Source organism: Coffea arabica, chromosome 1c, assembly GCF_036785885.1.
Source record: "Coffea arabica cultivar ET-39 chromosome 1c, Coffea Arabica ET-39 HiFi, whole genome shotgun sequence".
NCBI lineage: Eukaryota > Viridiplantae > Streptophyta > Magnoliopsida > Gentianales > Rubiaceae > Coffea > Coffea arabica.
In genome coordinates, this window is record NC_092310.1 from 7,827,975 (window position 1) to 7,900,063 (window position 72,089).

General features: G+C 38.0%; 2 protein-coding genes and 1 long non-coding RNA gene across 5 annotated transcripts; 2 read left to right on the forward strand and 1 right to left on the reverse strand.

The window, feature by feature from the left end:
* Positions 1 to 2,161: 2,161 nt before the first annotated feature.
* Positions 2,162 to 3,922, reverse strand: LOC113712845 (octanoyltransferase LIP2, mitochondrial-like). 3 transcript variants are annotated; one of them, XM_072055641.1, is made up of 4 exons: positions 3,752 to 3,922; positions 3,280 to 3,410; positions 3,125 to 3,197; positions 2,162 to 3,033 (listed from the first exon to the last, which is right to left on the reverse strand). In XM_072055641.1, exon 4 carries the CDS (start codon positions 2,943 to 2,945, stop codon positions 2,244 to 2,246), a length of 702 nt encoding a protein of 233 aa, XP_071911742.1. In that variant the 5' UTR covers positions 2,946 to 3,033; positions 3,125 to 3,197; positions 3,280 to 3,410; positions 3,752 to 3,922; the 3' UTR covers positions 2,162 to 2,243. The 3 variants fall into 3 exon arrangements, with proteins under 3 accessions (XP_071911742.1, XP_027092360.1, XP_027092281.1); XM_027236559.2 differs by lacking the exon at positions 3,125 to 3,197; XM_027236480.2 differs by lacking the exons at positions 3,125 to 3,197; positions 3,280 to 3,410 and having other exon boundaries at positions 3,752 to 3,919.
* A 39,246-nt stretch (positions 3,923 to 43,168) lies between these two features.
* Positions 43,169 to 43,609, forward strand: LOC140038811 (uncharacterized). Its single transcript, XM_072084190.1, has one exon. The coding sequence runs from the start codon at positions 43,169 to 43,171 to the stop codon at positions 43,607 to 43,609; it is 441 nt and encodes a 146-aa protein (XP_071940291.1).
* An 8,296-nt stretch (positions 43,610 to 51,905) lies between these two features.
* On the forward strand, positions 51,906 to 55,101 carry LOC140006219 (uncharacterized). Its single transcript, XR_011813859.1, has 3 exons — positions 51,906 to 52,669; positions 53,946 to 54,001; positions 54,818 to 55,101. It is a non-coding gene; the product is annotated as an uncharacterized lncRNA (long non-coding RNA).
* Positions 55,102 to 72,089: the final 16,988 nt, after the last annotated feature.

Consider the following 72,089-nt stretch of genomic DNA (forward strand, 5'->3'; position numbering starts at 1 on the left):
CAGCTCTTGAATTGTCCTTTGTTGCGGTTTCATATTGTTGTTATATAGAGTCTCGTGCATTGGCTGTTGCAAGTAGACATTATTAGAAAGGGTTGCAGAAAGAGCTGTTGGTTTCTAGTTTCCAAACTGCAATAGAAATCTTGGTTTTACCATCAGTTCCACTTACACCTCCTGAACTTTTATTCTCGTTGCAATAGTTATGTATTGTTCATATCAAATTAACTCACTAATGCAAATTTTGAGGGGCAGTATCAAATTGTCTCTCTACAGAAACCAATTATTATTTGTGTTTTTGAATTGGGTTGGATTTGTTTTCAGCTACTTGGTTTTAAGGAAGGTGTCTGATCTTTTGGAAACCTCGAGGGAGGCCAGTGAGACCGTTTAATATCTTTTCCAGTTGTCAACCGTCTGAATCACTTTGCACTAATAGAAATAGTCATCACCAGAATCACTACCCTTTAGAGATAAAAATTGTTGGAGCAGCATCAACAGAAATGCGAGAGATAGCTTAAGTAGTATAAATTAATGGCCATTTTTCAAAGGACAATACAATGCAACTTCCTGGATCACATTCCCCTACGCGCATGAAAGAACTCTACTGCCATCTTCAATCATATAGCACTGGTATGGATTTTTTCAGGATCACATTATTGCCAACTTCAAGCATAATTCACTGGCAATAGATCATTTCAGGCTTCAAAAACTAGCATTACAAACTCAAATCCTAGATGTGTAAGAACAGGTCTCTGGCATCAATAAGCTTGGCTGGAACATTGTTAGATCAAGCTGACTGCAATTCACCCTCTTGAATGATCGCTTTACAATGATTAAAAGATAGTCCATCAACTCAAACACTCTAGCCTGTTGATAATAGAGCTCGTAGCTTCCTCAAAGCCCTAATGTATATGCTGCTCCCCTCATTCTCATAAAAAATTACAGGAAATACAACCAGAGCACTCAACTTCCTAATAAATATGCTACATGCATCTTTTTCGCATGGACCAAACCCCAAGCTCAGCGGTACAAATTGAATACAGACGCTAGCGTGGTCAACGGAAGGGCGAGTGGAGGAGGGGTATTGCGGCACTCGGATGGTAGACTTATTTTCGCGTTTTATAAGGAGTTTGGGGAGAAAGGGGTCCTGGAGGCCGAGGCACTAGCAGTCTTGGAAGGGCTGCGAGTGTGTGCGGCAAAGGGGGTTCAGAAGGTGATGGTGGAGGTTGACTCTGCAGTTCTCGTGTCTCTTGTCAAATCGTCGGCTTTGGGGGGGAGGGGGGGTGGTCGCACTGCAACTTGCTGAGGCGGATTCGTCGCCTACTAGTCCAGGTGGTTGGGTCATTTACTCACATATTCCGGGAGGCAAGCATGGTAGCGGCTCTGCAAGGGTATCCTAGTATGGTCTTTGACTCTATTCAGCATCTGCCAAGGGAAATTCGCGGGCGTCTGGCTATGGACGCCCACTTGGGATTTTCGGTGACATGTTTTCTATTTCAATCCAATGTCACCAATAGTGTTGCACCAAGTGTCATGTTATTATTTATATTTGTGTTAAACCAAGCCAAGTTGAATTATTAGAAAATTAAAGGGTAATTAATAACAATACACTTGGCGCAACACTATTGATGGCATTGGATTGACATAGAAAACATGTCACCGAGAATCCCAAGTGGGAATTTCCATCCATTAGATTAGTATCCTGTTAGTTGGTAGGGCTCTGATTTCTCTCTCCACCTATTGTAACTGGCTCTCGCTGCCTTGGATTAAATAAAAGTGATATTTTTCAAAAAAAAAAAAAACATCATGAAGCTGAAGAATTATCATCAAATGATGCCAGACTGGGTAGTTCGTTGGTTTGTTTGGATTGCTTCATATTTTTCCAATTTTATTTGCTTATATCATCTTTACAATTTTCAATACACCTTTTTATCTTCCCAATATCTTTTTATCTCACATACATCACATCACAAAAAGTGCTACAGTAAAAATATCTCAAATAATCCCAAATAACTTACAATCCAAACAGACTTATTTTGATATCTTTTAACTTCCACTAATTCTTTTGACTATCCAAATGCAATTCCTAGCAAAAGGAGAAAATAGAAAGTATAGACAAAGATCTTTTATCAACAAGTCAATATCCAGATCACCACCAAACTTACTCTTATCAACACAAAATTGTGAATTTACTTTCAGAAAAACAATTAGATGGATCGTGTCATTGCAGAATAATGCATACATCCATGTCAGCTTTGTTGGTCGCACAATGAGGGATTATCTTTCCAAATAACATTGTTATAGCCAAATAATCTTACAAAACAAGAAATTAGTTGCTCATGAATCAACTCTTCAGCAGGAAGGTCAGAATCAACCTCTCTTTTCAAAGATGTAACTTCTTTATCTGCGATTCCACAGGGCACAATATGCTCAAAGTAACTTAAATCAGGATCAATATTAAACGCTACACCATGTGAGGTAATCCCAGATGAAATACGAACGCCAATAGCACCAATCTTTCTTTCCCCAACCCAAACCCCAGTTTCCCCTGATTCCCCCGCATGAGCTTTCACACCATGCAAAGAGGCTAATTCAATCATTGTCAACTCAAGTGTCTCCACATATTTTCGAGCCCCAAATCCAATATCCCTAAGTGAAATGATTGGGTACAAGATAGCTTGATGTGGACCGTGGTACGTAATATCACCACCTCTTTGCGTATAATGCAGTTCAGCCCCCATGGATTTGAGCTGTGACTCAGAAACTAATAGATTGTGAACAGTTTGCCTTTTTCCAAGAGTATATGTAGGTGGATGCTGCAACGACAACAGAGTATCAGTAATTTTTCCACTCTTTCTATCTGTGACTAGCTTCTCCTGCAACTTGAGTGCCTCCAAGTAATTGAGAACTCCCAATCTCCAAACCTCTAGACTTCTCGTCAAAACCCTCATTTTCTTTTACCGCAAATAGTTGAAGCAGTTGATCAATCTTCTTCTCCATTTAATTCAACGCATGTTGATCAACTTATTCTGTTAGTTACTGAAAAAAATGAAGAAACATTACAGTCCATCTTAAGAGCCAAATTTGGTATGAACCGAATAATACCACGCCTACTCCTTATAATACCCACCCCCCCAAAAAAAACAATCTTTCTCCCCGGTACAATAATGTCAAGAATGGGTACAACTTGGCATGTCCCGATTCTGCAGTAAATAAATCAACCAAAGATTCAGTGAAGAATCTACAAAATATACCCAATATGCAAAGTTAAAAACTGGTACTTACAGCATTAATGCTAATTAAGAATCCATCCAGCATTTTGATATCTTCAAATTCTGTAAAAATGCTAAGCTCCGCTAACATTAATTCTTTTTCCCCCTTTTGGTCACTTGAGAAATTCCATCCTCAGAATGCAACTTATCAAGTAATAGAAAGATAAGCTTTTGATTCTTACTCCAAAGGGATAGAGAGAAACTCACAAACAGCTTTCAAGAATTAGTTCAGGCATTTTATCAAACAAATAGGAGGCATTCACAGAGCTGAACTTCTCTAAGATTTGCATACATTCAGGCCCCAATCTATGGTCGTAAACCAGCCTATTATCAAGCCAATACACTCCCATTTTCCAATTACAATGAAAAATGCAAACTTGAAGAACAACTTTCTCATAATCTAATCATAGCTAAATGCAAATGCCATGCGAGTTCGATGATATTAAAAATAAAAGAATAAATAAAATATCTTAAAAGATTCTTACCTTTTCACAATGGCTGGCGGGAGACTGAGAGGGATGGTTCCCGGCGGCGGCGACTGTTTTTTAAGGACCGGAGAAACGCGGATGGCGATAGGATTCTTGATCGGGTAAACAATGGGTGATCAATTAAGTTTTGGGTGAATTTCAGTTTTAGGACTCAAACTTTGAGTAATCTCATGTTGAACCCAGATCTTTGACTGTATTAATTTAACTCCTCAAATTCATTATAAACACCTTTCCAAAATCCAAATTCCTACATAAGTAGAGAAATTAATAAATAAGAGATATGCTTTTCATGTACCACCTTCATTCTCTTACACTCTAATCTAGTTTTTATACCAAAGACAAAAAAATCTTATCTTAAGACTAACTATTTAGCAAGCCCAACAGTTGGTTTTTGATCAATTTGATAGCTTCAAAGGACTTCAGTTGCCAAATAAAAATTATTGTCAATGCAATTAATGAACTCCACAACCTTATTTGAGTATTTTCATTAGTAAAAAGTAGGAATTTGTTCTCTCACTACACATCCATTCTCTCTACTCTTAATGTTTTTTCACCTTTCTTCCTCCACAGGAGAGAGATTTTGGTCTCAAATCAAAGTCTCACTTTCCCTTCCTCCTTTTTTTTTTTTGGTTTATATTTAATAAAGTATCTCCTAAAGTATTCTAGTGAGAGTTTTCTATCTCCTAAGAATTAGTAAGAGTTTTCTTTTCTCTTAGGCTATTTTAGTGGGAGTTTTGTTTATTTTTTTCTTAGATCGAAGAATTTTTTAAAATTTATATGTTAGATTTGGAATTTCTTAGGTCTTCTTGTCAAGTCTTAGCATCAGTTTTGAATTTGAACTTGCTGGATAATAGATTTGAGAGAATAGACATGCACTTATGGAGCAGCTTGTGCAATTGGTCAATGGTTTGTGATTTACAGTGTAATCTTTCTTATTTTATAATTCTGTTAGATCTAATGATTTTTCAAGTTAGATATATCTATGACATGTTCTAAATATTTTCTGCCATTAGCGCAGTTTTCTTTGTTAAGTTGTTTGGACGATTTTCAGTTAGTTCATTAATAATATGAGTAAATCTTTCCTACACCGACAGTATAAATACTATCATCGTTGGATTCATGACATGTGTGAAAAAATTGAATTTCAATTTCAAATTTTGCATAGTTATCATTCATCCAATACTGATAGTGTATACACTGTCAATGTAGGAATAATTAATCCTAATAATATTGACTTCTGTTTTATCAAAATTGAAAAAAAAAAGGTGGAGGAAGCTGCCCTCAAGAGTTTTTAAAATTTTAAAATCCTCCCTATAATTTTAGTTGTATTACTTTAGCACCTCGAACAGAATTATGAATAGTTCTTCTCATTATTTTATTTAATTTCTTTTGATAATGTATTCTATATTGAATTATATAGATTAACAATTGGTCAGCTTATAAAAGTATACTTTTATTATCTACGTTACATACACTTAGTACTACTTTTGAATAATAATTACGAAAACATTAAGTTTTCTTTTAAGCAATTTTCTTATAAAACCAACTCTTAGTTTCTGTGATTACTACAACTTTAAAATAGCAACTAAGGTAGTACTATACATGTTACATAGGAAATCAGTGACTAAACAAATCGACTATCACATGAATCGAAAAAGTTTCAATCACAATTTTGAATACATCACATTAATAGTAAATATAAGAGTATAGAGTCTAATTTTTCACAATTTTCTTTAATCTTTGTCCTTTTTTTTTTTTGAAAATTTCTCATTTCTAATTATAGTTTATTGAACTTTCATTTTACATTTGATATGCTTTATTTGCTGTAGACTTTTTTTTGCTATTATATCTTTGATGATTCGTCCCCCTAAACTAAAATTTGTCACTACTAGATAAAGATAATATTTCTTGAAATTGTGTATAAGAGTGTAAGAAGACAAACATAAAGGCTGAAAATTGTTTCCCAAATAAAACAGGAAAAGGAAAAACCTATATTATACTAAGCAACAATGACTTAGAGATGGCAACGGGTGCGGGTGCCCGCCTCGCGGGGGTCTATTGGAGCGGGGGTGGGGTGGGGGCCGGGGGGGAGAATTTTTTCCCTCCATTTAGAAACGGGACGGGGGGCGGGGGTATACTCCCTCGCCCTACCCCTGCCCCGCCACCCGTTTGAAAAAAAAAGATATATATGTGTGCATAATTACATATATAATGATATTATCGATTATACTACTAATTATACATGTCTATTAATAAAAATTATTAATGTATTTATATTAAATTTCTAACTACATTTAATACAATAACATTTTTTTTAAAAAAACACAATAATAATTTAGTGATTGTATTTGTATCAAAAGTAAAAACTTGATTATTTTAGTTATATTTGTTTTATCATATTATATTGTATTCAAATAACTTTTGTTTAATTATTTTTATGAGTTTCAATTGTGAAATTACAATGAATAATAATTTGTTGATATATTGATATTTTAGTACTTGATTATTTATTCAAATTTAATTATAATGAAATTATATAATAATTTTTTTAACCCCACGGATGCCCCACGGGGAAAACGGGGCAGGACGGGGTAAGCGGGGGATGGGGCAGGGTGGGGGCAATTAATAGGCAACAGGGCGGGGGACCCCGCCCCACCCCTACAATTACTCTGCCAAACGACTAATTCCCAGTCAAGGTACGGAGAAATGAAATGGTGTTTACATGTACCATTTGTTGTTCAATTTAAATGCTAACAAATGATATGTTTCTGTTTAGAATTCAAGGATTTGTGTTTTCTTTTCTTATTCAGAGGAAATTCAAGTGTAATTTTGATCGTCAAATTTAAGACTAACAGTAAAATGACTATTCTTATTTGTAAGCAATTATACTACAACATCTTTTAATTAGAGAAGCTGCAGGAATTTAAGTTTTCCAAAATTATCATCAAATATTTCTCTTTATAAATTCCATTGGAATGCATGGTGCCAGTGTCACCTTGAGATTTCTTGGTACTCTAATATATAAAGTTTACTCTTTTTCCAATCATAACATTTATTTTACTTCACCTTATGAGAGCAAATACAAATGTCATGGAAATGAAAGCAAGAATGTAACTCGAACCAAGAATCTTTATCGTTTCCTCTGATACGTCTCACATTACAAAATTTTGTCATCTGTTCTGAAGCCGTGGTCATAGGAATCATTTGGGATGAGGGCAATAGGATCCGAATCAGCTCAAAAGTGAGGCACTTAATTTTTGAGTCACTACATATTGGTTACAAATTTATAATTAGGCATAATCAAGAATCTTTTCCCAAAATTGACTTCCCACAAAAAGTCAGAGTTTGCTAATTGGAAAACAACTTTAGCTAATGACGTAATTTGTTCGTGCAAGAATTAGAATATGCTAAATGTATTGTTGATACCACTGTTTAGTTACTTTAGTAGTGTCATTAACTTATTTTTAATTAGACATTTATATTAGTAATAAGACAAACTTTGGGATCAACCTAAAATAATTTTATTGACAAAATTCTTGCAACTTGCGAATAATATAATAGGAGTCCATGTTCTAAAATTTGAAGTCTTAAACAATAGAAGGAAGCGGCTAGAGAAATTAATGCGATACCAATTTCTACTGAAAGTTACTTAGCAACCAAAAACAAAGCCCAAAAAAAAAAAGCATGGGTATCTCTAGTCTTATTTCCTAATTTTCACCAACTTTTCATGTGACTCATATCATGACTCTAATATTAATTTGGTGAGTGAAGAAGCGTTGAACTTCCCCGGACCGAGCTGACCTGACGAGTTCGGCGTGCTGATGGGAAGAGCTGGTTCCAAGCCTGCAAGACAAGCAAGAGAGTGATCTAACAAGGGGGCCCCGAGGTCGTCCCCGAGGGCACTCCGACGGTTAAGTTAACTCTTTGGTGAATGAAGTCCACGGGGAGTAAAGCAACCGGAAGTAATGTGCTAATAGTGAGCGTACCTTGTACAGTTGGTGTGCGTTACCATTTATACCTGCGTGAGAGTCCGACCTCCGTACGCTTCGGGACCTGCCCGATATAACCTCAATCCCGTGCGGAGGGGGATCCTCCCCGCCCTCTGCGGGACTGTTTCCTGGAGCCACTCAGAGCCCTAGTGGCGGTGAGCCCCCCAGGACGGGTGCCAGGGGCCTGCGGTCCAGGCCCAACCCTGGCCTCGCTGGGCTGCCACGGGTCTAGACCCGGGACGGGGCCACTGCACTAGCCCCCTAGATTAGGTAGGTTTTCTGGCAGACCTAATCTACCTCTGCCACGTGGGAGGCCAGCGCCGCGCACTGCTCTGCCAGGGTCACCTCCGGTACAGTACTGTCCTCGAAAAGCCGCGCCCACGTCCTTTCGGTTGTCGCGTCTCTTCGGTCTCCGTACTGCCATTAAATGCGTTCACATGGGGACGGTTCAATTTCAAGCAACCGTTTTCCCCCCATTTCACCCCCTATAAATAGGGGTCATCGGATTTCAACCGACTCTATTTGTCATTTCCTCCTTCCTTCGTGTATTTTCATCTCCCAGCAACAAAGCTTCCGGCTTCCCGTGCCCAGATTCCGGCGATTCCCCATTTTTCCCATTCTACTCACCAGTAAGTCCTTTCCTCCTGGACCAGGTGAAGGGCCTCAACCTGCCTGGGTTCGACTTGGCCGCGTTCAAGACCCCCGCCGCCGAGGAGAAGCTGGACTGGTTCTTTGACGGGTACTGCAAGGGGCATACCCTGAAGGAGCTGGTGGGTGGGAGCGACGTAGGAGCCGAGCTGGCAGAGGTTCCCTTAGAGGAGGACGAGGCTCCCTGCCGGGCTTCCGGGAAGGAGCCGGTGGCTTAGGGGTGTCTAGGGGGTCGAACTGTACATAGCCAGGTTTTCATGTCTGAAGAGGCGCTGAGCTCTCCATCTGGAGTAGAGAGAAAGCATATCTTCCTCAATGTGAAGGGTGCGGATACCTAGCGTCACCAACTCTCCCAACATATGAAACCTGCTGCCGTGATTTCCTCATGTCAGCAGTTACCTACAAGAGGTCTGTCCGCCTAAGGGTAGCGACCACCCCAAAAATCCTTTCCATTTTTCTTTTATAGCTCGGTAGGTTTTGTAATAGATAGGTTTTGAATGTATATATGAAATAGCATTCAATGAAAACTGCCTAATTCTGACTTTCAAGTTTTGCTTGCGTCGAGCCTTGATAATCGAAGTGGTCTGCCGACCTCCTGGGTCGAGCATCGAACTGATCCACCAAAATGATGTGCCGACCTCTCGGGTCGAGCATCTATCAAGTTTTAAACTAATAACTGAATTGTCAAGGACAACAGACTAAGGTATATACAGACTACATCAGGCTAATTAGCGACGTGCCGACCTCGTGGGCCGAGCACCAAGCTTTAAAGGTAGCCATGCCGACCTCCTGGGTCTAGCGTCGAGATTTTAAAGATAGTCCTGCCGACCTCCTAGGCCGAGTATTAAACTTTAAAGGGATCCATGCCGACCTCCTGGGTCGAGCGTCAGGATTTTAAAAATAGTCCTGCCGACCTCTTGGGCCGAGCGCTAAACTTTAAAGGCATCCCATGCCGACCTCCTGGGTCGAGCATCAGGATTTTAAAGATAATCACGCCGACTTCCTGTGCCAAGTCAGGGGGTGTACCCTTTTTCCAGAAGCGGCGGCTGAGCAGGGGCTTTCTCCTTTGGGAGTCGGTCGAAAACATTCTTCTTGGCCGAGCCATCTTTGTTTTCGAGAGGATTTTTCCGTCCTCTTCGATCACCGAACTCCCGATCTGCCTCTCTCTTTAGGCGGGCTGCCTCCTCTGTATTAGCGGCCGCGTGCGCCCTGATCAAGAGCTCCTCCAGGCCTCCGGGAGGCTTCTCGGTTAGCTTGTAGAAGAGCTCCTCTGCCCTGAGCCCGTTCATGAAGGCGGCCATGACCACCTTTTCGTCCTTGTCTCTGATCTGCAGGCTCTCCGTGTTGAAGCGGGTCATGAAATTCCTCAGTGACTCCTCCGGCTTCTGCCTGATCGCCATTAGATGAGTCGCGTTTTTCGAATAAGTCTTCGAGGAGACGAACTGGGCGACGAACTGTCTGGCTAGCTCGGGGAAACTCCGGATGGACCCCGGTGCCAGACCCTGGAACCAGAGCCGAGCCTTCCCCTTCAGAAACATGGGAAAGGTCTTGCAGCGGATTTCATCTGCGACTGTTTGCAGACGCATGTGTGTCAGGAAGACTGAGAGGTGATTTTCCGGGTCGGTTGAGGTGTCATACAGCTCAATGTTCGGGATTTTGAACCTCCGGGGTAGTGGGTAGTCCTCTATCTACCGGGTAAAGGGTGAGGTGGTGTAGTTGTTCTCGTACAACCGTGGCCGCAAAATTTGCTCGATTTCGTCTCGAACAAGCTTTCACTGGGGAAGGTCACGCGGTCGGCTTTTGACAAAGCGGTCGGGAGAGCGCTCAGGCTCGCCCCGCGCAAGCTTCCGCGGTGAAGGGTTTCTCGGTCTACTCCCCGCAGACCGGTCGAGAGAGTACCTCTCACTATCCCCGACCACCGAGGCCCGTGGGCGAGGGGGAGTCCGTGGTCGTTTCCTTCTGAGGGGCTGGTCCCGTGACTCACCCTCCGAGGGGTCGGGAGGCGATTCCTTCTCCTTCCCCTTTGCCTTGGAGGTCTGCGCGCCACCGACTCCGCCCTCCCCCTTCGCCTGCCGGATTATGTCTTCCAGCATGGGGAGGTTCTCCGACACGAACTGGAGGATTTGCTGTCTTCGTTCCCCTGAAAGAGCTGAGCCCCCGGCACCCGGATCCGACCGGTCTCCATTCGACGGGACCCCTCGCCGACTCCAGGGCTGGTGCTCTCCACGGTTCGCTTAGAACGCGTTTTCACCATCAACACAACTTCGATTACCTTTCTTTCCCACAGACGGCACCAACTGAAGAAGCGCTGAGCTTTCCCGGACCGAACTGACCTGACGAGCTCGGCGTGCTGATGGGAAGAGCTGGTTCCAAGCCTGCAAGACAAGCAAGAGAGTGATCTAACAAGGGGGCCCCGAGGTCGTCCCCGAGGGCACTCCGACGGTCAAGTTAGCTCTCTGGTGAATGAAATCCACGGGGAGTAAAGCAACCGGAAGTAATGTGCCAATAGTGAGCGTACCTTGTGTAGTTGGTGTGCGTTACCATTTATACCTGCGTGAGAGTCCGACCTCCATACGTTTCGGGACCTGCCCGATATAACCTCAATCCCCCGCGGAGGGAGATCCTCCCCGCCCTCTGCGGGACTGTTTCCTGGAGCCACTCAGAGCCCTAGTAGCAGTGAGGCCCCCAAGACGGGTGCCAGGGGCCTGCGGTCCAGGCCCAGCCCTGCCCTCGCTGGGCTGCCATGCGTCTACGCCCGGGACGGGGCCACTGCACTAACTGAAGAAGCGCTGAGCTTCCCCGGACCGAACTGACCTGACGAGCTTGGCGTGCTGATGGGAAGAGCTGGTTCCAAGCCTGCAAGACAAGCAAGAGAGTGATCTAACAAGGGGGCCCCGAGGTCGTCCCCGAGGGCACTCCGACGGTCAAGTTAGCTCTCTGGTGAATGAAATCCACGGGGAGTAAAGCAACCGGAAGTAATGTGCCAATAGTGAGCGTACCTTGTATAGTTGGTGTACGTTACCATTTATATCTGCGTGAGAATCCGACCTCCGTACGTTTCGGGACCTGCCCGATATAACCTCAATCCCTCGCGGAGGGGGATCCTCCCCGCCCTCTGCGGAACTGTTTCTTGGAGCCACTCAGAGCCCTAGTGGTGGTGAGCCCCCCAGGACGGGTGCTAGGGGCCTGCGGTCCAGGCCCAACCCTGCCCTCGCTGGGCTGCCACGCGTCTAAGCCGGGACGGGGCCACTGCAGTGAGCAAAGCAACATTGTAAGTAGTTTAAAGTTTGTCAACTGGGTGGTCAATGGGCGTGCATAAGAGGAACTTGATACATAAATTTTCAGAAAATTAAACTTAGAAGGGAAAAAGTGTCTAAATGCAAAACTAGATTAACAGGTGTTGTTGTATGCCTTAAAAAGACGAAGGAAAATATGAACATGACAAATGCTATGAGTTACAAACCACTCTCAATATCAGCCACTTTTTTTAAATCTAGCATTATCGTACCTTTTTATCCTTATTTTTTTAATGTATTTTTATCCCCTAATTTATAGATACTTTCTGGATTATTTAAAATTCATAGCGATATAACTAAAGTTGGAATACTGTTATCCACATCCGTAATGTTACAGGCGTCTCTCACCTAACTATTTCTTGAAAGATAAGTTGGGTATACTAATAGTCTAATACAAGACAAAGCCACTAATTCACCTAATCAAAGGGATATAATGTTATTATTTGTCATACATATTATTCATAACACTCACTCACACATTTCACTTCTTACCTTTTACTTCTTAGGACAGGATATAATAATGACATTTACATCTTATATTTCACTTTTAATGACAAGATATAAAATTGACCATCATATAAAGGCAGTGATTAAAAAGGGTGAATGCTTTTCACAATATATGTGCACTGATAAAATGGAAAATAGAGTTGTACTTATACTAACAAAATGGAAAATAATAGAGTTGTGGTTATACCAACCACCATGACATTCCGAAAGAGAAGTTGAGCTGATGATAGAAACCTCTGTATTTCGTATTCGGATAAGATATTAAAATCTTTTCGAGCAAATTAGCACCTTAGCGTTTGCTTCATCTAGAATAGATTCTTCTCTCTCTTTGAGAGCACTTTCTCTCTCTAGCCAGAGAGTACAATTTCCCCCAAATGGGTGCGTTTCATAAAACATTACAAACAATTCAAATTGCAATTCACAAGGCTGCCAGTACCATTGATTTCAACAAAAATTTTCCTTTACGTAAATTAGACCACCAGATTTTGACTAATTTCTAAGGGCATTGATTAAACCTATAGTGTGGTAACTGTGTTATCATGAATCTGTGGAAGATTATTGAAGTGACTTGCTTGGAAGGTAGCCGATGGTTCTACTTCGAAGACAAAAGTGGATCTCCCTAGGACGTTTCTGCCCTCAGATCTACTTTTTTGTTTTCTGCGTTATTCTGTTTTAGTTTAGTCTAGATCTACCTTTTAGCTTGTGTTTTTTTGTTAAGGATTTTTGTTTTGTTTTTTATCCTAAAGTTACCATCAATTGTGTCTTGGCTGAATCCTTCACAGCTTTTCTGGTGTATCTCGTTCCGATACAGGTGAGTGGGGCAATCATACTGGACGAGTAATCTATTGGGGAAACCAATAAGGACTGTATCAAGATGGTTGAAGAACTGGAAGAAGTCCTGAGGAAATTTGTTTTGTCAGAAAAGGAGACTGTAGTGGGGTCCATACACGCGTCAGTTCAGACATCAAGAACTGGCAGATCAGGCATGACAGTTCGGGCAGACAAGAGGACAGTTCGCACAGGGCTGCTGTGAAAACCTCGAAAAAATGCCTACATATATATACGTATAAAATATAAAGGTGTACTTATGTATTGCCTTTGCATCTTGGACTTGTAATAAATTCTACTCTTAACCTTATTCGTTCTCAAACAAGCATGGGAAAAATATATATATATAATATAAAATATATGTATTGCACCTGCATTTTAGATTGTTAATAAACTTCATTTTTATTTTTACTTGTTCTTAAATAAGTATGTAAAAGTAGTTTTATGTTACAAACAACTTAATTGTGCTAAAATATTAAATTACTTGGTTCTTGTCAAGAAAAATTAATATTGCTTGAGTTAGATTAATTTTATTGCCTTAATATTAAACCTTTGAATCTCGATAACTAGTTTTAATCATTAATAATGTTAAATGTTAATAGGAACCTTAGCATTAAGATAGAGTCGATAAAATTTTAGACAAAACCGATACAAGTATACTAAGTACACTTAGGACGTGAAAATTCCCAATGATTAAATTTTCGCAAGGTTAGTATATAATTAGGCGTTTAAAATCACATTTGGGATAATTTTTGGAATTAAGTTAGAATTGAGGACTTGAGTAGAAATTAGGAGGAGATGTGAAAAGACCGAAATACCCCTCCACTATTTTGGAAAATTACCATGCAACCACCCAAAACACTATCGGCCAACTCTATAAAACACTAACACTTCCATTTCTGCCGAAGCACATTTCCTCTTCTCCTCACAAACACTCTACCTCAACCGCGCCCCATTTTCTCTCCATTATCTCACCACTACCCCGCACCACAAACACTCCACCATCTCACCTCGTGATCATCGACCAAGTGAGAGAGAGAGCCGAGCTTCCATTTCCTTTCCTGATCAGACGCTTGAGCAAGAAAAGAGAGCTGCAATCCGCAAGCTGCAACATTTCAGTTCTGACCGAGGGAGTGAGCTGCACCAGTTTCCTCATCCCAACCAAAAGCTGACCATTTCATACTGCACCTTCAACCCCCACCAGCAACGATCATCCTTCTACTTCAACACCCCGTAGCTACAACACCAACCAGAACCAACCTCCAAGCGCGACAGCAAGCCGAGAGCGAGAGAGGGAGAAAATTTTCAGTTTTTCTCGTGCGTGAGCTAAGCTACAAATCGAGGTAAATCTTGGTCTTAGACTGATTAAATATAAGTAGGTGAAGATGTTAAGGAGCTTGCATGTGATGCTTAAGTATTCGGATGATGAATTTAGGAAGGGAAAAATCTGTTGTGCGCAGGAAATGGTTCTGCCGAGAGTTTGATTAGAAATTTCAGTTGTACTTTACTAAATTTCGATAATCTGAGCATGCAATCGTGATTAGCTAAGCTAATAATAAGATGATTAAGAATTGCATGTTGAGTTATACGTTCGGATGAAGAGATTAAAAACTTAATGAAATCTGATTCGGAAGGAAATAGGATTTGCCGAGAACTTGATTGGAATAATGCAACTTTACTTGGTTTAATTTTGTTGTTCTGAGCTTATAACCATGATTAGCTAGTTAATAACAAGATAATTAAGCTCTGCATGTAGTTAATTAATTGGTTTAAATCAGAAAAATAAAATGAAACAGAAATTTGCTACATGCATGTTCATCCGAGGCTAGTTGGACAAATTTCTGGATTTTTGGGGATATTTGTAGTTGTTAATTGAATCCGATTTTGAGCTAAAAATGTTAACTAGCTAGCTAAGTGTTTGCACGTCAGATTTAAGTACTTAACACTGTGAGGACTCGCAAATTTCTTGTATTTTTCTCAAAAATACCCTTTTATTTGAAAATTATTATTTATCAAAGCCCACTACCCAATTATTTCACAATAAGTGTAAGTAAACCTAGAAAATAGGGTTTTACGCTTCGGTTTCAAGTTTGGAGCAAAATTAGGGTTTTCGCGATTTTTCGCCGGATGAATTTTCGGTACAGAGTAAGGATTAAATTTGAGGATTAAAAGTGACTTTTAAGTGAGAAATAATATGTGATTGGTAGCAATGATATAAGGTTAGTGAATGGGAAGTAAAAACCCTAGTACGTGAGTTTTTAAGAAAAACGGCGCGAACCGGCGGGTCCCGCGCACTACCGATTGAACGCACCACTTAACCACCATTTTTCTTACCAAACAAGTTTATTGACTTTTGAGCAAAATATCTTCTTAAATTACAGCTAAGGCTGACCAAAATTGGTGGCTAGAATAACAAGGAAAAGAAAGAGAAAAAAAGAAAGGTGGTGGCGGCGACAAGTGTCGCCACCTAAGAGCATCTTGACCAAGACACTTTGCCTTCTTACTTAACCAATTTTCTGCACTTTCCCCTTCATTTTTCCAGTCGCTGCCGACCAAAAGAGAGGGAGAAAGTGAGAGCAAGAAAACAATTCCATCTTCTTGATTTGCTTCAACTAAGTGAGGAATTCTAATTCCAAACCGATTAAAGGGTAGGTTGTGAGTTGGGAAGCTTGAGGAACCAAGAAATTTCAAAGGGAGTGAACTATCACTCATCCAAGCCTTGCATTTGAGGTACCAACATCTGAACATGATCTTGGTTGCTTTGAATTTTGCTTTAAGATGTGTTTTAGTTTAAGTTTTGGCTTGATTTCATGATTATGCAAGTGGGTGTGATGAATTTGGAAGTTTTCCCCTTTTATATGATGAACTAGGGCTTGAGGAATTTCTGCCCAATTTGGTGTATGATGCTTGTATGTTGCAATTAAGGTTGTATAAGGTGTTTTGGTAGTGATTAGAACAAGAAAATTGAGAAAGTTCCATTGATTACAAAAAAATTCCAGAATCTGGAAATTTTTCCCAACATTCTGTCTGAATTTGAATCCCTATGTTAGAGGCCGAATTGGCCTTAGGTCAAAGAAGGAAAGTTGTATAGAATGGTATTTTATAGGTGCCTACAAAATTTCAGCTCAATCGGAGCAGCATAGGATGTGAAAAGTCCAAAATACCCTTACTGTTTTAAGTATTTCCCAAGCAGTCCGTGTGATCAGTTAAGTCCAGTTTATCACGTTTTTCGACTAGGATCCATTCTGATTTAGCTTTTTGCCAAAACATGAAAGTTGTAGTATTCTGAATTAGCTTTCAAATGCCTCTAAGAACACCTGATTCGGACTTGTGTACTCTGAGATATGTCCATTACAGTGTTCAGCATTTAAACAGCCGACGAATTGGTTTCTGGTTTAGTAATTTGAGAATTTGACTAAGTTACATTAGGAACTGGACTAAGTGACCTTCATGAATGTTGTAGCTCTGTGTCTTACTTTCGAAACGGCATAGGTTTTGTCTCAATCCGATAAGCGTAGCTTCGGATATGTTATTTCCGCATTCGTACGTCAAATCTGTCTTGTGCTAAGTTGAATTTCTGCACTTGTGATTGTTGTAATTCTTATTCTTATGATATTGTGAGCCTATGGAATGGCTCTTGACTTGAATTGCTTATGTGTGATGTTGGGTTGTGGTTGAGGGAAAATAATGAAGCCAAAATGGCTGGAAAATTAGGTAAACACAAAGGGCGTGCTGCCCAAATTTTCGCTCGAGGGCTAGATTTCTATTTGAACTTGTATACTTTTGTTTGGCCAATACCATGACCGGTTTTCCATTTTAAAACATGATTTTTCATCCTGGGGTTCAAACAACCCTCTTCTTACTTGAAAGTCATCTTTACACGTTTTACTCCTAATTAGTCGGGTTTCTTTGTTTCCCTTAAATATTTTGCTCGATAAACTGTAATATGTTCTCTTGTTCAACCTTAGGTTTCATTGGTGACTAAGGGTAATATCCGGAAGGATATTTTGCACGTTATTTTGCATATCTAGGTGAGTGTTCCTTATTTGACTTTATGGCTTGTTGTTATCATTTGCTAATGTGTTAATTGCTTTTAATGATTTTCAAAACGAGCTTTCTAGGCGAGTGTGTACTTTATCGCACTTGACCTAAATAACTGTGCAATTTTCAAGGATTTAATGATTGAAATGTTACTTGCGCATGAATGTAAGCCTTTTGGGCTGAACTGACCATTGCCCCTTGTTACCGGTCGTCTCGAGCCAGAAGCGGACTCGGTCGGGCGATTAGGGACTTGGGTGAACGTTTGGTATACTCGAGTATTACCCTGTAGGTTGGTGGAGACTGGCCAACGGCCAAGACGGGGGTGAATGAATGAATGAACGAACGAACGAACGAACGAGGGTTTATTGATAAACGAGAAATGCATTTTCAAATGATTGGAGGAATAAGGGGAAATGTCAGGAGAACGAATGAACGAATTGCTCATTGTGAGCCGTATCCTTTTAATGAATGTTACTATTGCTTTCCATTGTAAATGTTTCTTGAATTATTGATACTCCATGTTTAATGTATTGAATTGATTGTTTGATTGTTTGATTATCTGTTTGGAACCTCACTGAGCTTTTACCTCACCCCTTTAGTTTTGTTTTCCTTAACAGGGGACGGGGAGCAGGATGAGAGCATAGACTAGCCTAGTCTAGGTCTTTTGTTTCTTTTGTAATGGTTCTCGCCCTAGTGCTTGGCACTGGCTAGTTGTATGGTGAAGTGAGAACCTTTGTACATTTGATGGTTGTACTTCCATTTGAGATAGCAATGTATATAAGTTCCACTTTAAGTTTGGATTGCTGCCCTATTTATTCTTGTGATTTGTTCTGGATTTGATTAAAGAATGACTGAGTCCCGGCGAGAGCTGGGCAGGAGGCCCACCGAACCCTCTGGTACGCCTTAGGGGGAGGTGGGGTCGTTACAAACACACTAATTTAGCCGAGGAAAAATTGGACCTAAGACTAATGAGCTGCTGGAAATTTTCTTTGGTAATCTGAGAGACCTGAGTTGGAAATTTTAGATGATTATAGTTGTGGTTTGCATATGATTTTGAACTGGAAATGTTAATTGGTTAGTTAAGAATTTACATGTCGAATTTGAGTACCTAATACCCTGTTTTAGCCGAAGGAAAATTGGGCATAAGATTAATGAGTTGTTGGAAAATTTTGAAAACCGAGAGGAGGAGCTGGAAATTTTCACTTGCTTCTGGAAATTCTTCCTTGGAATTAAATGGTTTAGAAATGCATGAGAAATGTGCGTTTTTAAGCCTAGTAAGCTGCGTAGATGTGAAACTTTTGATACAATTGATAACTTGGTTGAAAATGGTGAAGCAAAGTGCTGGAAAATCTTGTGAATTGCCGAGGGAATGAAACTGAAATTTGTAGTTGTTTCTGGATTTTTCTTTTTCTTGGAATATAATGGTTGGATATGCTTGAAAAATGTTGTTTTAAGTCTTGTAAGATACTTAGTAGTGAAACATTTGAATGGTTGGCTATATTGCAATAAAAAATGATTGTTGGATGCTAAGGGTTAATGATTAATGAAGCCCTTGGCTACTTGAGTAAATTTTACGAGCATTACGGTTTTGATGAAATTAACTGCTGGAATTGCTTGGAGGCCTTGCATCTATTTTGTTCAATTGTGATCTGATATGAGAATGTTGGAAACCAAGAGCCAATGATTGACGAAGCCTTGGTCATTTGTTTCATTTTTGATCAGAAATGAATCTGTTGAAACCTAGGGCTAATGATTGACGAAGCCCTAGTGAGATTTCTATTTGAAATGTGAGTTTCCTATATTGACAAATTTGAAATATTATGTGCTTGTGAATCGGAATCGTAAGAAATCCGTTTTGGTCCTGTGAACTTGAGAAAGTTTTACGCAAGCTATTTAAATAGATCTTTGCCCTAGTATTAAACGTTAAAATTTAGTTTTGTACGTTACGTTAGAAATTCTTGTGTAGGGATTTTCTAAATTTTGCCAACTTGATATTTCTTCCTTTAGCTTAAACTAGCCTTAGTATTTTAGAAAACGATCTCACTAGTTTTCAAACCCTAAGTTTTATTTTATTTCCTTTTCTTTCCTTAAAGTTTGTCCCAGGCTAGTTGTGCTAGAGGAAAATTTGCTCGGCAAGATAACGTATTCCAGTAAAGTAGTTCTAGATACATCTTTAAAAAGAAAAGTATTCTATTTTAAAAAGGAAATTCCCCGAAGCATTTTAACACTTTTACTAGTTTTAATCTTAAGTAAATTGTTGAATTACTTATGAATCGATAAACTAGTTATATACTAGATAATCCTTTATAGTTATAAACATGGAACTTGAATAGAAAACTTATAGTTTTTAAAACTTGATTTTCTAGGATTTAGCCAGGACGCGGATTTCGATTTCCAGCGTGAGTTGTGACTTCACTCTTGGTGAGTGTCCCTGCTTGTTCTATGCTTATTTGGTTAAAGTGCTTTCGTGACTGATAGGAGATAATTGGAAAATGATTGCTGATCCATCGAAGTGAGCAGTGTGTACTTTATCACACTAGCGTTTCGAGTGGTGACTTGTTTGAAGTGTTTTCGTGAATATTTTGCTTGCGCTTGCTATAAGTGTTGGACGTAAAGTCGTTGGGTGAATCCCTCGACCAGTCTATAAGTGTTGGACGTAACGTCGTTGGGTGAATCTCTCGACCAGTCTATAAGTGTTGGACGTAATGTCGTTAGGTAAATCCCTCGACCAGTCTATAAGTGTTGGACGTAACGTCGTTGGGTAAATCCCTCGACCAGTCTAAGGTATACTCGAATATTACCACTTTCGTGCTTGGTGTGCCGGCCCGGGGCAAGGGTAAGTTTGGTGGTCGGAGTTAAGAAAAAATAAAAAGATCTACACGGACCTTAGGTAGTGAAAGTTGACGGAGGGTCGACTACGGAAAAATTTTGATCAAGCTCGTGGAGAAATGGCTCCTGAGAGCCCCTGTATCTTATCTTGTTCTGTTAAACGCTTTCCTAATTATTTACTTTAATTGAAGTTAATAGTCGCTATTGTTTTATGTGATTGCATGTTTTGGGCACCACTGAATTTTAGCTCACCCCACGTTAATTTGTTTTCCTTGACAGGTTTTGGCATGTGAGAAAGATCTGAAATGTACTTTACTTGTTATGAATGTAATTCGAAGTAAACAGTGTAGTTTTGTTTTGGGTTGCCACTTGAAACTGGAAAAGTGCAAACCCTGGTTTTGTTACTTGGCTTGTAAGAATGTATGTGGCTTGTATGAATTTGTTAAATGGGATTGTATATTTTTTGTTGCGTGGTTTGTAACGCATAAGGTATTTAAGAATCGACGAGTCGCTATCTTAAAGTACTGTTATCTCTGAAGTTAATGTGGTCTTAGTTATTGGTCTATTTTGGAGGATCAATATTGTAATAGTTTAGGCTATACTTCGGAAGGATTTGGGCTAGATTTCTTCCGTGAGTCCTGGCGAGAGCTAGGCAGACGGCCCACCAACCCTCTGGTTCGCCTTATTGGGAAGTGGGATCGTCACAGGTGGTATCAGAACTCCTATCGAGCTCGTGCCGGGAGACGGTTCTCAGACTGTGGGAAATAGCCTATTTAGTGTTGAAGTAATTATTATTGTTAAGGGAATTAGATATGTACGTCGGGGAGGAATCTCAAATATAGGTGAGTTACTCTTGGGACTGGCCAGTCTGAGCTGTGAATTATCCTATTGCCAGATTCTTGTACTCGAGTATTAAATACTTCATTCAAGGATGTATTTGCAAGTTGGGAAGAATTTAGTATATTGCCTTATGTTATGACTAGGAATCACGATTAAATTTGGAGAAGTAGAATCGAAGAGGCTAAGGCTAGCTTTTGGGAGCTAAAAGTGAAGAGGCCGTAGTGAGATCTTAAAGATTAGTGCAAATTCTGTTCTTTTAAGATGAATAATTTTACTAGTCGATAAATGGTAAAAGGATTATATGTCATCTTTTACCCAAAAATGTGGGTCTAAACCTGAACCTTGAGTGAAATAGTAGTTTAAGTAAGGACCAGGAGCGTCCTTTCGGCAATGTGTTCTAGGGCATCGAATGACTAATCTCTGTGACTGTTCAAGAACTTACTCCTATCTAGAGCGAGTGATACGAGTTTAAATTGGGAAAAGACAAAGGCTAGTAATAGCAAATGAGGGAGTTCATATTAGAATGTAAGAAATAAGGAAATCCATAAGGGTGCGACGTGACAGGAATTCTAGAGTTAGAAATTAATATGATAGAAGAACCTATGGAAGCAGAGCCGGAAGAACAAGTGGGGTCTGGTGGGATTGACCAGGACTAAACTAATGAAGGTTAATTCGAATCTAAACTAAGGGTTGAGCTACTAGCTATGTGGTTATAATAATTTGTGTATTATTGTATTGTTTTCTTTCGTGTTTATAAAGATTGAAGTTGAGTTAGGTATGAAAACATTGAATGTATTCATGAATTGTCTGACTCTTGAAGTTGTATGAAGTTGGTGTGCAATATGACTTATATTGTGAGTAGGCAACTTGATGATTACGCGTTTACTTTGTTATAATGCTGTAAAATATATTAGCCCTTGGAATTAAATAATTCCTAACTTGAGTGAAATTTGATAACCAAAGTGGTGTATAGAAACTATGAGATTAAGATTGAAAAAAAAAAGAGATGGAAAGTTGAACCTATAATGAGGTTATAATTGTTGCAAGGGCCAATGGTGTTTTCTAAAACAGATTTTGACAAGGATACTATCAATGAAAAATTTAGAAGGAAACCACCCACGTAGCTACCACTATTGACCATATGACTGATATCCTAGAACAGTTGGTTGAGTACCAAAGCTCTAGGCCAATCAACTAACCTAGGAACCGAAAGAGTTGCGAAAATGGAATAACCCTTGAAATTCGTCTATCTAAGTTTCATGGGGAATCTAACCTCGAAATAGTGAGGTTGAATCGAAGGAATACAATAAGGCACTAGTGAGAATAAGAGGTATGACTTTTGTTTCGAACAACTTGGTAGGTAAGTATTGAATAGTGCACTAAGACATGAATTTTTTTTTGGGATAAGGTTCCCTTATTCTGTCGTGATGGTGATTAACGATGGTAATCTCGTTGACACTTAAGAACTCGCTGGATTAGATAGAAAATAGTTAAGGTTTATATTCTGGAGTAACCATAAGTAAAAGGATGAAAGAGTATTACGGCTCAAGCCCCATTACGAATAGTTGCTTATTTTGATCCTTTGATTTGCCTGGCAGGCCAGCCTTTTTACTTAAGCCAACTAGTAAGATGACAACTTTGGAAGAAATGCATAAGGAAATGGACATTCTCCGAAATGAAGTAGAATTTCAAAGGAAATTGGCTGACTACTGGGAAGGACGATGGAAACAAGAATATGCAAAGAAAATTGAGCTACTACGCCAGAATGTAGAACTGGAGAAGAAACATAAAGAAAATTCTCGAAATGGCCAGGCCGCCACCTCTCATGCAAATTGTGGATATTGTGGCAAGGTTAACCACACTGAGACAGAGTGTTGGTTAAAGCAAAGAAAGTGTCTGGGGTGCGGTAGTACCAAGCATAAGATTTCGGATTGCCCTAGAGCATTTAAAAAGAGGAAGTACTCAGCAGACAACTAGTAATCACCATGAACGGGGTCCTAATAGTGAACGTTTCACAAATCAAGATGACTTGACTGCACTCGAGGAATAGAGGTTATAGTTACCCTAAACTAGACTAGCACTTTTGGAGGTTGTGATAAAAAAAAATTTATTATTATAGGTATGCTATGGACATCTTTTATTTTAATCACTTTGTTATTAGAAATATTATAACGAATAAACGGTTAAATTAAGCGCCTAATTGAATTCATACAAAAAAATTGAGAATTTAGAAATATCCTAGAATAGTGCAATATATATATATATATGAATCGAATAAACATATGATATGTATATTGTAGTCTGAGCAATTTGAATACATTATATAGTTGAATAAGTTACATGACTAATTAATTCTCCTTAAAGCCAAACGTGTGGAAATTTACTAAATTGATAGAAGCGAAATTTTTCAAGGTACACATAAATTAGAACAAACGAAATTTTGGGTCAACGCGTGAGACAATAAAATTATGACCTCGTAACAAATAAATAAACTAAAACTAAAGGACCGAACTAATCTTGGGGATTCGGTTAAACTACTATGCAACTAAGGAACAAACTACTAAAATTTTGATAAAAACAGGAACCGAATGGAAGCAAGATAACCATCTGCTAAGTTTAAACGGTGGAAGGGAAAATAAGCAGAAATTTGCTGTTGGTTGGGCGGTGAACAACTCCTGTAAAGACAGCTGCCATTTGTTTGCTACATGAAATGATGACCAAAGGAGAAAAGGGGACAGCAGCGAAATTGTTTGGGCGGTGGCCGAGTGAAAAGAAAACTATGAGAAAGCATCAAATGTTAAATTGCTACATCGCTGGAAAATTTTGTTAGGGCCGAGGAAATGAGAATTGATTACGCAACCTGTGTTTGAAATTTTAGAGGCACTAACCAGTCAATGCATGAGATAATAAAACTACAGACCCTTAGCTAACAATTAAGCTAAAGTTAAAAAACCAAACTAACCCTGAATTTCGGTGAAAATGCCATGCAGCCAGCAAGCAAGTCATCAGAAATCTAAAGCAGGAACCGAGTGGAGGAATTTTGGAGAGGGTTGGTCACCATGTGGAGCTTGGGGGTGAGTGGCACCGACTGAGAAAATTGACCACCGAATAGCATTTCCTCCTTTTAATTCCTAAGCTTCCTAAATAGAGAGATAAGTGAGTAGTGAAAGGAGAAATTAGTTGGCAACTCCAACTGACCAACTGCAGTTGAGAGAAAAGAAGAAAAGCTGGTGCGAGAGCTAAAGGAACTAAGGCTGGGATTAAGGGCCGGTTGCGACCATAAAATTTGAAGGAAAGGTAAGAATCCTCTGCAACGTTCCTTCATTTGCCGAGAATAATTGGATACATGGATTGTATGTTAGGCTGCAGTAAAGGAATAAAATTTTACCGAGGGAAAATCTGATAGGAAAATAAGAGGGAAGCTGGACTGAATTAGTTGGAACTGAGAGAAGGTTAGTTGAATTGCAGCCTGTTAACAATGGAAAATAGAAGAGTAATGTAGAAAACGTATGAAATGTTTGTTTCTGGTATACAGAGGAATTTACCTATAGGAACTAGCGGAAAATGGAACTTCTTTATAAGGTAAGAATTTTGAGGACAAAATTCATTTTAAGGAGGGGAGGATGTGAGAATCTCGAAAAAATGCCTACATATATATATACGTATAAAATATAAAGGTGTACTTATGTATTGCCTTTGCATCTTGGACTTGTAATAAATTCTACTCTTAACCTTATTCGTTCTCAAACAAGCATGGGGAAAAATATATATATATAATATATAAAATATATGTATTGCGCCTGCATTTTAGATTGTTAATAAACTTCATTTTTATTTTTACTTGTTCTTAAATAAGTATGTAAAAGTAGTTTTATGTTACAAACAACTTAATTGTGGTAAAATATTAAATTACTTGGTTCTTGTCAAGAAAAATTAATATTGCTTGAGTTAGATTAATTTTATTGCCTTAATATTAAACCTTTGAATCTCGATAACTAGTTTTAATCATTAATAATGTTAAGTGTTAATAGGAACCTTAGCATTAAGATAGAGCCGATAAAATTTTAGACAAAACCGATACAAGTATACTAAGTACACTTAGGACGTGAAAATTCCCAATGATTAAATTTTCGCAAGGTTAGTATATAATTAGGCGTTTAAAATCACATTTGGGATAATTTTGGGAATTAAGTTAGAATTGAGGACTTGAGTAGAAATTAGGAGGAGATGTGAAAAGACCGAAATACCCCTCCAATATTTCGGAAAATTACCATGCAACCACCCAAAACACTCTTAGCCAACTCTATAAAACACTAACACTTCCATTTCTGCCGAAGCACATTTCCTCTTCTCCTCACAAACACTCTACCTCAACCGCGCCCCATTTTCTCTCCATTATCTCACCACTACCCCGCACCACAAACACTCCACCATCTCACCTCGTGATCATCGACCAAGTGAGAGAGAGAGCCGAGCTTCCATTTCCTTTCCTGATCAGACGCTTGAGCAAGAAAAGAGAGCTGCAATCCGCGAGCTGCAACATTTCAGTTCTGACCGAGGGAGTGAGCTGCACCACTTTCCTCATCCCAACCACGAGCTGACCATTTCATACTACACCTTCAACCCCCACCAGCAACGATCATCCTTCTACTTCAACACCCCGTAGCTGCAACACCAACCAGAACCAACCTCCAAGCGCGACAGCAAGCCTAGAGCGAGAGAGGGAGAAAATTTTCAGTTTTTCTCGTGCGTGAGCTAAGCTACAAACCGAGGTAAATCTTGGTCTTAGACTGACTAAATATAAGTAGGTGAAGATGTTAAGGAGCTTGCATGTGATGCTTAAGTATTCGGATGATGAATTTAGGAAGGGAAAAATCTATTGTGAGCAGGAAATGGTTCTGCCGAGAGTTTGATTAGAAATTTCAGTTGTACTTTACTAAATTTCGATAATCTGAGCATGCAATCATGATTAGCTAAGCTAATAATAAGATGATTAAGAATTGCATGTTGAGTTATATGTTCGGATAAAGAGATTAAAAACTTAAGGAAATCTGATTCGGAAGGAAATAGGATTTGCCGAGAACTTGATTGGATTAATGCAACTTTACTTGGTTTAATTTTGTTGTTCTGAGCTTATAACCATGATTAGCTAGTTAATAACAAGATAATTAAGCTCTGCATGTAGTTAATTAATTGGTTTAAATCAGAAAAATAAAATGAAACAGAAATTTGCTACATGCATGTTCATCCGAGGCTAGTTGGACAAATTTCTGGATTTTTGGGGATATTTGTAGTTGTTAATCGAATCCGATTTTGAGCTAAAAATGTTAACTAGCTAGCTAAGTGTTTGCATGTCAGATTTAAGTACTTAACACACTAATTTAGCCGAGAAAAAATTGGACCTAAGACTAATGAGCTGCTGGAAATTTTCTTTGGTAATCTGAGAGACCTGAGTTGGAAATTTTAGATGATTATAGTTGTGGTTTGCATATGATTTTGAACTGGAAATGTTAATTGGTTAGTTAAGAATTTACATGTCGAATTTGAGTACCTAATACCCTGTTTTAGCCGAAGGAAAATTGGGCATAAGATTAATGAGTTGTTGGAAAATTTTGGAAACCGAGAGGAGGAGCTGGAAATTTTCACTTGCTTCTGGAAATTCTTCCTTGGAATTAAATGGTTTAGAAATGCATGAGAAATGTGCGTTTTTAAGCCTAGTAAGCTGCGTAGATGTGAAACTTTTGATACAATTGATAACTTGGTTGAAAATGGTGAAGCAAAGTGCTGGAAAATCTTGTGAATTGCCGAGGGAATGAAACTGAAATTTGTAGTTGTTTCTGGATTTTTCTTTTTCTTGGAATATAATGGTTGGATATGCTTGAAAAATGTTGTTTTAAGTCTTGTAAGATACTTAGTAGTGAAACATTTGAATGGTTGGCTATATTGCAATAAGAAATGATTGTTGGATGCTAAGGGCTAATGATTAATGAAGCCCTTGGCTATTTGAGTAAATTTTACGAGCATTACGGTTTTGATGAAATTAACTGCTGGAATTGCTTGGAGGCCTTGCATCTATTTTGTTCAATTGTGATCTGATATGAGAATGTTGGAAACCAAGAGCCAATGATTGACGAAACCTTGGTCATTTGTTTCATTTTTTATCAGAAATGAATCTGTTGAAACCTAGGGCTAATGATTGATAAAGCCCTAGTGAGATTTCTATTTGAAATGTGAGTTTGCTATATTGACAAATTTGAAATATTATGTGCTTGTGAATCGGAATCGTAAAAAATCCGTTTTGGTCCTGTGAACTTGAGAAAGTTTTACGCAAGCTATTTAAATAGATCTTTGCCCTAGTATTGAACGTTAAAATTTAGTTTTGTACGTTACGTTAGAAATTCTTGTGTAGGGATTTTCTAAACTTTGCCAACTTGATATTTCTTCCTTTAGCTTAAACTAGGCTTAGTATTTTAGAAAACGATCTCACTAGTTTTCAAACCCTAAGTTTTATTTTATTTCCTTTTCTTTCCTTAAAATTTGTCCCAGGCTAGTTGTGCTAGAGGAAAATTTGCTCGGCAAGATAACGTATTCCAGTAAAGTAGTTCTAGATACATCTTTAAAAAGAAAAGTATTCTATTTTAAAAAGGAAATTCCCCGAAGCATTTTAACACTTTTACTAGTTTTAATCTTAAGTAAATTGTTGAATTACTTATGAATCGATAAACTAGTTATATACTAGATAACCCTTTATAGTTATAAACCTAGAACTTGAATAGAAAACTTATAGTTTTTAAAACTTGGTTTTCTAGGATTTAGCGAGGACGCGGATTTCGATTTCCAGTGTGAGTTGTGACTTTACTCTTGGTGAGTGTCCCTGCTTGTTCTATGCTTATTTGGTTAAAATGCTTTCGTGATTGATATGCGACAATTGGAAAATGATTGCTGATCCATCGAAGTGAGCAGTGTGTACTTTATCATACTAGCCTTTCGAGTGGTGACTTGTTTGAAGTGTTTTTCGTGAATATTTTGCTTGCGCTTGCTATAAGTGTTGGACGTAAAGTCGTTGGGTGAATCCCTCGACCAGTCTGTAAGTGTTGGACGTAACATCGTTGGGTGAATCTCTCGACCAGTCTATAAGTGTTGGACGTAAAGTCGTTGGGTGAATCCCTCGACCAGTCTAAGGTATACTAGAGTATTACCACTTTCGTGCTTGGCGTGCGGGCCCGGGGCAGGGGTAAGTTTGGTGGTCAGAGTTAAGAAAAAATAAAAAGATCTACACGGACCTTAGGTAGTGAAAGTTGACGGAGGGTCGACTACGAAAAAATTTTGATCAAGCTCGTGGAGAAATGGCTCCTGAGAGCCCCTGTATCCTATCTTGTACTGTTAAACGCTTTCCTAATTGTTTACTTTAATTGAAGTTAATACTCGCTATTGTTTTATGTGATTGCATGTTTTGGGCACCACTGAGTTTTAGCTCACCCCACGTTAATTTGTTTTCCTTGACAGGTTCTGGCATGTGAGAAAGATATGAAATCTACTTTATTTGTTATGAATGTAATTCGAAGTAAACAGTGTAGTTTTGTTTTGGGTTGCCACTTGAAGCTGGAAAAGTGCAAACCCTGGTTTTGTTACTTGGCTTGTAAGAATGTATGTGGCTTGTATGAATTTGTTAAATGGGATTGTATATTTTTTGTTGCGTGGTTTGTAACGCATAAGGTATTTAAGAATCGACGAGTCGCTATCTTAAAGTTTTATTATCTCTGAAGTTAATGTGGTCTTAGTTATTGGTCTATTTTGGAGGATCAATATTGTAATAGTTTAGGCTATACTTCGGAAGGATTTGGGCTAGATTTCTTCCGTGAGTCCTGGCGAGAGTTAGGCAGACAGCCCACCAACCCTCTGGTTCGCCTTAGTGGGAAGTGGGGTCGTCACAGCTGCCGCTCCTCGATTGGATGGGCCTGATGGGCCGCGGCGCTCGAACTTATCGGAGCTAATAGACGGAGCCCTAAGAGGAGTCCCACTTCACTGAGGACTTGTTGTCCTATAAGGAAACTACCACCATGGACTCTATAAATACAACACATTGAGAGGACACAAGGTACACTTTTGACAGTTCACAATACTCTTACTCTGTTCTAAAACTCTTACTGACTTGATCGTCGGAGTGGTGCCGGGGAACCAGCCCCGCCTTTCATCTCTTTCTCTGCAGGCAGTTCGCACGTCTCTCTCAGGTCAGCTTTTTCCTATCCAGATCGCCCGGCTCGCATGGGATAGCTTGGATCTGGTTTCGACAGTCACATCAATTAGTGCCGTTTGTGGGAAACACGTTATTCATCTCTTGCAAATCAAGCGAGGACTAGATCTCAGAGGAATGATGACGGATCTAAAGGGAACGAGCACAGCGACCCACAACACCCCCGTCAAAATCCAATCCTAAGGAACGAGAGGGTTGAGCTCCCGTGGATCCCGCCAGAACAGTTGGTGCAATCGGTGGCGGCGAATCTGCCTACCTTCGAAGCCATTGTGAACTACCTAAAGGGGTAGTCTGAAGATCATCATGACCAAGAACACAAGGCACGGAAGATGTATGGAACCGGGCCATCGGAGTCTAGAACAGGAAGCCCTAACCCCCGACCAAAGCGGGTGCGGAAGGAGATCACGCGCGAGCAGATCGAGGTCCTGGAGCTCTCTCACAGGAACTCCCAAACTAAGCACCCGAAACCCTTTCATGGGATCCTACGGAGGGAGCTCTCTCCCAGAAAAGAGGTGTACCAGATACAGGATGAACTGGATCTGTTGCTAAATCCGTAGGCAAATAGATACACCGCCTCTCCTTTCATGCCCGACATTGAAAATTACTCGCTGCCGCAAAGTTCAAAATACCCTCCATGAAGTCCTATGATGCGACCACGGATCCAGAGGATCACCTGTTCGCATTCCTGACCCAGATGCGCCTACAAACTGCTGCTGATGCTGTTAGGTGCAAGACCTTCTCGATGTTCCTGGAGGGGAAGGCACGTCAATGGTTCTAGGGATTGCCTCCTAGGTCAATTCAGTCCTTCAGCTAGCTCGCGCGGCTGTTCGCAGCTCAGTTCATGTCTTCGCGAGCATTTTTCAAGAGCACTACTCACTTGATGATAGTTCACCAGGGGCCCGAAGAATCGCTATGCAAGTATATGGTGCGCTTCAACAACGAGTCCTTTCAGGATCGGGACCGAGACGATAAGGTGGTCATGGCTGCCTTCGTCAATGGATTACGTAAGCAGAAATTGTACACTGAGTTCGTTGAAAGACCTCCCAAATCAGTTTGGGAGATGCTCGACCGAGCTCATGAGAAGGCTAATGCAGAAGAGACCAATCGCCTGAAGAGCGCACAGGAAAGGCTGAGGGACGACAGGCGTAGGAAAAACACTGACCAGGGGGTTGGGCGACTTGGTCAAGGGCGGAAGAATGCCTTCGACTGCCTGTCTCAGAACTGGCCCTTTGAGAAAGAAAGGTCTTGGACCTCGCTCACAGTGCCCAGGGCCCGGGTTCTTGCCGTGATGGAATAGGAAGGCCTTTCTCGGTCTCCCTGTCCAATGGACGGCGACGAGAGCCAGCGTGATCAGGGCTTGTATTGCGCTTACCATCGTGACATGGGTCACGATACCGAGAACTGCCGTCACCTCAAGAAAGACATCGAAAATTTGATCAAAAAAGGACACCTCGGATAATTCATACGTGACGGATGAGCAGGCAAGAGGCAAGGGGGATACAAACGAGAACATGCGAACTACCCACATGACCGATCTTGAGACCCCTGAGACCGAACTCTCGAACAGGAAGTGTAGAATCTAGCCGGGGTGATCAATACCATTACGGAAGGACCAATCGGAGGAGATAGCCACACAACTCGGCGAAATAACCGTCCCCTTTCTAGTGGAGAGAGCTCGAACAAACACTTGAAGATATATAAGGAGATCATCTATGGACCTGAGGATGCGGCACAATTTGCCTCCAATAATCATGAGGCCATCGTGATAGAGGTTATAACATGCAATTACAAAGTAAAAAAGGTGTACATAGATAATGGGAGTGCCATCGACGTACTGTACTATAAGACCTTCAAAGAGCTGCAGCTGGAGGAGAAACAGCTCATCCCATTCCAAACTTCCCATATAGACGTCACAGGTCCGCCGGTGAGACCTGAGGGAATGATAACTCTCATGATCACGATAGGGGAGTCCCCGAAATGCCGAACTGTTCCGGTGAATTTCGCAGTGGTGAAGGAGCCGTCCTCATACAACATGATACTGGGACGACCGACCCTAAACGTACTCCAAGCCGTTTGCTTGACTTTGCACTTTAGCATGAAATTCCCCACACTTGCAAGGGTAGCTGAGGTGTTAGGGAACTCGAAAATAGCCAGAACCTGCTACATTGCAACTCTCAAGAGTAAGGAGAAACTGGTAGTTTAAGAGCATCTAGACCCTTGGGAACCTGCGGAGAAGAAGGAGAGGCTGGAGATGGATGAGGGGTTGTTCGAACTGCCCGTTGGCTCGGAGTGACCTGACCATAGTCAAGATCGGCTCCTGCCTGGACAAACTGACTTGGAGGGCACTAGAATCCCTTCTGGAAGAATATACAGAAATCTTCGCGTGGAGTGCTGACGACATGCCCGGGATTCCGCCCGAGCTGGCAGTTCACAAGCTACACGTAGACCCTAACGTCCGCCCTGTGAAGCAAAAGAAAAGAAATTTCGCACCCGAGCGGAATGAGGTCATCAAAGAGGAGGTAGGCAAACTGTTGGAGGCCAAGATCGTAAAAGAGGTCTACTACCCGACTTGGCTGGCCAACCCTGTGCTGGTCAAAAAGGACGACATTGCTTGGAGGATATGCGTGGATTTCACCGACCTGAATAAAGATTGCCCGAAAGATTGCTCCCCGGTCCCACGAATAGATCAATTAGTGGACTCAACCACGGGGTATAAGATCTTTTGCTTTTTGGATGCCTTCAAGGGATATCACCAGATTGTCATGGATGAGGAAGATTAGGAGAAGACCGCATTTATTATCGAGTAAGGTACCTATTGTTATACCACCATGCCGTTCGAGTTAAAGAATGCCGGCGCGACCTACCAAAGGTTGGTCAACAAGCTATTCAAGGACCAGATGAACCGAAATATGGAGGTCTACGTGGACGATTTGCTGGTGAAAAGTTAGACTCAGGAGTAGTTCATCACCAATCTTAGAGAGATTTTCGACGTCCTTCGGAGCTCGCAGATGTGGTTGAATCCCAAGAAATGTACTTTCGGGGTCAAGTCGGACAAGTTCCTAGGATACATGATATCCAAAGACAGAGTGAGAGCTAATCCCGACAAAGTGAAGATCATCATGGATATGGCTCCTCCTCGAAACATAAAGGAGGTCCAGTGATTAGCTGGCAGGATGGCAGCCCTGAATAGGTTCCTGTAAAAATCCGCAGTTTGGGGTTCCCCTTTCTTCAAAACCCTGAGAAGAGATCCTCAGTTCGAATGGACCTCTGTGTGCCAGAAAGCATTCGACGAGTTGAAGGCTCATATTGCTCAGTTGCCAGCCTTAATCTCCCCCACACAGGGCAAAACGCTGTTCATATACCTAGCAGTGGGAGAAGAGGCAGTCAGAGCAGTGCTAGTTCGGGAGGAGGACAGAATCCAAAAGTCCGTATACTATGTCAGCCGAGCTTTGCAAGGGGTAGAATTGAGATATACCGCAGTTGAGCGGTGTGTTCTGACGCTAGCTCACGCGGCTTAAAAGCTCAGGTCATACTTTCAAACTCACTCCATCGTAGTGGTGACTGATCAGCCCCTGAAACAGATCCTCTCCAAACCCGACGTATCGGGAAGGATGGTGAAATGCGCTGTGGAGCTGTCTGAGTATGACCTCGGTTATCAGCCCCATACGGCTATCAAGGCCCAAGCACTAGCGGACTTCATAACGGAGGACATCTTCTTCGGACTACAGGGAACCGAGGCCGAGCAGACCAGAGACACAGCCGAGAATGAATCGATCGAAGAAGTTGCCGAGGTCACACAGGTCGGAGAAGCTGTCGAGATCACACGGACCAGAAAAGCTGCCGAGGTCGTACACGCAAAAAGAACAGCCGAAACCGAACAGACCAGAGAAGCAACCTATGCCGAACAGGCCGGAGGAGCTGCTAAGGTCGTGCATGCCAAAGAAGCAGCTGATCAATCCGACCTGGACACTGTATGTTGATGGCGCATCAAGTAAGGAAGGGTGCGGAACCGGACTCCTCCTAACCAGCCCTATGGGAGAGGAACTAGCCTACGCCTTAAGGTTTGACTGCAGGGCCTCCAATAACAAGTCCGAATATGAAACCCTGATCACGGGAATGGTGATGGCTCAGAAATTGGGGGCTGAATCGATAAGGATCTACAGCGACTCGTCGCTGATAGTGAATCAAGTGTTGGGGAACTACGAAGTCAAAGAAGAACCCCTGAAGAAGTACGTCGCCAAGGTGCACGAGCTGACGATTCAGTTCAAACAGTTCGTACTCGAATAGGTCTCGCGGAGTCGAAATAAGAGAGTTGACGCTCTGTTCGAACTGGCCTCCACCTCGTTTGGCACACTGAACAATGAGGTGCTAGTGGAGGTCGTTAAAGATCGGGCATATCAGCAGTTGGACGCGGCGGTTATTCAAGTAGTGAGCTCATGGATGGATCCCATTGTGCGATATTTAGCCAATGGGAAACTCCCCTCAAGCAAGATGGAAGCTCGCAAGGTTCTCCTCAGGTCGCGGGGATTTGTGCTCATGGACAGAGTACTCTATAGGAAATCCTACCTACATCTATGGCTGAAATGTGTGACGCCGGAAGAAGGGGACACATCCTGCACGGGCTACATGGGGGTATTTGCGGGAACCACGTTGGCCCAAGGGCTCTGGCCAAGAAGGGAATGCTGTCCGGATATTACTGGCCTACCATCTTCCTGGACTGGGCCGAACTAGTGGCAAGGTGCAGGTTGTGCTAGCTGCACGCACCAGTTCATCACGCCCCAACCCAGGAGATGGTCCCTCTTCAGAGCCCCTGGCCATTTTTTGAATGGGGAATTGACCTGGTAGGCCCATTTTCCCGAGCTCCAGTAGGTTATGAGCACTTGGTGGTGGCAATCGACTACTTTACTAAATGGGTAGAAGCTGAACCACTCAACACCATCAGTAGCAGGTCGATCCAGAAGTTCCTCTGGAGGAATATAGTTTATCAGTTTAGCATACCTCGAGTCTTGGTTTTGGACAACGGCCGACAGTTCGCCGACAGTTCTCTCCAAAGTTGGTGCTCAGAATTTGGGATTAGACAGCACTTCACTTCGATAGGTCAGCCCCAAATCAATGGTCAGATAGAAAATGTCAATAGAACTATCTTGCACGGCTTGAAAACTCGAATAGAGTCCGCCCGAACTGGGTGGATTGATGACCTGCCCACCTTTTTCTGGGCTTGCCGAACTACCTCTCGGACGGCCACCCAAGAGACTCCATTTGTCTTGACCTACAGAGCAGAGGCCGTAATTTCGGCGAAAATTGGTATGCTTTCGGGCAGGGTACAGAACTTCATAGCCCAAGACAACGAGGATGAACTGCGGTTCAACCTGGATCTGCTTAAACAAAGGAGAGAAGAAGCGGCTATACGTATGGCTAAGTATAAGGGACAGGTCGCGCGACACTACAATGCTAGGGTAAGACATCTCTCCTTCATATCAGGGGACCTGGTCTTGCGAAAAAATGCCGTAAGTCGGATCTAGGGTACGAGCAAGTTGGATCCAAACTGGGAAGGCCCTTATGTGGTAAAGGAGGCAGATCGAGCGGGATACTGCAAATTAGCACATCTCAACGGAGAAAAAGTCCCACGTACTTCGCAAAATTCCAATTTAAGGATCTTTCATTAAGGCTCAACTCATGCATGACCTGCGCTCCAACAGGATATAGGCTAGTTCATGCACGTCAAGTCGTTCGTGTATCCGAATTTTTATTAATGCCAATGTATTTGGTTAAGGTTGAATTATTTCGCATAGATTAAAAAGTCAGTTCATGCATATCAAGATAAGTTCCAGTTCGCGCAAGTGTATTTTGACATTATGACAAGAAAATTACGAATGTAAAATTTGGCTAAGTATTGAGCAAAAGAAGAATTTCATTTCTTCAAGAATTTTACAAAAATGAACTGGTTCTAACCGGTTTGGGGCCCTATACTAGTCCCTAATCGGCCTAGTTCTCGTCTTCTTCTTCCTCCTGCTCGGGCTCCAGGGTGGTCACTGGCAGTGAGGGATCAGCAACTAGATCTGCCAACTTCCGCCCGCGCGAGTAACCTTTCACCAGGCGGTCGACCTGCTCCAAGGTGCTGGGGTTTAGTTTGGGAATATTCCCAGGTCAAACCCAGGCAGGCCCAGTTCTTGCACTTCCTTCAGCGCCTACATGTACCCATGCTGGAGCACTGGGGTGTTCAGGATAACTAGGTCGTCCATGAAGTCGTCCGACCTCAAGAACGCCCGAACACCCTCTTGGCACCTTTCCTCCTTGGCCGCTGCCGCATAAGCTGCAAGCTGGACGCCCCTCTGCTGCTCCTCCTTTAGTTGGGAGGACAGCTCAGCATGCTTCTTCGGCTCCAACTCGAAGTTTGAGTAGACTTGCGCGAGCTGCTTTCTCAGGCTCTTGGCCTCCGATGTGGCGGCTTCATGTTGGCTTAGCAGCTTTTCGTTAACTGCTTTCATCTCGCTCATTAGTGGGAGCAGGCTTTCGTAGCGTCTAGCCAGCTCGGAGCCAAGCACATTCATCTGGCAGTTCGATTTAAGTGTACAAGTCAGTCTAAGCCAATAATAAATAAAGTAGGAAATGAACAGTTCTGACAAATAGTGAAGGAGGAGGTTGGGCTGACCTGAGCTGCCTCTGCATAGTAATAGTCGAACAAGTCGGAAGGATTCATGGTTTTGACGAGGTTGTAATCCCGGAGAAGTATGGAGCCATGCACGAGCTCCCGAGCTACCTTTGGGTACTGAGCTCGGTCGTTGATGGACAGCCTCCATTGGGGGCAAAAGTACATGGGATGCGAGTGCGTGATCAGGCGGGTTGCGGGTCAAAGGATAACGTGCTCTTGTGCTGCAACAGGCCAGGAGGAGCCTCAGTTCGGGCCTGCACCTCAGCAATATTGACGCCATAATACCCGATCTGAGCAGGGTTAGATGTTGGTCCCCCTTCCAGAACAGGAGACGGGGTCGTCTCTACCCTGACCTTCTTGGCCGTGAATTTCTTCTTCTTCTTCTCTGACTCTGCTACAGGGGAGGATCGAACTGGGGTTGGCTGAACAGGCGGAGGAGGAGCCAGGCTGGTCGGAACAGTTGAAGGAACTGGAGTGGGTGTGCTCGAGCTGCCCATCCCTCCAAGAGATAGGAGTTGGGAGAACCTCTTCACTACATGGAAACAAGTCAAAATGGTCAGTATCCTGACGAGCTGGGGACGACAGGTCGAACAGCAAAAGACAAGGGTAAGAAAATTACAAGTGGCCGGCTCATCCGAAGAGAGAGCTTTAGTTTCGGGAGACGGGTCCGAGGAGTTAGCTCGGATCAGGCCAACTGCCCAAAGTTGGGCATTATTGAACTCTTTCACGTTCAACCTAATGGCCGAGCTGAGTAGGCACTCGAGCTCAGACACAGGGAACGGTGAAGGAAGTGGATCAGAGACTTGAGTCTTCGCTCTCCAGGTCAGGGGAGGAAGACCTATGTTCTTCACGTAGAAGAACTGAGGCTTCCAGTCCCAGATAGAGGAGAGCGCCCCCACAAACAGCTCGCAAGTAGGGGTTTTCGCTCCGCTCCTACGAGCAAAGTAAAACCACTTGGGCACTTGACCGCTGATCTTCATTTGGAAGACAGCTCGGAACAGATCAAGCGAAAAGGGAATTTCGACCACGCGACAAAGAATAAAAAAATCAAGAATGGACCGAACAGCATTTGGAATGAGCTGAGTTATACGAATTGCCCAGAATGTGAGGATTTCAAAAAAAAGTTGGGGACAGGAAGACGGAAGCCAGCTATTAGCTGGTCCCTGTATATTGCCACGAACCCGAGAGGAGGTCGGCTAGCGACCTCCCCAGGTCGGGCGGCCCTGGGTTCAAATTGGGCAGGGATATTGTACTTCTCTGCCAGTTCGTCGACATCTTTTTGTTCTAGGGCCGGGGAAATAGTGTTGACCTCGCCGAAGTCGCCATTAGGCCCCTCCGAAGTCGCCACTACTATTTGATCTGGAGCTGCTTGGGCAGCAGCTCCGATGGAAGGCTCGATGGGTTGTTCGGACAGATTCATTGTTCGAACAGGAGATAGAACAGGGAAGAGTACGAACTTTGATCCGGACGAGCTAGAAGAAGAGGAGCTAGAAGAGGAAGAAGATGAGCTGATATCTACCAGTATTGGGCAAGCTACCCTACGTTTAGGTGCCGAACTAGTTATTTCAGACCGCTCAGAAGAAGAAGAAGACATAAAAGAAGTGAAAAGGAACTTTCTGGTGAAAAAGGGAGGTCGGATGCTAGGCGGATCTAAAGGATGCGTGAACTGACCCTTGACTATTAAAGCAGAACGGGCAAGCGAACTCTCGAAAGAAAAGAAAAGGGAAGGAGCGAGCTGGCAAGTAAAGGAGCGAACTGATAAAATAAAGAAAGTAGAATGAAAGTGACGCTTGGAGAGTCTATTTATAGGCAACCAACAGGGCGGGAAAATGAAGAGGCGCTCATTTATTTTAATTTATATTGAAAACCGTCATTATGAGGCGAGGTGGCGGTTGAAACAACGGTTATGCGAACCAACGTGGTGGTTACTCTGGCAAATACAAGACTTTTCGATGACTCTAGATTCAGAAGGGGGCTATTGTAGTGGGACCCATACGCGTGTCAGTTCGGACATTACGAACTGGCAGATCAGGCATAACAGTTTGGGCAGACAGGAGGACAGTTCGCTCAGGGCCGCTGCTCCTCGATTGTATTGGCCTAATGGGCCGCGGCGTCTGAACTTGTCGGAACTAATAGATGGAGCCCTAAGAGGAGTCCCATTTCATTGAGGACTCGTTGTCCTATAAGGAAACTACCACCAAGAGCTCTATAAATACAACACATTGAGAGGACACAAGATACGCTTTTGATAGTTCACAATACTGTTACTCTGTTCTAAAACTCTCACTGACTTGATCGTCGAAGTGGCGTTGGGGAACTAGCCCCGCCGTTCATCTCTTTCTCTGCAGGGCAGTTCACACGTCTCTCTCAGGTGAGCTTGTTCCTATCCAGTTCGCCCGGCTCGCACGGGACAACTTGGATCTGGTTTCGACAGTCACATCAGAGACAAATGGAATCCAAATAGAGGGAGATGATGCTATACAAGGTTTGGCAGAATGTAGGAAAAGCATTATTGGGAAAGTTGCTAGTGACAAGGTTGCAAATTTAGCAGGTATGACAAGTTTTACAAATAATATGTGGACGTTCGCAAAAAATCTTATAGTAGTAGAGATTGGAGTAAATTTGTTTCAGTTCACTTTGGCAAGCCTTCATGATAGAGATAGGGTTTTGGATGGGAGCCCTTAAGTATATGACAACCAACCATTGGTGGTTCTTCCCTGGATGGAGGGATTGGAAGGAGAATCCAAGGCATTTAATTCAACATGGATTTGGATTCAAATCTGGAATCTGCCTATTCATTGATAACAAAGGATGCTGGAAAAAAATTGGGGAAGTATTTTTATCGGTCAAGGAGGTAATAATACCAAATAGAGGGAGTAAGGGTGGGAAACATATTAAAATTCTGGTTGAAATTGATCTGACCCAGCCATTGTTAAGGGGAACGATGGTGAAAATGAATGGCATTATCATATGGGTAGAATTTCGATATGAATGTTGCCCGGACTTTTGTTATTGCTGTGGAATGATGGGATATAATGAGAGGAATTGTAAGGACAAGGGGAGAAACATACAAAGAGGAGCTCAATATGGGGCATGGATGAAAGCTAGTAACCCAAGGAGTCTTATCAAGAAAATAAATAGACCATCTCATATGGAGAATAATAGTAGAATTATGGAAACACAATCCCAGGCAGGAAAGGAAGGAAACTCAAAGTTTATGCTTACTTGAGGTAATAGTGATCATAGTAGTGATAGAGCTGTGGAACGGAGGTCTGATAATATGGCAAATGTTACGTCAGGAAAAGGAAATATATTGAGTTAGAATCTAAGGGAAGGACAAAAAGAAGGGCAGGAGAGTTTGCTAGGAAAGGATCAGTGCCGTGTAGTTGGAGAAGAAGATAGGAATTTGCTGTCAAATAAGATGAAAATGAAGAAACATAAAGAGGACCTGGAAATGGGAAAAAACAGTGGGGACAACATAGAGGTAAATGAAAATGAGCAGTATGATATAATATGGATTGATGGCCCGAATGAGTGCAGGAAGAAGAATGAAGTTGGGGATAAGGTATGTGCACTTAAGATGAAAGACCTTGGTAAGGAATCAGAAGATAAAAAACAGAAGGAATGCAGAGGAGAGAAGATAGGTAAATATAAGGGAAGCAAAGGATGGAGGAGACTGGTAAGGGAACTATGACGTAGGAAGTCTTTGTCAGATTGGAATGGCAATGCAGAAGCAGGGAAAGGAAACGGCAAAAGAAAGATAGTAGCTACTGGTCTAGAAGGAGATACCAGTAAGGGGGGAAGATGAGGTACGGGCTAAGGTTAGAAGGATAGAGAACCAAGAAAACATCAACTGCATGTTGGAGGTGGTGGAGTCCAACTTAAATGGGGCCTCAGGTCTCTATGAATGCTCTGGTGTGGAATTGTCGAGGTGTTGGGAGTCCCTTGACTTTTTCCCAACTTGAGGAGACTGTGAAACTCCACTCCCCTAGCATCATTTTCTTATCAGAAACAAAAAATAATAAGACATACATGAATAGGATAAAAATGAAGCTAAAATATGATTCACTGTTTGTCGTTGATCCAGTGGGAAAATCAGGTGGATTAGTAGCTTATTCGAAAAATGAAGTTAAAGTCTGTAAGGTCCTGTTTACTTAGTTCACTATAGAGTTGTTGATTGAGAATCAAGCAAGGGATATAAAGTGGTGGTTCATTAGTGTTTATGCAAGCCCAGTGGATCACATAAGAGAGCAACAATGGGAACTTATTAGCCTAAGAAAGCAACTCTGGGGAAGATACTGGATCATAACAGGGGATCTGAATGATATAGTCTCAAATGATGAGAAGTGGGGAGGCAATAGACGATCTGAGACGAGTTTTAGAGTATTTAGACATTTCATCAGGAGTAATCAACTAATTGATCTGGGATTTGAGGGTAAACCATGGACATGATGTAACAATTGAGAAAATGAAGGTGAAATTAAGGAAAGGTTTGACAGAATATTAGTGAGCAGAAAGTGGAAAGCTGAGTATGGAAGAGCTAGATGCATACACGTCCACAAGGAAGCCGTAGACCACTACATGATGTTATTGAATATGGAATCACAATGAAGAAGGTGGAAGAAAAGATTCTATTTTGATAGAAAACGGTTACAGTATAGCGAAGTGGAAAAAGTGGTGCAGGGAGCTTGGGTCAAGGATCAGCAAGGGTCAAGGTTTTTCAAGCTACAAAATAGGATAAAAGAATGTAGAACGGCACTGCTTGATTGGGATAAAAAACTGAAAAGTAATGCTAAAAGAGAGATTCAGGAGCTAAAAAAGCAATTTTTTTGGATAAAGGAGAGGGGTGGGGAGGATAAAAGGAAGATCCTGAATGAATTACATAAGAATTTGGCTTATGCTTACAAGAGAGAGGAGATCTTCTAGCGACAGAAAGCAAGGATCAGGTGGCTTCAGGAAGGGGATAAAAGAGGAAGAATGCTATATATACACTACAAAAGGAAGATGGTAATTGGTGTGAGTCTAATAAAGAGGTGGAATTGGAGATCACAGGGTATTTCGCAATCCTTGAAGGAATTCCACAATACATTACAAGTCAAATGAATGTGAGGCTAACAAAGCCTGTAGTAGAATGAGAGACCAAAAAAGCCGTGTTTTTCTTACACCCAAACAAAGCACCAGGTCCGAATAGCATGACTCCTATTTTCTTCCAACAATTCTGGAATATTGTTAAAGGTGATCTTATTGCCGCTATTTCTAGTTTCTTTCATTCAAGTAACCTGCTAAAGTCTATAAATGAAACTGTTATTACCTTGGTTCCTAAAGTTGATGCCTCCATCCTAGTCTCTCAGTTTAGGCTTGTAAGCCTCTGCAATGTGATTTATAGAGTCATATCAAAAATATTGGTCAACAGGCTTGAACCCTTCCTTAAATATTGTATTAGCTCCAACCAATCCGCTTTTATTCCTGGTAGACAGATTCTGGATAATGAAGTTATTGCACATGAGTTTATTCATTGCCTTCATAACAGAAGAACTGGCACAAACACTTACATGGCCCTCAAGCTTGATATGTCTAAGGCGTATGATAGGGTAGAGCAGGTGTTTTTGGCAAAAGTTATGCAAAAAATGGGGTTTTGTCCAAAGTGGATCCAATGAATTATGAAATGTGTCTCTTCTGTGACTTACACTTTTAACATAAATGGGGAGAAAAATGGCTATGTGAAACCAACTAGAGGACTCCGACAAGGGGACTCTCTATCTCCTTACCTCTTTGTAATCATCTCTGAAGGTTTCTCTAGCTTATTGCAGCAGGCAATGCAATGCAAAAGGCTAACTGGGCTTAAAATTGCTCAATATTGCCCTGCTGTGTCACATTTATTTTTTGCAGATGATACCCTGATTTTTTGTAAAGCAATAGAGAAAGAGGCACGAAAGATTATGCATATTCTCAGCACATATGGAGCAGCATCTGGTCAGATGATCAATGTGGATAAATCGGTCGTGTTTTTAGTAAGAATACTAGATATGACAGAAAAAATGCAGTGTTAGATATGCTGGTGGGCATGAAAGAAGTGCGGCAGAGTAAATATCTGGGTCTCCCTGTGGTTATTAGGAGATCGAAGAGGCAGATTTTTAACTATATAAAACAAAAGGTAATGGCAAGACTAACTGGTTGGAAAGAAAAACTTTTAAGTTAGGCAGGAAACGAGGTGCTAATAAAATTAGTCTTGCTAGCTATGCCGACATATGCTATGGGTTGCTGTAAGCTTCCAAAGGGGCTATGTGTGGAAGTTTGTAAGGAGATGGCTAAATTCTGATGAGGAGATAAAGGACAGGAACAAAGAGTTCACTGGATGGGTTGATCAAAGTTGTTAGAGGTCAAAGGAAAGGGGGGCTTGGGCTTTAGAGAATTGATGGATTTTAACAATGCAATGTTAGCTAAACAATTATGGAGGATATTAACGAGGCCAAATTTGATGGTTAGTCGAATATTAAGAGGCAAATACTTCAAGGGGGAATCAATATGGAAAATGAAAATAAAGGCAAGTGATTCCTGGATATGGAAGAGCATTTTGTATGCTAGGGAACTGCGGGAGAGTGGGGTAAGAAAAAGGGTTGTGGATGGAACTACCATAGATATTTGGAGGGATAAATGGCTCCTTAGAAGGGGAAAGGAATGATCAGATCAGAGAAACCAACAGAGTGCCAATTAGACAAAGTGAGTGAATTGATCCAAAATGGTTAGTGGAATGTGGAACTGCTGAAAACAGTCTCTGATAAGGAGGATTGCAGGAGGATTAGAAGAATACCAGTTAGTATTACTAACAGCAAGGATAGACTAGTGTGGTCATTATCAGCTACAGGGGAATATACTGTGAAGACAGGATACTTACTGGCAAAAGAGTTGAAAGATAAACATGGAATCAGAAGGAGACTAGGAGGGGACAGTAGTCGAAATGAACAAAATTCTGGTGCCTGGAAGTTTCTTTGGAGTCTAAATATGAAGCACAAGTTGAAGCATTTCATATGGAAATGTTTACATGGAATACTACCTGTAAATGAAGTGGTGAAAGGCAGAATGGGAAAGGGTGATGATAAATGTGCATGCTATAGCGAGTATACAGAAACAATGGAGCATATGTTCTTCTTCTGCCAACATGCGGCACTTGCATAGAAGATTGCGCCTATCAAGTGGGATGGACTGAATGAGCTTAGGCAGAACTTTTGGCATTAGTGGAATTGTTTAATGGAAGCAAAATAGTGAAGAGAGAGGGCAAGGATCATATAGTACTCACAGTGACCATCCTGTGGCAGATTTGGGAAGCAAGAAACCAGTTTCATTTCAGCAAGGAAAGGAGAGGTCCAAAGCAGATTATTAACAAAGCTATGCTGGAGTGGCAGGAATATGATAGTGGCAACCGAAAGGAAAATGTAAGAGATCTAGCAGAGGAGAACATGCGAAGGGTACTGGCAACCACCTCAGGAAGGAGTGATTAAAATTAACACAAATGCAGCCTTGAATAGTAAGATGGAAAGGGCTGGCCGGGGAATTCTTGCTCGAAGTAATAATGGTTCGGTAGTAAGTGCATGGGTGGGAGCTGAACAAAATTGCAGTGATCCAATAGTAGAAGAGGCAAGTGCAATTAGAAGAGCTTTGGTTAAAGCAAAGCTGAAAGGTTGGAACAGAATAGAGATACAATGTGATTGTAAGGTAGTAGTAGATAAAATCATGGAAGAAAACAACCAAGATGCAAGAATTGGAACTATTGTGGAAGACATTATGAATATGAAAGAAGATTTTTGTACATGTTCCTTCTCTTTTAGAGAAAGAGAGGGCAACTATGTCAGTCATGAGTTGGCAAAATTTGCCTTAAATTTAGTCACGGACATCCAGTGGAAGGACTCCGTCCCTGCTTGGTTAACTAGTTTAGCTAGGAGACATATGGGAGCAGTTGCCCCAATTTTGTAACTGGAATTATTGTTTCTTTTTGCAATATAATGCTATGTTATCGTTGGGGAAAAAAATCAGCACCTTAGCTGAAACTATATTTAACTTATCCCACGTATTCAACATAAGTGGTCATTAATGTGTTTTCCAAGGATCATGCACACAATAGAAACGTCCTACAAGAAAGTCCTAATAGAAAAAGGAAAGCATCCATGCAAAGTTTATAAGTGTTGCACTCCTAAAAAAATTTACTTTATTTAATTTGAGAAATCCTCTATTTTAGAGGGAAATATACAAAAATCTCCACGGATTATGAGAACCCGAGAAAATTATTTCATTTTATTTACTTTGATATTAGAAATATTATATATAACGAATAAATGGTTAAATTAAATGCCTAATTGAATCTCTATAAAATTGAGAATTTAGAAAATATCCTGGAATAGTATAGAAAATTTTTATGAATTAAATAAATATATGGCATTCATATCGTAATTTATGTCATTTGCAAATATTACGAGACACGTAACATATACTATATAGTTCAATAAGTACATGTTTAATAAATTCTTCTTAAAGCTAAATGTGTGAAACTCTACTAGATCAACGTAAGAAAATTTTCCACGAAAATACAAATAAAATTAGGAGTGAATGAAAGAAATAATAAACTAAATGACCAATTTAACCATTAACGGTTGGACAATTAACCATGCAACCGAGAGAGGAATTGAACTTCTGGACAACAGAGAAACTTAGGCAATCAAATGCTTAATTACTAGAGCGGTGATTGAGAGAACACTAGGAAGAAAACAGCTCAAGCAGTAAGTAGCACCGACTGGGAAACATTGACCACCAAGTGGATTGTTCCTTCTGATTCTAGAGTCTTATAAGCTGCTAAGTCCAAACGGTGGCAGAAGGAAAATCAAGAGAAATCCACAGCCAATATTTTGCTAAGTCAAGCGGTGGAAGTGAGGAAACAAATAGAAAGTAGCTTGCTAAGTTGGGCGGTGGCCTAATGGAGAAGCGAGGCTTCAATTCTTTTCTTACCAGCCAAACACCAAGAGCAAAACTGAGAGAGACTAAGCCATTTCTTTTCATCTCAAGACACAACCGAGAGAGAGGAAAATATTTCTGGTTCCTCCTTATTCCAGTTTCCAACCGAGAGAGTGAGGGAGAGAGTTAGACATTTGCTAGCTTTATTTCTCCAGCTTGCAACCTCAAAACCGTGAGCCAAAGTCAGTGAGAGGGAAAGAAATCCTGGTGGTATACTTCACTTAATGGCCTCAATCGAATGAGAGTGAAGTAGCTAGAAGAAAGAGTGTGAGTTGGTGCAATTTTGAGGAACCGAAGCTCAACTTGGAGCCGCTGCACTCGCTGAATTCTAGAGAAAAGGAGTTCTTGTCCTTAGTTTAGCTACCCGAGAGACATTAGGAGGAAAAGGAGAGAAAGACCAAAAGAAAGAAACAACAACAACAACTAGGAACTCATTTTTGGCCTCCTTCAACCGTGAGAACCAACCACAAAGAAAGGAGGAATGCAATCTATCGAGCTAAGAATGGGAGAGAGAAACCAGAATTTTATTTTCCTAACTTAGAGCCATAAGAACCAGAGGTAAACTTCTGTCTTTCTCTTCCATTTCTTCTACGTTTAGCTAGTAGTCTTTTAGACTAAGTTGGAACCAAGTTAAAGAAAACTTTCTGGAAAACAAAGGTTGTCAAAGCTGGGAATGTTCGTTTGAAGCTGCATGTTCTCACTCTAATGTTTAAATGATTGCAAGTTAGATTTGAGTGTAAAATAAAGAGAATATTATAGAAAATTTCATACTTTTAAACTGCTAGCTGCTGAAACTCCTTCATCTTGGCCGAGAGAACAAAAGAGAGTATTCACCAACTTTTCTCTTCAAACCTCGACTGTAAATTATATATTGTGATTCAAAACACCTCATAGAATAAAAATTATCACCTGGATATTAAGTTTGAATGAGGAAAATAAAGAATTTTATGGAGAAAACTTGTTTTCCAAACTACCTACTTGCTGGAATTTTTCAACCTCAGCCGAGAGAGATGAAAGAGATTTTTTTTTCTGATATTTCTCTATAGATTTTGGGCTGTAAACTTTCATATTAAGGTTGATTACACCTTATAATATCATTAGATGGTCATGTATGTGAATTTTGGGGTGAAAATGTGATTTTTATGGCTGGATTCTTGTTTGAAAGACTGTTAGGCTAATAAACCATTTACAGTTTAGTCAATGGAATTTCTTGGCATTTGAATGGATATTTTAGTATAAAATTTGCTGGAAATGCTTGATTTGTACTTGTTGGTGTATTATGAGTTTGTTGGTGAGTGATTGGTGGCTGGAAATAAAATCTAAACAGTTAAAATGGAAGAAAAAGTTTGCTATACCAACTATAGGAATCAAAGGAGCCTTGTAACTTATATAAGAAGATATCCATTTATTACTTGGTTTAATAGGCTCTATATAAATTGTATACACATCTTAAGGTAATAAACTAGTTATGCATGTGGTCTTGGTTAATAAAAGATGGAATTATGTGACAAGAAAGTACTTTAAGGTTAGCTACTTCTAAACTTACCTTGTTAAACGTTGATGTTGAGTTTTAGTACGATAAATCTAACAGTATAAAAGTAGTGAAGTGATATTACTGGAATTGCTACTTAAACTTCCTTTCTTTTGGAGATTAAAAGTTGAAGTAACAAGTGAGTGTGAGAAAATGCACTAGTCGCCTCATTTAAACATAGCAATGACTTAGATTTCGGGTGGAATGGTGACTTAAGGCTAGAATACAACACGTATTTTGATTATACTTTAGAACTTCACCAAAAGAGTAGTTAAATAATTATGGCAATTACAACTTGTCTCAGGAGACAGCGGTGTACAAGAAAGCAATTCCGAGATCGAAGTGTAACTTTTGATTAGGGTGAGTGTTTCCGGATTTATGTGTTTAACTGTTTATGTTTACTTAAGTGAAATTATTTGACAAATGTGCTTGTTATGAATTATTGCTAAGTGATTCATTGTAAAGTGTATCTCAATTGTCCCTCGCCTTCTAAGTCGAGGGTGTACTTTATCGCACTCGGCTTAGTTGAGGTTGAAGGTTGATAATTGACTAAATGTTACTGTAAGTGTGCATGAATGTAAGCCGTATATGTACTTTACCGCATCGGCTGAACTGGGCCCCAAAACCCTCTGTTCAACGGACTATTCGAGTCAGTAAAGGGCTTGGTCGGATAGGACGGAAGCTTTGGGTAACTGTTTCTGTATACTCGAGTATTACCCTAAAGTTGAGAGATTATTGAACTGATTACTGAATAAAGGGGATTGTTTATTGTTTTGGAGGACATAAGGAGGTGAATTGGCGGAGTGTACAATGATATTGAAATGAATGTACAATAACATTGAAATAAGTGTGCAATGATATTGAAATGACACTGAATTACTGAATGGAACTAAGTGCTACGTCTGGAACGGACGAGAGCCACCTCTAGAGTCCATGCATATCAGTATCGTATCCTTTGAGGTGATTGATTACTTTTATTAAATTTGATATCCTAAATTGTTAAGTTTGGTGAATGTTTTATACTGCTAATTGGTTGTTGTATCTTTTTGAAAGTGACTATCAGTGAAATGTGCATTACTTGCTTAATTTTACTGGTTAAGTGTTTATTGAATGTTACTTGTTCAGCAAACCTCACTGAGCTTTAGTTCAACCCTTTAGTTTTGTTTTCCTTACAAGATTTGGTGGTCAGGGAATGAACGAGGGATCTTAGGGAGTTAACATGAAAACTTTTGCGATTGTAAATCCTTTAATATCATATTATGATTGAGGCTATTATACTTGGTATTGTAAAAGATTTGAGCATCTAGTTTTGGTTTATCAAACTGTTATCTTTGAAGTTAATTTAAGTGAGTGAGCCCTGGCGAGAGGAATTTAGGCGGTCCACTAACTTCTAGGGTATGCCCTATGAGGAGGTGGGGCCGTCACAGGTGGTATCAGAACTCTTAATGAGCTCAAGCCAGGAGAGGGTTCTCGGACTGTGGGGAATGACCTATTAAGTGTTGAACTAATTACTATTGCTAAGGGAATTAGATATGTACATTGGGTAGGAATCTCAAATTTGGTTGATTTACACTTGGGAGTGGCCGGCCTGAGTTGTTAATTATCCTATTTTCAAATTCTTGTACCTGAGGACCAGATATTTCGTTCAATGGTGTAATTGTAAATTGGGAAGAATTTAGTATATTGCATTATGATGTGACTAGAAATCATGATTAAATTTGGAAAAATAGAATCGAAAGGACGAAGTCTAGCTTTTGAAAGTTAAAGGTGAAGAGCCAATAGTGAAATCTTGAAGATTAGTGCAGATTCTGTTTTTAAGATGAATAATTTTACTAGTCGTTCAATGGTAAATGGATTATATGCCATCTCTTACCCAAAAACGTGTGTTTAGACCTAGAATTTGAGTGAAATAGTAGCTTAAGTAAGAACTATGCAGTTGTGAATAGCTCTAAACCTTGAGGAGAGTTTTCAAAATTGAGGTGAGATAAGTTTGACGAATTTGCCATGTGATTAGTATGCAACCATTTGCAAATAATTATATGTGAGTTCTCGATGACATTGTGGCTCCTTAATTTTTTTTTTAGGATTATTTGGGGCTAATGTCCAATAGAAAAGCCAATGTATGAAATGTTTGAGTTCATTTAGAATATTTGAGAGCCATTGATGCACTTAGGTAATGATCGTACTATTTGACTTCATATTAGACATAGTAGATCTACAATTTGCTAAGAAATTTTTATTAGTCTTACTAATGGGGTAATTGGGTTAGTAAATGCGTTTGAAAAAAAATTGTCACCTTGGCTATGTTGGGATGATCATACACGGTAGTCAGTATAAAATAAACTTCTATCAATGGATAAGATTAAGACAAGGTTTAGGTTAATGGTGCTTTAACTATTAAAACAAGACTTAGATGGATGAAATAAGAAAATGAATTAATTTGCAGTGAAATTTAGAGAAATGTAATATGTGGAGTAGGTGGTGATTATTAGGGCAATGATGTTATGGTGAATCATTACAGTTTATAGGTCTAAGGAAATATTTATCGAAACATGTTTATAAGTAGTTGATATAACAATTATTGATAACAAGAAGCAGGAAAGAGTGAGAACATGTATAAAATTTAAAAGTTAGTAAATTTGATCTATTTATCGTCTCATAAGTTTGGAAGTAAGGACAGACTAATGTTGAAGCCATGACTTGATAGTTCTATTGAATGGAATGATATTATTGGGATATTTGAACCGACAGTTAGTGTGAGATAGGCTATGATCGATCTAAAAAAAATAAAATAATAATATATCCCAAACTTTTGTTAATAAAGGTAAGAATTTCAAGGATCTACCAGCTCTATTATGGACTGACCCAATAAACCGTTAGATTGGGATGATTGAGTCAGGAACTTTGCCATATTTGGATACTGAATGTACTTAAACTAAAGACTTGTTTGACTTCTTATTAAAGTGTATTTAAGCTTGATATATGCTGTAATTGACTTTGTTATGTGGTGCAATTTAATTGATCATGAATTTGCTTTGTACTGATGATATATATATGGAGTGAATGTGTTTCTGGGTTACAGTTAACTACAATTATATGCATGCATAATTGATTATTACATATTTGTAAATCAACTAGTTGTGAGAGATATAGAGTTTAGGGAGCGATAACGTCAGGTTTATAATGTTATCATAGGTATAGATTGTTTAATTATGTATAATGCCCAGTTGAATTGTATAACTAAAGAAATTGAATTTTATACACTTGGGGAAGTAGCCGATACAATACTTAAATTGGAAAGGGGAAATGTAACGCCCAAAAGAAAAGAAAAAAAGAAAAATTTTTCTGGTGACCATAATTTTTGCAGAATTCGGCCGCATATCCGACCAGTTTCTAGCCGGATACTTGGCCGGATTCGTTGGCTTGTTTGAAAAAAATAGAATCTTCACTGCCTTGAATCCGGCCAGATTGTGACGTGGCACAGGCGGCAGTCAGGTTTGACTGGCTGTTTTCTTCATTCTTATCTTGTTTTTTGGCTGAAAATATCTTCATTTCTTTCCTTGGCTTGGCCGAGCTTCATGAGGGAGAAAAGAGAGAAAGAAAACTTCAACTTCATTCTTCCATTTCTTGCTTACATCTTGAGATTTCACCGTTAGTTTTTCAATCTACTCCATACAAGTGCTCACTTAGGAGGTTTAAAGCTTTTGATGGAGTGATTTTTGAAAGGGAAGCTTTAAGTTGCTAGCTTTCTTGAGTTTGAGATAAGTTGGATAAGAAAGTTCTCTCTTGCTTTAATAATGGCATATTAGTGGCTTTGGTGGCTAAATATATGGATTTGTGGTAGGTTTTATGGTTGAAAGTGGAGTTTTGATGGTTTTTTGATTTATTGGTAATTTTTCTGATTATTATATGATAATCATTGTTTAGTCATGGATTGATGGCTTGTTATAGCGTAAAATGGAGCTTGTATATGTTGGATCTGATTGGTTACGGAAAATTTCCGCTTGTGGGGTTAAAGTTCAAATTAGGGTTTCTAATTTGGGGCTTTATTGTGATTAATTATGGAGCTATCTAATGGTTGTATGTGAAGGGTGTTGTGACCCTAATTAAGAGTGGTTAATAGCTTATGATTTGTATGTGTAATTGTGATTGAGTTGAGATGTGATTTGTAATGTCTTGTGGGATGGAAAATAAGGAATTTAAGGGGAAGTACTGTCCAATCTTTGAGAACATTTAATCGCTGTGAGTTTGGCTTAATTCTTGGTAGAATGAAGAGCTTGGACTGGATCGAGGAAACTGTCTATGATGGATGAGAATTATGAGCCATGGTTGGTGAGTGACCCCAAAACTGTTCCAAAGTTACTTTTGAATGTTTTCTTGCATTGTTTACTCGATTGCATATCATGTGTGCTTGCATGTGAGTTCATGATATGATTTGGCTTTAATGAGTTCTTGGGAAGTCTTGTGCTTAGAACCAACGTCTCCACCACTGTTTACTGTTCATCTGGAGCACCAAGGGCTCCCTATTACTATTTCACTGTTACTGGATCTCTTTGAGCGTTGGACGTCTAAGTACTATGATTTCACTGACTCACAAGAGCAATAAACGTACATTTGATTACTGATTCATGACATCATTGAAATGAACTATTGTGAAACTTATTTGATTACTGATTTTACTGGTTACTCGCTGAGCTTCTAGTTCACCCCAAAAATATTTTATTTCCCCTCCACAGGGCTCGAGGCGAAGGAAGCATTTGTATTAAAGTTCTCCGTGTGAATGGTTGGATTATCTCCTGTATCGTTGAGTTCCAGATTTATCTTGTATATTATTTGAGATTTAGATTGTAATTGTAATTATGTGAGAACTGAGGACCTTTGTCTTATTCGGAAAATTAGTATTGTTTTATCTCTTGAGGTTAGTTTGTAGTGAAATTGAGAATTATTTGCTTCACTTATGATATGTAAATTTGTGGAACATTTGATGTGTATTTGAGATTTATATTGTAATTTATTTGAGCACTGTAGTGAGTGAGTGAGTTCCGGCGATAGCTGAGCAGGCGGTCCGCCGAACCCTTTGGTTCGCCTTACAGGGAAGTGGGGCTGTCACAGGAAAACGCTAAGACACAAATATTCGAAATTTTTCGTGATTAAAGGTTCGAATTTCGAGAACGAAATTTTTATAAGTAGGAAAGGATGTGAGAACCCGAGAAAATTATTTTATTTTATTTAATTTGATATTAGAAATATTATATATAACGAATAAACGGTTAAGTTAAATGCCTAATTGAATCCCTATAGAATTGAGAGTTTAGAAAATATTCTAGAATGGTGTAGAAAATTTTTATGAATTAAATAAATATATGGCATTCATATCCTAATTTATGTCATTTGCAAATATTACTGGACAAGTAATATATACTATATAGTTCAATAAGTACATGTCTAATAAATTCTTCTTAAAGCTAAATGTGTGAAATCTACTAGATCAACGTGAGAAAAATTTCCACGAAAATACAAATTAAATTAGGAGTGAATGTATGAAATAATAAACTAAAGGACCAATTTAACCATTAACGGTTGGACAATTAACCATGCAACCAAGAGAGGAATTGAGCTTCTGGACAACAGAGGAACTTAGGCAATCAAATGCTTAATTACTAGAGCGGTGATTGAGAGAACACTAGAAAGAAAACAGCTCAAGCAGTAAGTAGCACCGACTGGGAAACATTGACCACTGAGTGGACTATTCCTTCTGATTCTAGAGTCTTATAAGCTGCTAAGTCCAAACAGTGGCAGAAGGAAAATCAAGAGAAATCCACAGCCAATAATTTGCTAAGTCAAGCGGTGGAAGTGAGGAAACAAATAGAAAGTGGCTTGCTAAGTTGGGCGGTGGCCGAGTGGAGAAGTGAGGCTTGAATTCTTTTCTTACCAACCAAACACCAAGAGCAAAACTGAGAGAGACTAAGCCATTTCTTTTCATCTCAAGACACAACCGAGAGAGAGGAAAATATTTCTGGTTCTTCCTTGTTCCAGTTTCCAACCGAGAGAGTGGGGGAGAGAGTTAGACATTTGCTAGCTTTATTTCTCCAGCTAGCAACCTCAAAATCGTGAGCCAAAGTGAGTGAGAGGGAGAGAAATCCTGGTGGTATGCTTCACCTAATGGCCTCAATCGAATGAGAGTGAAGTAGCTAGAAGAAAGAGTGAGAGTTGGCGCAATTTTGAGGAACCGAAGCTCAACTTGGAGCCGCCTGCACTCGCTGAATTCTAGAGGAAAGGAGTTCTTGTCCTTAGTTTAGCTACCCGAGAGACATTAGGATGAAAAGGAGAGAAAGACCAAAAGAAAGAAACAACAACAACTACTAGGAACTCATTTTTGGCCTCCTTCAACCGTGAGAACCAGCCACAAAGAAAGAAGGAATGCAGTCTATCGAGCTAAGAATGGGAGAAAGAAACCAGAATTTTATTTTCCTAACTTAGAGCCATAAGAACCAGAGGTAAACTTCTGTCTTTCTCTTCCATTTCTTCTACGTTTAGCTAGTAGTCTTTTAGACTGAGTTGGAACCAAGTTAAAGAAAACTTTATAGAAAACAAAGGTTGTCAAAGCTGGGAATGTTCGTTTGAACATGAATGTTCTTACTCTAATGTTTATATGATTGCAAGTTAGATTTGAGTGTAAAATAAAGAGATTATTAGAGAAAATTTCATACTTTTAAACTGCTAGCTGCTGAAACTCCTTCATCTTGGCCGAGAGAATAAAAGAGAGTATTCACCAACTTTTCTCTTCAAACCTCGGCTGTAAATTCTATATTGTGATTCAAAACACCTCATAGAATAAAAATTATCACCTGGATATTAAGTTTGAATAAGGAAAATAAAGAATTTTACGGAGAAAACTTGTTTTCCAACCTACCTACTTGCTGGAATTTTTCAACCTCAGCCGAGAGAGATGAAAGGGATTTTTTTTCTGATATTTCTCTATAGATTTTGGGCTGTAAACTTTCATATTAAGGTTGATTACACCTTATAATATCATTAGATGGTCATGTATGTGAATTTTGGGGTGAAAATGTAATTTTTATGGCTGGATTCTTGTTTGAAAGACTGTTAGGCTAATAAACCATTTACAGTTTAGTCAATGGAATTTCTTGGCATTTGAATGGATATTTTAGTATAAAATTTGCTGGAAATGCTTGATTTGTACTTGTTGGTGTATTATGAGTTTGTTGGTGAGTGATTGGTGGCTGGAAATAAAATCTAAACAGTTAAAATGGAAGAAAAAGTTTGCTATACCAACTATAGGAATCAAAGGAGCCTTGTAACTTATATAAGAAGATATCCATTTATTACTTGGTTTAATAGGCTCTATATAAATTGTATACACATCTTAAGGTAATAAACTAGTTATGCATGTGGTCTTGGTTAATAAAAGATGGAATTATGTGACAAGAAAGTACCTTAAGGTTAGCTACTTCTAAACTTACCTTGTTAAACGTTGATGTTGAGTTTTAGTACGATAAATCTAACAGTATAAAAGTAGTGAAGTGATATTACTGGAATTGCTACTTAAACTTCCTTTCTTTTGGAGATTAAAAGTCGAAGTAACAAGTGAGTGTGAGAAAATGCACTAGTCGCCTCATTTAAACATAGCAATGACTTAGATTTCGGGTGGAATGGTGACTTAAGGCTAGAATACAACACGTATGTTGATTATACTTTTGAACTTCACCAAATGAGTAGTTAAATAATTATGGCAATTACAACTTGTCTCAGGAGATAGCGGTGTGCAAGAAAGCAATTCCGAGATCGAAGTGTAACTTTTGATTAGGGTGAGTGTTTCCGGATTTATGTGTTTAACTGTTTATGTTTACTTAAGTGAAATTATTTGACAAATGTGCTTGTTATGAATTATTGCTAAGTGATTCATTGTAAAGTGTATCTCAATTGTCCCTCGCCTTCTAAGTCGAGGGTGTACTTTATCGCACTCAACTTAGTTGAGCTTGAAGGTTGATAACTGACTAAATGTTATTGTAAGTGTGCATGAATGTAACCTGTATGTGTGCTTTACTGCATCGGCTGAACTGGTCCCCAAAACCTTCTGTTCAACGGACTATTCGAACCAGCAAAGGGCTTGGTCAGATAGGACGGAAGCTTTGGGTAACTGTTTCGGTATACTCGAGTATTACCCTAAAGTTAGGAGATTATTGAACTGATTACTGAATGTAGGGGTTTGTTTATTGTTTTGGAGGACATAAGGAGGTGATTTGGCGGAGTGTACGATGATATTGAAATGAATGTACAATGACACTGAAATGAATGTGCAATGATATTGAAATGACACTGAATTACTGAACGAAACTAAGTGCTACGTCTGGAACGGACGGGAGCCACCTCTAGAGTCCATGCATATCAGTATCGTATCCTTTGAGGTGATTGATTACTTTTATTAAATTTGATATCCTAAATTGTTAAGTTTGGTGAATGTTTTATATGGCTAATTGGTTGTTGTATCCTTTTGAAAGTGACTATACAGTGAAATGTGCATTACTTGCTTAATTTTACTGGTTAAGTGTTTATTGAATGTTACTTGTTCGGCAAACTTCACTGAGTTTTAGCTCAACCCTTTAGTTTTATTTTCCTTACAGGAGTTGGTGGTCAGGGAATGAACGAAAGATCTTAGGGAATTAACATGAAGACTTTTGTGATTGTAAATCCTTTAATATCATATTATGGTTGAGGCTATTATACTTGGTATTGTAAAAGATTTGAGCGTCTGGTTTTGGTTTATCAAAATGTTATCTCTAAAATTAATATAAGTGAGTGAGCCCTGGCAAGAGAGGAATTCAGGCGGTCCTCTAACTTCTAGGGTATGCCCTAGGAGGAGGTGGGGCCGTCACACGTATTCCAGGGTCAAATCCATAGAGACGAATTAATTTTCTACTTTAATTATTCTAACAAAACTAACAAAATTTGAACTCAAAGAGTGTTTTAATCACTACTTGAGAAATTAAATAAATAATTAAATTAAACAAGATATAATTGATAAAATAGTTGGAAAATACTAGGATTTTAAATTTTGATCCAGAGTTTGAGTTAATTATCTAGTTAATTTTTTAACATACAAAAAAAATATACCATACGCAACTACCTTAGATTATCTTTCAATACATTTAAGTTGTCCAAAAAAATAATCATAGGTATCTCCAGTCCTATTCCCTAATTTTCACCAACTTTTCATGTGTTTCAGATCATGGCTCTAATGTTAATTTGGTGAGCAAAGTAACATTGCAAGGAGTTTAAAGTTTGTCAATTGAGTGGTCAATGGGCACTGATAAGAGGAACTAGAAACATAAATTTCAAAAAATTAAAACTAGATGGAAAAAAGTGTCTAAATGCGAAACTAGATTAAAAAGTGTTGTTGTATGCTTTAAAAAGATAAAGGAAAATATGAAAATGACAAATGCTATGAGTTACAAACCACTCTCACTCTCAGCCACTCTTTTTAAATCTAGAATTATCATATCTTTTTATCCTTATCTTTTTATGTATTTTTATCACTAAATGTATAGATACCTTATGGATTATTTAAAATTCTTAGCGATATAACTAAAGCTAGGGAAGTGTTATACACGTCCGTAATGTTAGAAGCGTCTTTCACCTAACTATTTCTTGAAAAATAAGTTGGGCATACTAATAGTCTAACACAACACGAAGCCATCAATGCACCTAATCAAAGGGATATAAAGTTGTTATTTGTCATACGTAATATTTATAACACTCACTCACACTTTTCACTTCTTACCTTTTACATTTAAGAACATGATATAAGAATGACTTTTACTTCTCACCTTTCACATTTAAGAACATGATATAAGAATGAGTGTCATATAAATGCAGTGCCTAAAAAGAGCAAATGCTTTTCACAACATATGTGCACTGACAAAATGAAACATAGAATTGTATTTATATTAACAAAATGGAAAATAGAGTTGTACTTATGTCAACCACCATGACACTCCGAAAGAGAAGTTGAGCTGACATTAGAAACCTCTGCATTTCGTATTCGGATAAAAGATCCAACTCTTTTCAACAAATCAGTACTTTAACTCAAACTATATTTAACTCGTCCCACATATTCAACATAAGTGGTTATCAATGTGTTTGTAATAGATCATGCAAAGTGATTCAACAATAGAAACATCCTACAAGAAAGTCCTACTAGCAAAAGGAAAGTAGCCATGCAAAGTTTATGAGTGTTTTACTCCTAAAAAAGTTCACTTTATTTAGTTTGAGAAATCCTCTATTTTAGAGGGAAATACTCAAAAATCTCCATAGATGACTAAACTTGCGAAGAGAAATATATAGTGAAATATCTAGCCTTATTTTATCACCAAATTCTTGGAACATCTGAATCACCCATCAAATCCTTGGAATATCTAAATCACCAAATCCTCGTTGACATATATAAGAGCTCATTGACATATATGAAAGCCGTTGGAATATCTGAATCACCAAATGCTCCTTGAGATATATAAAAGCCAATGAAGTCACCAACATCCGAATCACCAAATCCTTGGAATCTATCACCAAATCCTTGCAATTGCAATCGATTAACTAAGATAATAAGAAGCTTGTTAACGTCCTATTTTATACCTATCAAACTAAATTTGGATTTTGTTATGACCGCAAATTACATGATTAGTAGGTGTAGTTGATTAGTTGTATTCTGTTAAGATTTGCTAAGCTGGCAAGGCATAACTGCCATGTGCTAATTGTACTGATTGTTCCTTTAGATAAATAACCAACTGAATCCAGTGATAGGAACAGATTTGATATGCAACCAGATAATAAACTCACATTTTCTCTCTCTCCTCAGCTTCTTCTCTTCTGTTCTTCCTTCTAACTTTTCTACTCTTCTTGTAATCTCCTAATTCAATCCTCAGATCCTACACCAATCACTACAATTGGTATCAGAGCTACTGATCCTCGGATTCAGTAGCTTGGGCCATTATTCTACGCCATGGCTAACGGTACAAGAATGAAAAGTATGGAGGAGCAATTGCGCAAGCAAGAAGCTCGTATTCAAGGAATCTTGGATACCATGGTAGCGGATAAAAGGAGTTTGGAGGACAAGGTTCTAGCAGGGAATGTGGAAATCAACAAGAAGTTGGATGTGTTCATGGCAGCTATGAATACTCAGTTCAACAACTTCACAAAATCTGCTCAACTAGACAGGGGAATCTTGACTACTCCCTCAACTCCAGGGGGAATGGATCAGCAAGGAGGAAATGATGGACTTAGAAATAGAGAAATGGGGGATAATGTGACACGGGACCAGTTTGGGGGTAGGAATTATCCATTTCTGGGTTACCTAAGATGGATTTTCCTTCCTTTCACGGAGATCACCCAAGAGAGTGGGTCAAGAAATGCCGAAAATTCTTCCAACTATTTCGCATCCCCGAAGAGCAATGGCTGGACATAGTTGAGATTTACATTGCAGCGAAGGCTGATATTTGGTACCAAGGATTCAAAGTGGAAAGGGAAATATAAGGTGGGGTGAATTTGTGGAAGGGCTGTGCAGAAGGTTTGGCGAAATTGGAAATATTGATGCAGTGGAGGAATTTAACAAACTCCAACTAACCACCACTGTATTGGCATACCAAGAGAAATTTGAAGAATTGAGATCAGAGGTAATGGTTCTAAACCCTACGTTGTCAGAATCTTATTATGTTTCATGCTTTCTTAGTGGATTGCCAGAAGAATTGAGGTTAATGATAAAAGCACACGACCCTACTTCCCTAGCCAGAGTTTTCGAACTGGCAAGAATTACATGAACATGCATTTAAGGCTTATTTCAAGAAACATAAAGTGGTACAGAAGATTAATAATCCTCACAACACTTGGAGTAGTCAAAAAGAAAATGTCCCTAGTACGTCACATACACTAGCAGTGAAAACAATAGCTCCTAATATGATCAAGAAGATAGCTCCACAAAATTTCAAGAAGATATCCCTGGCTGAAATTCAGTATAGAAAGGAGCATAATCTGTGCTTCAAATGCGGTGATAAAATTGTCTAAAATACTTACAATGAATGCAAAAAACTAACAATGTATGAAATTTTTGTATACTTGTATAAATATTAATTCTTATCTATTCTCACAAATCTTTCCAATTGGACAAATGTGGGTGGCTGAATTGATTGATTTAGAAATTACTATGCTGAAACTTCTAAAAACTGCTTTTGAGGTAGATTCAGAAAGTTTTGTGATCCTCCATGGCTGGTGTATATACTTTCGTCGTGCCATCCTCGGTCTGTCTCCGCCTCCGCCTTCGCCCTCGCTCGTCATGTTATTCCACCTTCCCTGTTTCACTCTCCCCTAGGCAACGTAGTCTACTTCCTCTCGTTTGTGTCCAGGGGGGCCAAAGGCCAGCAGCGTATCACACCCTATCTCCGATGGCGACGACAGTTGTGACTTCTACTCCAGCTTCCTCCCTCGGCGAACCATTGCCCGCCTAGGGGTGGTGGACCTTTACCTTTCCGGTGCTTGTGATTTTGGCCCATCTCGCAAGACATTTTAGGAGACGAAGGGGGAAACAGAGGATGAAATCATTTTTTTCTATGCCTTTGGCGTGTGGAGGGAGTATTCTGGTGTAGATGCCTTTTTTTATTGGATGGCTTTGACTCTTCAGGCCATCCAATATCTTATTGAGCACCCTGCCGACATCACTGGATATAGGATTCTTGCTTTTGTATGTTCGTGCACTGGAGTGATCTTGTTATTCAGGATTTGGTTTGGGCATCTGCCCACAGGGAGGCTTGTCCGAGTGGCATACGAGGTACCAATAGCTCTTTTCATACCACTGGTCATCATTTTTGGAGCTGGTTTTGGAGGTGCTGATGTTGATGACTAGTAGATGCTTATGGAGATGACAGCAAGGCTAACAAGTGATTTTTTTTTTTTTAGTAAAGAATTAGATGATAGACATGGTAGAGATGAGGACAAAACTAACAAGAATTAAATGTGTTTTTCTAGATGGAGTTATAGACTTTTTTAGATGGAGTTATGGACATTTTTATGTGGAGTTATGATGATTAATTAGGGATATAGCAAATTAGTAGCTTAGTTGGAATGAACTACTAATATAACTAGATTGGTGGAACATTGTGAATAAAAAAAAATCTTATCTAAATTCATGATTATGCTCAGAAGATGTAGGCATATTTTTCTCTAACATTTAATTTTCAACATTTTTTTTCAATAATTATAGTTACAACTCTTTTTAGAACCCTTGCATATATACTTGAAAATATAAGTACTTGCTTCATTCCATGTTTAAACAATGGGACGAACTTGATTGAATTTGTTGAAATCAAGATGAAAACCAAAATCTATTATAATTTGTTAAAACTTTTTATAAGAGTTGCCTCATGTAATTTTGTTTAGTTAATTTTTTAATTCATTAGAAAATAAAAAGTCAAGAATAAGTGGAACATTTGAAATTTGAAGTTAGATTATTTTATTATATGATTTGACAATCTCCATAACTTCAAACCCTCCTACTACATTATTATGTTTATAAATATTTTTTAAAAAAATTTTGCTAGTAGGGATTAGAGAAGGGGCGGAATTTAAGAAGTAGGGAGAGAAAGGAGACTTCTATCTTAGCCATTGGATTGCATTTATAAACATGCTTATATTTTCAACCACTTATTTAAGTTTAATGTAATATTTAAAGTAATAAAATTTGGATAGAATTTAATTGCTTTGTTGAATTTGATATAAATTAGATTTTGTTAAATTTGCAAGTAGGTTAGATTTGGTAGTAATATTTGAAATATGTAAAAAAAAAGTATTAACTAATAAGTCTGTCGATTGTACTATTTGAACAGAACATAATATTCGAATAGAGTTTAATTGATTTGTTGAATATGAAAACAAATTAGATTAGAATTTAGATAATGAAAATTAATAGATTAGAATTCAAATAATGGAATTATACAAAAATTGAACGTGTTAACCTTATATAACATAACATCTATATCTGTATCTATATGTATTGCATGGGAGGTTTTAGTGGAGGCCCCTTGGATGCCTTCCAAATTTCCCGTACTTTTTTCTGGTTTTTTAATTTATTTTAATACATAAATTCAATTAAAAAGTTTGAAATAGTGATTTACAACCAATAATTTAAAATTTAAAATTTTTCCACTTTAAATGAGTGTTTAATAAACCCTTTATAGTTTATATTCAGAATTTAACCCTTTTTTCCTTCCATAATTAAAGAAAATAAATTTGAATAATTTTATTAGTCCCATATTAAAATCATTCACCCAATTACAATTTTATCATTTTAACCCATTTTACTCCTTGATTGCTAATAAAGATTAATTTGTCAAATCTGAGGAATAATATGATTAGTCCCTTTTTTAATCATTTACATAGCAACATTTTTAGCACTTTCCTTTCGGGTATGTATATAGATTTGTCAAACATTCAGATATTTGTTTAAACAATTATCTTGGATGGTCATCACAAAAATTAGTAGCATTTCACCAAAGTTATACCCAATTATTTTTCCTTGATGATTATAATTCTAACTTTCATTTTAAAAAACACTTAAAAAGTGAGGTAATGAATTCTAAATAATAAAAGCAATATAGAGATAGGAGTATAGGATTGGAAAAGGTAAAAGTAAGATAATGAATCCTAAATAGTAAAAGGAGTATAAAGATAGGGGTACAGGATTGGGGATGGTAAAGTCAAGGGAGTTATAGTTGTGGGTTGGGAAGAAACTATCAAAATGGGTAATTTATGTAGGTTACATGGATATAGTTTTACATGGTTTTAATTATCTTACCCATTTATGGTCCACTACAAATTTTATTTTTTTTCCCATATTCATTAAGCAACAAAATAAGATATTATTGTAATCAACAAAAATAGAAACATATTATATTAATAAATAAAATTTTACCTAAAAACAAAAAAAAAATACAGAAGAACCAAAAGTGGTGAGTTCCAAATTTTGCAATCTATAAGAATCTCAAAATAATTTATGTCTGAATGCAAGAAATTAATTAACACTCAACGAATTAATTAAAACTTTGATGGAAAAGAAGGAGGAAATAGGATGAGATTTAACAAAAATTTTAAAAAATGAAATTTAAAGAATAGGAAAAGAACGTTAAATATGGCTATGAAAAAAGTAGAATATAATTATTGTATTGGTAGTGGTTTAAATTTGCTTACTAATAAATTTAAATCTACATCTAATTTAATTAGCTCTAAATAGGTAGTTCCCATCTCTCAATTTAATAGCCACTAATTAATGGGTTTAATTGGGTTACCCATTTGAAACTAATAAAATTACATACCTACACTCATTTGTTGAAAATCGAGTTGAAAAATTGATCACTATTTACAACTATAAATTGGTGAAAAGAGTAGCATAATAAGAGATAAATAGGTTATGAAATTGGCTAAGAGATTGTGCAATTTGAGAGTAGGGTAGAGTGAACGGAAGGTATTGTTCGTGGGAGGGAAAAGAGTTAGAGGGATGTGGGAAGTTTGGGTTAGAAAGGTGAGGAAGTGGGTAATAAAGAGTAGGGAAATATTGAGGGGTAATGGCGGAAAAAGAGAGAATGTGGAAGAGGGGTAATAATGTTGTATTTGGTGTAGGTTTAGTATTCCTTTAGATATTTTTGTGATATTTGTTCATATTTTTTATTATACTTTAAAGTTTTAGATAAGGTACATAAATACAATATAAATTAGATACTAAAATAGCGCTCTTTTAATTTTTTAAACCTTTTTTTCATGTAGCTAATATAAATAATTCATTTAATATTATTATTATATTAAAAATAAATCCGTGCATTGCACGAGTTACAATACTAGTGTTTGGTATTGGAGAATGTTAAGTGATGAGTTTAAAATTTTTAGAGCATTAAAGAAATTATAAAACACATACCAAGTTCAACTATGGTTTTTACTACCGATTGGAAACGTTAAAGTAAAGCATTTTTTAATTCGTATTTGAGTAAATCTTTCCTACACTGATGGTGTATACACTATCATCGTTGGATTCATGACATGTGTGTAAAAGTTGCATAATTATCAATCATTCAACACTGATAGTATATACACTGTCAGTGTAGGAAAGATTAATCCTTAGTATTTTTACTAAGTTAATTTAACAGTGCTGAACTATAGCTAAAGAAGTTTCTTGATAAATTAGTTTAACCAAATTTTTTCCTATAGAATTTAAACATTTGAATTAATCCAATAGATAAGCATTAAATAACACATTGTCATAAGCATCAAATAATCCAAAAACTCCGAAAAATGACACATGTCATATTACTGAAAATGTTCTAGAACATATCAACTGGTGAATAGTATGTAGTATAGATGTGTCCAATAGTAGGAAATCAGCGGTTTAAAATTTAGAATTATCCTATCCTTTCACGTCTTCTAACCTTATAGGTAAAAGGATTGGCTACTAATACATTTCTCAAATATCAGAAAACAACAAAGTGGGATAACACCGCCAGTATACATATTGATGTCACCAAAAAATTTTGTAATAGTTGATCAAAGCGATTGACATATGCAAAAGAAGCAACTCTTGATACATTTTGCTTTCAATGAAAGATGAAGCAGCATAATTATTTCGGAAACGAAGTTTGAAGTCCCAAAATAATATGACGACTACCTAGCAAACTATATCTAAATGTTTTATAACTTGTGAATTTTTCCTGTTTTCGTTGGAACAGATCAAAAGCCTATTTGGACAAGCTTGCACTATTAAGCTGATGGTTTTCAAGCAACATTGACACAACAAATCAGGAAAAAAAATAGTGATGAAAACTATAAGCTATAGAATTAGCAATGGTCTGAAATCACAAGCCAGCCAAGTTGCATATAAAGCATGACCAACTAAATTTAGCTGTGCTTGTTTCCCTTACGTCAGATGCAAAACAGTTTAATTAAATAGACGTTAAGTACAGAAAACATGGTGATTATAACATGGTCCCTTGTGGTAAGTCACATGAGGCATGTTCTTTAATCTCTCAAGATTGTTGTTGAGCCGCGGGATCACCAATACCTGGTCAAATCAGCGTCACATGTTCAGCTGCCTTCCAAGTTCCAACCAACTAAAAAACAAGGTATAAACTACCATTTTTGCAAAACCATCTCCCATATTTTATTCTGCTTAGAGTTTTGTTTGGTCAAAGTAGGGTTGCTTTTTCTAATTTCTTCATTTGAATCAAAGATAGTAGTATTTCCAGCCAGCTTGTGGGTACCATGTACTAGTCCAGTCATTGCCTATGAAGCTACATTCTACTCCATTAGTTGTGTTTTATTTTCAGTTTTTTCTAAGCAGTACTACAATAATTTTTTTGAACACGTTGTGGATAAAAAGGTAGTTAGAGAATAATTTTGAACACTAATAAAAACGCATTTATGAAATGCAGGTATAATTATGGTCGAATTTGAAATGCTTATTTAAGAACCCTTACACTCAAATTAGGATGATTATGGACAAAATTTTAAACTTCTAAAGAGTCATCATCAACAGATATTTCTGTCTACAGATAAGAATAAATCAGAGAGCACAATTTGATATTAGTTTTGAATTTAACTCAGACTTCAAATTACTCTTAAAAAAAAGTAATCATCATTGCTTTTATATAATTACACAGAAAGCATAAGTTTTGTCAGATCTAAACACAAGCTTCCACCTCCAAACCCTCTTCCAGTTAATCCAGATCTTTGTATATATACTCCTAAAAGCAAACTCAAACTTCACATCACAGATTCACATCAGTCAAACCTTCATTTCATTTTTCTTTCAAGTATAACATTTTTCCTTCAAGTGAAACCACAAGCAATGAAAATCAGCCTCAGAACTTCTCTTGTTTTCTTGTTGGTGCTGATGCAACTTTCTCAAATTCTATCAAGTTGCTCAGCAATGTTACAAGATAATGTAAGCAACTCTTTGCATTATGGAGGAAGAAGTTTGTCAAGAAGACTGCTAGTTTCGAAGACGAAGGCACAGATTTCTGCAAATGTAGACAAGTTGAGTGGATCAGTGATGAAGCCTGAGAAAGCAGTAGTAAATGGCCTGAGAAATAAGCCACCAAGCTCTTCAAATCCTACACAGAACAAATAGCATTCATGGTTTTCTTTTTCTTTTTCTTTTTTTTTCCTCTTTTTTTGTAGAAAGAAGAAAGAGAAATTAGATTCTTTTCTCTTTCTACATTTTTGCAGTTAATTTTTTAAACATAGGCATAGTTCTTGGCCTTGTTTATTAGTAGTTTCTTGCAAATTTTGATGCCGGAATCTTCCGTTATTCTTGGTTCGAGATTGTTAGAAATTGATGCTAGCATTGTACCAAATTGTTAGGAAAAATGTGTATCTAAAGCAATATGTGCCAAATAGTTAGAGAAAAGTTGTAATTTTGTCAAGTAAATTGGCATCATTTTTCTTTCCATGCATCATTATCCTTCAATCATTCTTTTATCCTCTACAAATGAAATTCAAAAATGAGTCATCATACTTCTTCTGTGACTTTTTCTTTTAAATCCGTGTTTGTCATCAAATTGTATGAAAGTTAAAATACGCAAGTGCTTATGCTGGATTCCTTTGATGTTCTTAATAATTGTGTTATAGCAGCACATTTTCGCACACCATAAATCTCTGAGAATCATTTAACTAGAATTACTTCTTTCAGAGGGAAGTAAAATAAAAGGAAAAGAAGAAGGAAAAAACGGAGTATTACTTTGATGAACTCTGTGAAGAGGCGAATTAGTGCATTTAGTGAAAATGTATTGACTGTAAACAGTCTTTACAAAAACTATTTGTAGCATTTCTTTTACATAAAAAATTAAGAAAAAGGGTAAGAGAAAGAAAACTTTAAAAGTCAAGAAAAAAGATTTATGTAATTTTCAAACAAGGATAGAATCATAAAATTCTGAAAACAATAAGCAAATCATAAATAATTCTCGAGAAATGATATATAAAATACGCAGTACATCAGGGTATGGCCATTGCGCATCCTTCTAACACTAGGGACCTATCCGACAAGAGTCTCCAAGTCCATGCCCTTCCTACTTGTCTCTATTGTCTTTCTTAAGGAACAAGGTAAAAAAAATCGGTTGTGTTACATTTTTATGAACTGTAAAACTTTTAGTATGGATAAAAGTAATTTTAGAATTTTCATAACTTGATTGTCATTATGTTGCTGTCCTACACAAGCAAGAATTCTACGATAGTGTCGAATTGACACTCGTAAGAAGCTAATTAGGAAGTGTCGTGTAAGTAAATTCAATATTAGAGAATATCAATTTTACCTTTTTTTCTCACTTGTTATTCGACTCTAATTGACTTCCATCATGTCGAATTTGAAATTTTTGACACTAAAAAAAATTTGCCTAGAAACAAAACTATTTACTGTTACTAAGACTAATAGGTTATCCCGAACAATATACAAGACAAGTAGAAAAGTGCCTGGAGAGTGCTATTTTTTAAGAGGTAGAAGCACATGTTTGATCCGACAAGTGTCAATAATGCTAACTGATTTCTTTGAGCTTATCAGCTTTACAGTGAGAATGTTTTTGTTTATCCACGTTAACATCATCAGCTTGCTATTTTCTTTAATTTCCCTTTGAATCTCTACCTGCTTCACTAATCCCAAAAACATAAATAAATCGTTAATTGGGAAAATTAATTAGGGTTCTTGGGCATTCAGTGAATCTTCACCATTGCTACATTGAATAGAGGCTTCCAGAAAGAATTTGAGAATGGGAGTAGGGGACCAGGAAAAGAGGAGGAATAAAAAGCCACAACTGAATTTTTTTTTTTTTCTTTTTTTTGGGAGCTGCAGCTGAATTCTTACTGTAAATTGATCTCCAAACTTTTGCAACTGAGACATTTTGTTTCTTATACTTGTTTGATAACTAAGATTGTAAATAATCCAAACTGAGACATTTTATTTCTTATATATATGTGTGTGTGTGTGTATATATATATATATATTTGAGAAGAATATTACTAAATCCGTAATGGTGGAATCAATACAATATATGTACAACTCAAATATATTACAAACTAAAGTAGAAATGTTTTGTGAAAACAATGCAGACAAATTATAACTCAAAATATTACAAACTGACCACAATGTGGAAAGAATACGATTATTTAGTTAGGCATGTAGGGAGACTTGAAACCGGAACTTCTAACTTTAATTGTTTTAATTTTGACTATTAGACTATGGTTTGATTGACCAAAATGATTGACCAACAGCTAGAACTCAATAAGTAAAGGGATTGTGCAAAATGCGCATAATTTAAAGGGATATAATTAGGTGTAAATCTTTTAGAAAAATGAAATTTGAATGAATATGCATCTTGATACAACAACGGAAGGCAAAAAAAAAGGGGAGTATGTGCGTGTAAATAATAAACATTGGTATAAATGAGTGCACCAATGTGTGTTTAACGGTTATCAGTTAAAAATTCACGGAAACCAAGAGTTCCTATTAGTGTGGAACCAACCTTGGACCATGCCTTGCGAGCGAGTTGAAACCTTCTATTCCTCGTAAAAAAAAAAAAGTTGAAACCTTCTATGTCGAAGGTTTTAGGTTATTTACCAAAAATTGGGAAAAAAAATTAGTTGTTTGAAAGAGAGAAGTATTTTGAGAAATCTATTATATTAAAAAATAGGACTAACTTCATTTTGAACTTTTGAACTTGTATTATTTTCTCATTTTGCACTCTAAACTTCAATTTTGAATACTTTGCACCATAAAATCTTAATTTTAAACATCCTAAACTCTCAAGTTGTTCCATTTAAGTCCAATCAATGACTATGGTTGCAAAATTAATGAGATAAAAGGTGATGAAAATTATGTACTGTTTTGTTCTAATTGAGATCCCTTAACTTTTTTGACAACTTTTAGCACATTATCATTTATTTATAAAATTTCAATCACTAATATTATTAGCAAAATTAATAAAATAAAAGATAATTCAAATTTGATGATAATGTATTGTTTTAGTTTTGTTCTAATACTTTGGCACCTTTTCGACTACTTTTGATACATTATGATTGATTTCCTAGATTCTCTGTGCCATTAATTTAGTTAAAGTTGTCACTCATTGGACTTAAATAAGACAAACTTGAAAGTTTAGAATGCAAAATTTCCAAAATTAACAATTTAGGATGCAAAGTATCAAAATTTGAAGTTTAGACCGCAAAGTGAAAAAATGATACAAATTTAAAAGTGCAAAGGGGAGTTTATCCTAAAAATTCTTGAAAATTTAGAGGATGGCTAGCATCGTATCAGACATGCATGTTTACACAACCAAGTTTGGATCCAGATCCAGAACTAAGTAATGTTAATCTGATATGATCTATTTGCTTTTTCTTTTTTCCTGTCGAAAACGTCGACAATTCATTTCTATAATCAAACTTTACAAGAGGTATCTATGCAATCTAAACTAATGTCCAGTTATCAATGGCAAGTCATTACCATTAATATCAATATCCTATGTTAATCCAGTGGGAAGCAAACCTTCCATTGTATATCATGCAGTAAGCAGCCAGCAACTAGAGTTAGTCTATTCGCTAAAACTCTTTTCTCTCCTTTCTCTAGAACTCTTTCAATCAAGATTTTCTTCATCTCTCCCATGGGAGAGAGATCAAATCTGATCTTTGCCCATGGGAGGAAGTGCTCTTTATAGTTTTTAGTTTCTCCTTTTTTGAATAAATTCTCTCCTAAGATTTCCTAATAAGAAATTCTTCTCTCCTAAAATCTCCTAGTGAGAGTTTCTTCTCTCCTAGAGTGTTATAGTGCGAGTTTTATTCTCTTCTGGATTTTTCCTTATGAGAGTTTTTTAGGTTTTTATTTTTGTGAAATTTGAGATTTTGTAGATCTAGAAACTAGCTTCTCAGATATGCAATTTCTCCATTATTGTCAGATCTAAATTTCTCTTTGAACTTGAACCAGTTTTAATCAGATCTAATTGTTAGCAGACATGCACTGATATATTGGGTTACAGTGATTCATATGGATAGAAAATATATAGGAGCATCAATGTTATCTTTATTTGTATTGTTTTTTTGGATCTATTATATTTATTGATTTCAAATCTATATGTATCTGTGTCATGCTTATTTGATGTATTTTCTGCCATCAGTATAGATTTATTTGAATGAAACGATCTTGTCTATATATATATATATATAAAATGTTAATCTATATGTATCATATTCAGATTAACATTTCAAATCTATATGTATCACATTTGAATACATATCATATTCAGTGATAAGTAAATAGTTTATCACTTAATTTTGAGAGTAAGTTTTGCCTAGGAAATTCAGTGTTATTTAATTAATTCAAATGTTAAATTTTTTATGAGCAAACAGTCTGAATATATTAATATCTAAATCCATTAAATTTAAGTGTTGAATATGATTATCAAATAGGGCCTTAGTCTATGAACTTTACTATTACTAATCCTATCTTCAATGCTTCTCTTGAACGTGCAACTTGCAAACATTTGCTTTAGATGATTCAGGTCCTCCGGTATTGTAGCCAACATTGCATCATTGACAGTGGGACTAGAGATTTTGTCTAGCAACTTGATATGATATGTTTGCCAGACTAGGTATAGTAACCCGCTGAGTTCATTCAGCCATCCCACATCATGGGAAAGCGGGATCTTGCCTTCAATTATTTTATCCATTTAGATCCATGTTTTATAATAACGTCAAAGAAGACAGCTCGGTGAGGAGAGTCTGTCTGCCCGTAGCGGTACGGTAAAGATGGTCCTGGGTAACATGGTTAACTCTTTTCAGTTGCCACTAAATTATTAAGGGATAATTTTCAGTCTCACTCACCTCCCCTGAACTTTACAAAATATCAGATACCTCCCTTGTCAGATTATTGGGCCCTATTTGTGATATCATTGATGATGAATTGACAGATATACCCTTATAACTTATGATATATTTTGAAACTATTTTGACAGAATTAGTTAAATGAGTAATAGAGATATAACTTTTGATATAACTTATGATATACCTTCTATTCCACTTTATACTTTTTATTCGTAGTACAATCACCAATGAAAACTTTAACACTAGTGTTACCTTTCTCTAAAGTCATGTATTTCATGTTTTTTTTTGTATGACAATTATCTAGTATAACTCATTACTTATATTTGGGTAAATTTGGTTTTCAAAAATTCAATGACGTAAATTGTATATTATATCATCTCATAAAGTGATGCGACACAATTTGGGTTATTGAATTTTTTGAAAATCGAATCTACCTAAGTTCTGGTAGTCAAATGAAACTTGTTGAATAAATTTGACAAACTACAGTGTGAATTAATTTTTTTGTAAAAAAAATCTCAACTAAAGTATCTAGCACTAAATGAAATGAAGTATCTTGCTACTTCATGTCATTTTCCACAGAGAAAATCGCAAAAAGAGTTATTAAACTATTGAGAATTTGGTTATTTGATCGTTACACTATTTATTTAACTGCAATTGCCATTCACTCAATTAACCAAATAGTGAAAATTTTTTTGTGACTTAACTAGTAAAAATTTATACTTTTAATCACTCAAATAATATTTTTTTATGACTTAACTAATACAAATTTATACTTTTAATCACTCAAATTATAAAACTATACATTTTTTTTATATCACCAGAAGTATGTTTCAATTAATTGAATGATCATATTAGCTAAATAAATGTCTAATAGCTAAAACAAAAAAATATAAATAGCAAATTGGTTTTAATCCAATATTTGAAAACTTCTGAATATTAGGAATTTGGTGATATTAATATTAAAATGTAGAACATTTTGAAATTTAACTAAAATTTTTTGTAATTTACAAAATTTTATTAAACAATATCTAAAAAGATACAAATGAAGTATCTTGCTACTTCATGTCATTTTCCACAGAGAAAATCGCAAAAAGAGTTATTAAACTATTGAGAATTTGGTTATTTGATCGTTACACTATTTATTTAACTGCAATTGCCATTCACTCAATTAACCAAATAGTGAAAATTTTTTTGTGACTTAACTAGTAAAAATTTATACTTTTAATCACTCAAATAATATTTTTTTATGACTTAACTAATACAAATTTATACTTTTAATCACTCAAATTATAAAACTATACATTTTTTTTATATCACCAGAAGTATGTTTCAATTAATTGAATGATCATATTAGCTAAATAAATGTCTAATAGCTAAAACAAAAAAATATAAATAGCATTGTAACATTGCTTGAAGAAGCCATCTGTGTCTATCTGGTTCAACTTATTACTTCTTTTTTTTGCTTTTGCTTTAGCTCAAGTTGTGGATAAGCAAAAAGGGCATATGTGGAACACAAATATCATCTCACTCCTCAAAATATTTTTTTAATGCTCATTTTTCAGACATGGGCTGATCTTGTTACTCCAACTATAAGTTCAGGGGTATCTGATATTTTGCAAAGTTCAGGGGAGGTGAGTGAGACTGTCAGAAACCTCAGGGGAGGTTTCTGAAATTATCCCAATTATTAATGGATAAAAGGAAATGATATTCGCATAACCTCTTTTAACTATTTGCGTGTTTTAAATATGTATATGGTTTGCTATATATGTATTTGTCATTTGGCCTGAAAATGATTCCAAAGCTGTATAAGAAGTTAATAAGGATGCATTAATATCGTTACTCTATTTATTTAGTAATAGAGATAATTTCATAAACGTCTCTAGAAGTTTATGACAATTACAGGAAGTTCTCCCTAATTTCAACTATTACATTTACACCTCCTCTTTTAATGTTTTTAGTAAAACAAAAATCCAATTCAAATATCAAGCATATAAGCACAAACAACATTTTCAAGAAATTAGCTACTCTCATAATCAAATAAAGAAATAAAAAACCAAAAAAAAAAAAGAAATCAGTTTTACTTAAAACGTAAAAACTAGATTCTCTAAGATGGATGAGTCCCTCTTTTATCTAATCTTAAACTTTTAAACCCTGCCTTGCTTTTGATTTGTGATAATTGAAATTAAAAGCTATCAACTTAATGTTTTTGGGAGGAAAAAAATTGAAAGAGAGGGAGAAAAAAAGGTGGTAGTTTAGGAAGGTAATTACATAATTGTGCTAAAAAATTAGTGATGGTAGTGGTGATGACACTAATTTAAACGGAAGATGTTGGAGACTTGATAGAGAGATTTTGAGGCATTGGTCAATTAGGTTTGAAATGGAAGAGGGAATAAGGAAACTAGAAATTGGAAAGCATAAGTGGCTTTTTCTTTTCTTTTTATTTTTATTTTGGATTTTTGTTATTAAGTATAGAATAATATTAAGAGTATGGTAGTCATTTAAATAACTAAAAGAGGCAAGTGTAATGTTTGAAATTAGACGGGAGCTACCTAAAAACGAAAGAGTAAGTTTTTTTATACACTATTAGTTCATAATTTTTTTTTTACACTAACAAATTAAGATCATGTCACATAATATAATTTCAAATTATAAATTTAAATCATGCATATGTGACGTACATCCATGATTACTAGCATCAAAAACACTATGCTATTAATGTATAAAAAATTAATTCAAAAGAAAACTTCCAGATTTTGTAGTTGATTGAATAAATATTAGACGAATGAAAAATGAACGGGCTTCCTTTACTTAAATAGCTTTCAATGTTGTTGGTCCTGGACCCCATTTATTCCAACGAGAGCCCAATACTTTGTTAGATGTGGGCCTGGATGTTGTTTTGGGTCAAAACCTTGTCATTTGACCTTGATCCGGTAGGTGAATATTTGTTGCCCTACTTGAATTACAGGGTCCGCCTTTGGTGATGATCTTGGCATCCAAGATATTTAC

What these genes read in the sequence shown, in the direction of transcription:
- LOC113712845 (XM_027236559.2), bottom strand. Translation starts at nt 2,945, where the DNA reads ATGAGGGTTTTGACGAGAAGTCTAGAGGTTTGGAGATTGGGAGTTCTC.
- LOC140038811 (XM_072084190.1), top strand. Translation starts at nt 43,169, where the DNA reads ATGGAAAGGGCTGGCCGGGGAATTCTTGCTCGAAGTAATAATGGTTCG.